The sequence below is a fragment of the Gorilla gorilla genome, chromosome 14 (assembly GCF_029281585.2).
Source record: "Gorilla gorilla gorilla isolate KB3781 chromosome 14, NHGRI_mGorGor1-v2.1_pri, whole genome shotgun sequence".
In the NCBI taxonomy this organism is placed as follows: Eukaryota; Metazoa; Chordata; class Mammalia; order Primates; family Hominidae; genus Gorilla; species Gorilla gorilla.
The window spans coordinates 107,818,935-107,891,023 of record NC_073238.2 but is presented as its reverse complement, the minus strand read 5'-3'; the positions used below and the strand labels follow the sequence as shown (position 1 = coordinate 107,891,023).

Here is a 72,089-nt window from a genome sequence, read left to right as displayed (position 1 = left end):
TTACAGGCATGAGCCACCACGCCTGGCCTATTGCAGTACATTTTTCATGACTAACAAGTCAACATTGGTGCATTTTTATTATCTAAATTCCATACGTCATTTAGTTTTCATTATTATTTGTTTTCCTCTAATGCTCTTTTTTTTGGTTCCAGGTTTCCATTTAAAACCACACACTACATTCAGTCATCATGTCTCCTTAGGCACCTCTGGGTTGTGACCGTTTTTCAGACTTTTATTGCTTTTTATGACCTTGGCAGTTTTGAGAAGTATTTGCCAGGTATTTTGTAGAATAATGGTTCTGATTGGATTTGTCCGATTTTTTTTTTCATGGTTTGACTGGAATTATGAGATTTTGGGAGGAAGACCATAGCACATTATATCAAGGGGACAAGCTAGCAACATGACTTTTCACGGCTGATGTTAACTTTAAACATGTGAACAAGTAATTATGTGATGGCCAAATACAATATGATAAACTCTTTAGTAAAAGAAACAAATGGGCTGGGCGTGGTGGCTCATGCCTGTAATCTCAGCACTTTGGGAGGCTGAGGCAGGTGGATCACCTGAGGTCAGGAGTTCGAGACCAGCCTGGCCAACATGGTGAAACCCCGTCTCTACTAAAAATACAACATTAGCCGGTTGTGATGGTGGGCACCTGTAATCCCAGCTACTCAGGCAGCTGAAGCAGGAGAATCACTTGAACCGGAGAGGTGGAGGTTACAGTGAGCCGAGATCATGCCACTGCACTCCAGCCTGGGTGACAGAGCGAGACTCCATCTAAAAAAAAAATTAATAAAATACAAAAATACAAAAGAAACAAATGGAGAACTTCTTATTTTATTTTAGTATTTTTGAGACAGGGTCTCACTTTGTTGCCCAAGCTGAAGTGCAGTGGACCATGGCTCACTGCAGCCTTGACCTCCCAGGCTTGGGTTATCCTCCCACCTCAGCCTCCAGAGTAGCTAGAACTACAGACATGTACCACTGTGCCTGGCTATTTTTGTTCTATTTTTTTGTAGAGATGGGGTTTTGCCATGTTGCCCAGGCTGGTACAAATGAAGAACTTCTGAATGATTTCTAAAATGCTGGGAGGTGAGAGAACAGAGGAAAGGAATTTTAAACTGAGTCTTGAAAGTCCAGTAGGATTTTTTTTCAATTGAAAAAAAGGGAAGTAAACTAAGACGAAAAAATCATGGGCAAAGATATAGAGTTTTGAAAAGGGATGGATCCAGGGACCCTTTCTGGAAAAAATAATACAAGTTCATAAATTCAAAATTAATATATAAATGAGTATATTTTAAAAATGAGAATACATATTACAAAAAAAATTGGAGTCTCTGAAATTTTAAATTCCTTTCTTCTGAAATCCCTTTAGGCAATTTAACAGAAATGCTTCCAAAGAAATATTTTTTAATTGCAACCTGACTTCCTGTTTATTCCTGGAACCTTCCAAAGCACCCAGAAACTTTCAGTTTTCATAGTGAGCAGCTGGATGCTTCTGTTTCACTAATTTCAGGAGCAACTGGCCTTGAGGTGTGAAATGTTTCCTGGGTTCCAGGAATTCTGAGTAACTTGATTTTCTTGGAACCCAGGCTATTCTGGATTATAGCTGGAGCTGAGCATAGACATATAGGCAAAAGGAAATCGTTAAGGATTTATATGCTAGCCAGGGAGTTGGGCTATCTTCTAGAACAGAGACTTTGAAGGATTTTATCCAATAAAGTTACATGATTAAATTTATGTTTTAGGAAGACATCTCTGGAACATGTAGAGCCACAGTAGAAGGCCACACGAATGACTTTAGTAAGTACTTATTGGGAATTATTTAAAATAGCCTGAAAATAAAAAAGATGCCTGAACATTGGGAGAAGAGGATCAATTAAGGAAATAACCACTTAGTAGAGAACAGGAACCTAGATCAAGGGGAAAGTATTCAATAACTGAACAAATAAAAACAGCCTTACAAATATGAATACATAATAATTTTTAACTTGTATACTTATATTTTAAATATTTGTTTTATATTGATACAAATTAATATTTATTTTATATTTTACCAATACAAGAGATTTGATTTGTATTTATATTTGTATAGAGAAAGATAAATACCATGAAAGTAAGGTACAGAAGATAAGGGAACACTGGTGTAGAAAGGCTAGATTGTATCTTTCTGGCAGGAAGAAAGCAGCCCTTTAATTTGATAATGTGTTCTTTAATAAGCAGAAAATTATCTTTGAAAACAAGTAGTGAAAGATACTACATAAATATAATTATTATTCAATTTGATACATAGTATAATATCTATGTCATATCTTAATAGCATGACAACATTTATTACAGCTTACCTAGAGAAAATAAAAATTGGTTTTAGCAATTAACCTTATCCACATGTAAATGAGATTAATTAGTAGTTTTCCTTTCTAATCTTTTGGGGAAAGCAGATAATTATAATTATACTGTTAATGCAAATTGTATCCAAATATGCTAAAGGACACAATCGTTTGCAAATTAAAGTTCAAATAAGAAAATTTTCTAAAATTTACTTTTAGAATACTAAGATAACCAATTAGAAAATGTAAATGACATATTATAAATAAGTACGAACATTTCCTCAAGAGAACTGTTTATTTAATTTTACTAAGGCATTTGCTCCCCAATTTGAGTTACTCAATGAGGTTTAACATGTATTTCAAATCTTTACTTGAGGTATAATAAAATAAGTTTGAAATTTTTCAAAATAAAAAAAATTAATATATTTTCTCCACAAAAACAGGTTTAATCTGAAAGACCCTCAATCTGAAGGCTAAAGGACAAGTTTGATTTCCACTTTCTGGAGAAGGGAGTGGAAACGAATTTGACATTTTTGTAAAACTCAAATAAGAATTTTGATGTTCTGATTTCTGATTCATTATTCATTCCAACACATTCGCAGAAGGGGGAAAAACCACCTCTCCCTGGTCAGGCTTTTCAGGTTCTATGCTGACTTTCTCTTACTGATCTTTTTCCTGCCCAGTCTCATTTTATTGTGGGAGAAACAAAATGCACACTTCATTTGCGAAAAACGAAAAGAGAGAGCAGTTCCTCTTGACAGTTTCAGAAACCATTAGGATAAAATCCTGCCTATTCTTTAAGTGAAGTGATTAGGATATGTATTTATTAATTTATTTAATGAGAAGACTTTTGTTTAATATGTGCTAGGTCACAAGATCTATTAATAACATAGACCATTAAGGAAAGGGCTAGCACACAACATAATTCTGGCCTAGAAGGAGAAGGCATGTATACAAAGAATTTACATGATATGAAAAGATTTCTTTTAGCAAAGATATACACAATGGACTGCACAAAGGCAGAAATATTTAACTTTTGGGAACAGACATGCCAAAGAACGCTTAATGGAAGGAAGAAGTATTAGAAAGCATACCGGGTAGGTTGTGTGATGTATCAACATAGAATTTCTGTAAGTGCTAGAAACCTAGTTCTGCTGTCATATATAGTTCCCTAGGAGGAGTCAGGGCTTCTGCTGTGAAGACCTGAGGTTCTTTTCTGTGGTTAAGCATAGGTTAAGGAGAAAGTAGAACTGTGTGCAAGATCTCTGTAGAGTGCCAAGTGCATCAGGGTAAGATAATGGTGGAGGACCAAGGCTTGCTGAGACTTAGTATAGCAAAAGGAACTATGACGTCAATGATTGTGCTCATCTGTGATCACAGCCTGTGTAGTGTAAGAAACAACAATAATGTTTAACAATGATTATGGGTATTATCTAAGGATTTAGAAATATCATTTGATGTAAAGGAGTGGATGGGGATACTGAATGACCTGTCAGCCACAGATGTGGCCAATTAGAGGCAGGTTCTAGTTGATTAAAGATGCATGCCCAGGGCAAATATATTTTGAGTCTTCACTCAAGATAACCAGGAAATCAATAATTCTTGTGCAGCCCATACTTCCATGGTTATATGATTATAACCCTATTGAGGCACTGGTGTGCAAGGGTAGGAGCAGTATCTTAAACGTCTGTCTGTATTTGAAGATTATCCATTGACTATGATACAGTTGCATTGGAAGGGATTCTACAAAATACATAAAACCCCAATGCAGAAAGAATGCTTGGCAGAAGTTCAGGATTGAGGAGAGATTCAATGAAGCCTTATTAGCTGAAGTGCTCAATTCTTTAGCATACCTATGAGGATACTGAGATAGGAGGACTTCTAAAGATGATTTTTATGGCCCCTATGTCAGACACCAAATTCCCAAACTACTGACTTTGTTCCTGGAGAGGGCAATACACAGGGTCTGCAAATGGAATATGAAAGAACTTCTGTTGCTCCAAGCATATAGTCAAGCCACCTGAGACACAGGCTGATGTTCTGGATCAAGTGGCATGAAATATATGGAAGGCTATTCTTCTTGTAATGGAAAAGACAAATTACCGGAAACTGAGTACGCTGGGATGGAGGTATTTGATCTTTGGCTACAACATTTTACTAAATTGTGCTTCAATTTCATGTGTTAGAAGCTGAGGAATGCTAATGGTTTATGGACACTCTTATAGGCTCTGACTGTGAGGCAATTTCTTTACTCAAAGGGGATGAGGTTTCACTGACAGAGGTGTTGCAATGCAGCAGAACTAGTCTTCAAATTTTGTTTCAAGAGACTAATCTCTATTGTTTCAATTCACAACAAAATGATCCTGAGTTTTATTCTAAATCTTAAGGCAAGATTTTTATATAGCATATCACTCAAAGATATCAAATGCTATCAAAATCAACTGATATGGTTTTACTGTGTCCCCATCCAAATCTTATCTTGAATTGTAGCTCCCATAATTCCTATATGTTGTGGGAGGGACCCAGTGGGAGATAATTGAATCATGGGGGTGGGCTTCCCCCAGTACTGTTCTCCTGGGAGTGAATAAGTCTCATGATATCTGATGGTTTTATAAGGGTTTTCCTTTTTCATCTGGCTCTCATTCTCTCTCTTTTCCTGCTGCCATGTAAGACATGCCTTTTGCCTTCCACTATGATTGTGAGGGCTCCCCAGCCATGTGGAACTGTGAGCCCATTAAACTTCCTTTTCTCTATAAATTACTCAGTCTTGGGTATGTCTTTATCAGTGCGTGAAAACGAACTAATACATCAGCCATCATATTCATGGTTCTGGTGTTTTTCCTTCTTTTTAAATTTATGTCAGAAGCTACACATCCCCCCAGATCTGCACCCAACCCCAGCAGCCTACAGATAACCTGAGGGCAGCTTTCATCACTGAGAAGCATGGGCAGCTTCTTTGCTGTTTTACAATGTCTATAAAAGTCTTATAATTTTGGCCTGATGACCAGATCCAAATTCGGCACATTTCTCTGTTTTTGGTGTCTGTAACTCAATCCCTGTTCCCAATTTCCATTTACTATTTTTTAGGACAAAAATATCAGAAACTTACTCTAATAAGCTTCTCATAAAAGTGATTGACTGGTGGCTCACCAAAATTGAACAAAGAGATGAACAAACGAGTCTCAAGGTATACAGGACAATTGCAGTTTTGAGGATCTCAGAACAAGTATTTATAACTTTTTCTTTTTTAGGACTTGCTTTCAGATGACATGAGATAATATTAAAATTAAATTTCCTGGGAGAAAATAACAGATTAGTCTTGCTTGGGTCACTCTATCTTTAAGGCCTGAAGCTTGGGTTTTTATCTGAAGAACAGGGGGAGGAGTAGGTGTGCTGGGCTAAAAAAATCAGTAGTCACTTTAACCTATCATGCTTCCCTGCATGCCTCAAGATAATTCTAGTAATCTGTCTTGGACATGTACTTAAAATTATTTGTTATTGTCTGAATGTTCGTCTCCCAGCAAAATTCATCTATTGAAACCTAATACCCAATGTGATATTATTAAGAGGAAGGGCCTTTAAAAAAGTAATTAAGTTATGAAGTCTCTGCCCTCATGAATGGGATTAGTGTCCTTACATGAGAGGTTGAAGGGAGTTGCCTCACCCCTTCCACCATGTGAGGACAATAGAAGGTGCCATTTCTGAGGAATAGGTCCTCACCAAACACTGAATCTGCTAGTGCCTTGATTTTGGACTTCCCAGCCTCGAGAACTGTTAAGAAATAAATTTCTATTCTTATAAAGGTACTTGTTATAGTAGCCCAGATGGACTAAGACAATTATTCTTCCAATAATAGCAATGAATATTTATGTGACATACAATTTTGTGGGCTATACTCTTTAATAATTGGAATATATATATATATATATATATGATAAATAAAGGCCCCATGCATACCATCGGTTATGGGAAAATGTATAGTTAACTGGCTCGTATTTAAGTAAAAAATGCATGATTTTGGACTCATTCTGGCTGCTGCTGCTGTGAATTATAATGATGGTAATAGTTTCAGCAGTTCCTAATTGTGTGGCTTTGCACAAGTTACTTAATCTTTCTGACCTAATATCTTCCTTTGTAAAGTGGAAATAACTATTGTAAATTGTAGACTATCGTATATGCAATAACCATTATATAAAACATATAAATTATGTTTCCAAAATCGTGCTCAATGATTGGTAGATGTCATTTCTTTAGACTAACAATGGATTCCCTGTTCTCTGCTTTCTTGGATTCATGGAATTCTCAACAAAAATTTTTCAGACACCATTTCTGAATCTGGCAAGTCTAAACCTGAACTCCGCATATCAGAATTGCCTACCTTCAGTGTTATATCCCACAGGAAGATTACATCATTTGAAGTGATACTGCAGAAGGTACCTCATTATTTATGCATATTATGAATTATTCTTGGATAATTGCTACACATGTATTTAAAGTGGAAGTATTTTCAGAATTATATTTCTACATCAAAACAAGACATAAACTCTATAATATTCATTAAGTAAAAATGGTGATAGGAATATTTATTACTGAGAATATTCTTATGGCATAATTTATGGTGCTTTATCTATTAAAGAACCTGAATTTCTAATTTATTTTCCCTAAAGCATGCGTGTAATGTAAATAATTGTATTACATGTTTATATGTTTGTTCATATGTTACTTGTAATATTTATAAGTTAACTGTTGGCATCAAGACTATTTTTATTGTAAGCTTTTAAAGGTCAAGTGGTCTTGTTTAATTTCATACATACTACTCTAGTTGAATATCATTGTATTAGTTATCTGGCTGTATTAGTTTACTAGGGCTGCATACCAAAATACAAGCCACTGGGTGGCTTAAACAGCAGAAATGTATTTTATGACAGTTCTGGAAGTCCAACCTGAGGGTGTTGGCAGGTTTGGCCTCTCCTGAGACTTCTCTTCTTGGCTTTCAGGTGTCACCTTTTTTTCTGTGTCCTCACGTGGCTTTGCCTCTGTGTATGAGCACTCCTGATGTGCCTCTCTCTTTTTAAAAGGGCATCACTCAGGTTGGTTTAGGACTCAGTTTACTGGCCTCATTATAACTTAATCACCTCTTTAAAGGTCCTATCTTCAAATACAGTCACATTCCGAGATAGCAGGGGATACATATAAATTAGGGGGAGATAGAATTCAGCCAAAGCAATGGCTAAAAACATCAATCATTATTATCTCTCAAGGTTGGTGTGAGTTGGGAATTTGACAAGGCACAGTGGGCACTGATATCTCACATTTCACATTGTCTAGGAACTCAGTTAGGGTCTGGAAGGCTGGAAGATGGAAACACCTGAAGGCTCATTTATTCCTGGTCCAGCTGTTGATGCTAGCTTTCCACTGAGACCTTAGCTGGAGCTGTTGCCTGGACACCTCCATGTGGCCTATGCTTCCTTATAACATGGTCTCTGGGTCCCAGCATCCCAAGAGAGAAAGAGATAGACAAAGCCAGGCAGAAGCTATATTGCATTTAATTACCTAGCCTCAGAAGACACATGGCAATACTTCCATGGTATATTATTGGTCGAGACAGTTACAAATATCTGCCCAGATTTAAGGGGAGGGAACATAGCCCTTAACTCTCAGTGGGAAAAAATGCCAATCTTATAATAAGAATGGCATGTGAAATGGGATTTTATATATATATAAATATATATATATACATATATAAATATATATACATATATAAATATATATACATATAAATATATATACATATATAAATATATATATACACATACACACACTTAAACACACATAAATATGTGTGTAACATATTAGTTCTATAATTTATATATAATGTATAGCAATATTACATATATTGTATATATGTATGTATATTTGTGTGGCTATCTGTGGAAAATACAATCTATCATAGTCACATGGAGCTATTCACTTTAAAATATATAGTATTTACACAACTCTTGCAGTAGATGTTGTCTTCTCAATATCATTTTCTGCCTTTTACTTCATCCACATCACGGAGGAAGGCTCCATCAAGACTTCTTCCACTTAAGTAAAATGAGACTCTGCTGGGTCACCTTTGATTGGGTGAAGGGTTAGTACTTGATGTAAAATCAGACTGTAGTTTGCTTTCTTTTCTCCCTTGGACTTACAGTTAATCTTCTGGAATATGGAGGCCTGAGGGCATCAATTTATAGAGTGGGTGAAGGTATAAGATATTGTAATGGGTTGAATTTTGTCCCCTCCAGATTCTTGTGCTGAAATCATAATGCCCAGTATGTTTGAATTTGACTTTCCTTTAAATAGTGCAGATGTAATTATTCATGTTGAGATGAGGTCATATTGGAGTAGGGTTGATTGTTAATTCCACGTTGCTTGTGTCCTTATGAAAAGGGGAAATTTGATGAAATTGATCTTTGCTTACACTATATGCAAAAGTCAACTCATAATGGATTAAAGATTTAAGTGTAAGACCTGAAAACATAAAACTCCTAGAAGAAAACAGAGGAGAAACTTCATGACATTGGACTTGGCAATTATATTTTGGAAATGAAGCCAAAGTACAGGTAATACATAAATAAATAAATCAAACTGAAAAGATTTTGCACAGCAAAGGAAACAGTCAAGAAATTACTTAAAGGCAACCTATGAAATGGAAAAAAAATTTACAAATCATGTATCTAAAAAGGAATTGATACCCAAAATATATAAGAAACTCATAAATAAATAAACTACATGAAACTAAAAAGATTTGGCACAACAAAGGAAACAATCAACAAATTAAAAGGTAATCTATGAAATGGGAAAGTATATTTACAAATCACACATCTAACCAGCAGTTAATATCAAAAATATATTAGGAACTCATAGAACTCAAAAACATAAACAAGATAACCCACTTAAAAATGGGCACAAATCTGAACAGACATTTCTCAAATGAATGCATACGAGTGGCCAATAGATACATGAAAATGTGCTCAATATTGCTAATCATAATGAAAATGCAAATTAAACTCACAATATGATACTACCCCACATCTGTTTGCATGGCTATTATCAAAAAGTCAAAAGACAACGAGTAACGGTGAGGATATGGAGAAAAGGGAAACCCTATATGTTTTTGGTGGGAGTGTAGATTGGTACAACTATTATGAAAATTCTATGATGTTTCCTCAAAAATTAAAAAATATAATAATCCAGCAATCCCACTAATGAATATTTACTCAAAGGAGATAAAACCAGTATCTTGAAGAGATATCTGCACTCTTATGCTCATTTCAGCATTATTCACAGTAGTAAAAATATAGAAACAACTAAGTATCCACTGAGTGATGAATACACACAAAATTTTCGCATATACAGTCATGCACTGCACACCAGTGTTTCTGTCAGTGATAGACTGCAGATACAAAGATAGTCCAGAAAGATTATAATCTATGGAGCCAAAATATTTCCATCACCCGGTGATATCTTGATGATACTCATCCTGTGTAGGCCTAAGCTGATGTGTGTGTTTGTGTCTTAGTTTTTAACAAGAAAGTTTAAAAAGTAAAAAATTTAAAAACTAAAAATTGTAAAATAAAAAAGGATATAGAGAAAGAAAATATTTTTGTACAGCTATTCAATGTGTTTGTATTTTAAGCTGTTGTTACAAAGTGCTGAAAAGTCAAATAATATCTAAAAAGTTTATAATGAAAAGAAGTTCATTATAAGAATAAAGTTATACTAAGGTTAATTATTGTTGAATAATAATAGCTAAGTTTAATTTATTATTGAAAGAAGAAATTAAAAAAAAATAAACTGTAATATCCTAGGCCTTTACATTCACTCGCCACTCAGTCACTGACTCACCCAGAGCAACTTCCAGTCTTGCAAGCTACATTCATGGCCCGTGCCCTACACAAGTGGGCCCTTTTTAATGTTTTATGCTGTATTTGTACTGTGCCTTTTCTATGTTTAATTATGTTATATACACAAATACCATTGTTTTACAATTGCCTACACTATTTCAGTACTGTAACATGCTGTATAGGTCTGTAGCCTAAGAACAAGAGGCTATACCGCATAGCCTAGGTGTGTAGTATGCTATACCATCTGGTTGTGGAGGTCTACTCTATCATGTTCACACAATGATGAAGACACGTAAACATGCATTTTTTGGAAAGCTCCCCGTCATTAAATGATGCACCACTGTAGATATGCAATGGAGCACTCACTATTCAGCCTTATAAAAGGAGGAAATCCTGCCATTTGTGATGACACAGATGAATCTAGAAGATGTTATGTTAACTAAGTGAAATAAGCCAAATACAAACAGACAAATATTGCATGATCCCATTTTTATGCGATATCTAAAAAAGTCAAACTCATGTAAACAAGGAGAAAAACGTTGGTTACCAGGGGTGAGGGGTGAGAAAAATAAGGAAATGTTGGTCAAACATTTTGCAGTTATAAGATAAATAAGTTCTGGAGACCTCATGTACACACGTTGACTATAGTTGTTAAGAATTTGCTGTATATTTGAAGTTTGCTAAGAGAATAGATCTTAAGTATTACCACCACACACACACAAAATGGTAACTATATGAGGTGGTAGATATGCCAATTAGATGGATTATGGTAATCACTTCACAGTGTGTATGTCTGTTCAAGACATTACATCGTATATCTTAAATATGTATACATAATTTTTGTCAATTATATTACAGTAAAACTAAGAGAAAAAAACAACGGAATTCAACAAAGCCTGAGGTTTCAGTGAAAAAAATTTTTTTAATATAAAGGGGAAATTTGGACACAGAAAATGCCTTACCATGTGAGGAATGGAGTTATTTATGTTGCAACAAGCCAAGGAACTATCAGAAGCTCAGAGAGACAGGCCAGAAATAGATCCTTCCCCAGTGCCTTCAGAGGGAGCATGGCCCTGCCAACACATTGATCTCAGACTTCTGGCCTCCAGAACGGCGAGACAATAAAATTCTTTCTTAAAAAGCTCTCTGGTTTGTGGTACATTGTTATAGTCGCCCTAGGAAACTATTACAGACGTGACACTTGAGACACACTGGTAACCCTGCTTTTCCTGGGTGGAAAAAGCAGACAAGTACCTGAAAAAGCTGGAGAAAAAGTCCTGGTGGCATTCAAGAATCCCATTCTGGTTGTTCTCGAGGGAATGTATATTTCCTTGCCCTTCAGGTTATTACATTACCTTTAAAACAAATAATTTTTCTTAAATATGAAAGGTAAAGTTAGAGTTCTGTCTTTTGCAAGTAAAACAGTCCTAATATAGATATTTTGCATTTTTCAATTATTTTGATACAATTTGATTTGTGTTATTTGAAAAATTGATATCATCCCCAAAATAGTTTTTAGCTGGATATGGTGGCTTATGATTGTAATCTCAGTACTTTGGGAGGCCAAGGCAGGAGGATCCCTAGAGGCCAGTTCAAGACCAGCCTGGATAACATAGCGAGACCCCACTTCTACAAAAAAAAAATTAAAATTAGCCGAGAGTGGTAGTGCCTGCCCTGTAGTCCCAACTACTTGGGAGGCTGAGGTGGGAGGATCACTTGAGCTCAGGAGTTGGAGGCTGGAGTAAGCTATGATCTTGCCACTGCACTCCAGCCTGGGCTACAGAGTAAGACCCTGTCTCTGAAAAAAAAAAATAGTTTTATGTCTTCCAATAGGAAAAACGACTTAGTTTTCATGCATAGATAAACTGTTCTACATATGTCACCAGGACCCCCTAGCAGCCCTGCTTGTGTGCAGAGTCTCACACAAAAAAAATTTTCTATCATCTTTGACTCTAATAATGGTTCAAAGTCATTTGAAAGCATCAGACTGGTAATAGCCACTGTACCATCAATTCATTCCCCTTCTCCACTTTTCCTCCCTTTCTCCTTCCTCTCTTTTAAAATATAATTTCCCGTATATATCAATAAATAGAGGTGTGTGTGTGTGTGTGTGTGTGTGTGTGCATATCTATGTGTCTGGGGAAACAGTGCCTTAATGCTAGCTTCTAGGCTAAGCACCAAATATCTGGTTATATATTTTATAATATAATCTTAACAATGAAAAACCTTAACTAGTTTGGAAACAAAAAATTTACACAAAGAAGCTGGTAAGTATTTAAAACATATACATATAATCATAAGTAAATATGATACATGGTGTAATCCTTAGGGCAGAAGTTACCAGTATAATTATTTTTACTTATTAAATGCCCATTTTAGTCAAAAATAAAATAATTGGCTGGAATTATAAAAAATTTGATTTTCATTAGAACTACACCAAATATATAATTAAAATAGTGATATTTTACAACTTTGAGATATATATATATACGCACATATATAGATATTGAATTTTTATATATGTTTTATCAATGATATATAAAACACATAGAAGAAATAATAACATAACATATATAAGAAACAATAGAATTCTTATTATTCTGAATTCTCTTATTTTATTATTTCTTGTATATGTTATGGAGACTGAATTCTGAATTTGCTTATTATTTCTTGAATATAAATTCTCTTATTCTGAATTTCTTATTTTTTCTTGTGTATGTTATGGAGACTTGAATTTTCCAGTTAGATTAACAATCTAATCATAACATACATTTGTTCATTCATTTAACAAAGTTTTATTTAGCATTTATGTGGTATGAGGTATGGTCGTAGGTCTGAGCACGAAACACTTAGGGTCACAGACAAATAAATATCCCTTTCCTTATGGAGTTTAGGTCTAGTGGGAAGAAATGCAATATAAAGAAACAAAGTAGAAATGAGAGAAATAGACATAAGAAAAAAGGCAGAGAGATGAATTTCCTACAAATAAAGATATTTTCCTGTTTTCTTTACTTCTGCTCTCAATTTTTCTCTCATCAAGTTTCATTGGCTAATTATGTCCCAAATCACATCAGATAGTACTTTTAATGATGGGAATTCTTGATTTTTTATTAATGTTAATGAAGTATGAGATTAGCTGTTTGTTTGAGATACATGTTTTTTATCATTTTAGAATAAAATATTTCTATATTTCTGCCTCTTTTAATGAGTATTTATTTATTTTATAGTACTGTGTGAGTGTTCTGGTACCATTATGCTTTGCCTGAGTGCAGAGAAAGGCATGAGTTTATGGCTTGCTCCCTAGAAGCATGAAAAACCAATACTCTTTGTTTATGCTATAACTGTCAGTTAGCAACTTACTGAGACAACTTTAGGAATTCCAGCAATAACAAATTACTGAATGCTTATGAGTTGTACTTTTCTGCTTACTTCCATAAAAAACCCACTAAAAATTTTAAAATGTGTGTGTAGAGAAGTAATGTAAACATTATACATGCACACTGCATTGAGGAAGAATGAAGTTGATCCAAAACTCAAAGGATATTAATTACTTTGACAAATATCTATTGGATGCCTACTACATGCCAACAGGTCTCTGTTCTAGGCATCTGCTGTACACCAGGCAAAAAAAAAAAAAAAAAAAACAGACAGAAATCCTTGTCCTAATACTGCTCCATTCAGGTAAGAGAGACAAATAGTAACACTTAAATTTCATAGAAGTGGGAATACTCAACTTTAATATGGCACAATAATCTTCTGTCTTGAAAATGTAACAATATATTAATTTCCTTATTTTTAAAACCCAAAGAACGGTTTACTACATGCTGCATTGACTTGATCTCCCAGATTAAACCTGGGCAGACTTTCTGATCATATTCTAATTATTCTATAGAAAATAAGAGTTCTACTTAAAACAAAAACAAAAACAAAAAAGAACACCTCTAGGTTAGATGTTAGAAATGTAATTTGATTTGAGAAGACTGAATTTTCTAGTAATCGTTTAAATTCTAAAATTCACTTCACTGTTGAGGAAACACTAAAAACGCTCCTAACATTGTTGACATTTTCTGCCTCACAGCCCAAGACTGAAGCTCATGTTCATATCTGGGATAAGATGCTCAATTTTTTCCCCAATTAATTTTTTATTTGAACATTTCCTTAGCTTTATTTACAGAATATTTATTTATCAGTCACATAACTGAAGTTGTACTTTTCTACAACCTTTTAAAAAGTGTTTTTTCTTTGAAAAAAAAAAAAGACCCTAATTCTAGTTGTTCTGGAGGAAATGTTTTGTAGATAAGTAACACCACATTATTATAAGGATGTACCTTTAACCTTGAATAACTGTGATGTTGACACTAGAATATATATTTTTCTTATGGAACTTTGTGCATGTTATTTGGTTTACATTATCTTCATCTCCCTCTACTATGTCCTTGCAGGTATTATGGTGTCAAATAGCTTCTTTATTAAATTTTATATTTGTAGACCTGAGAGTTGAAATTTTCTAATAACAAATGCTGTGTTTGGCATAAGATGCTTTGGGCTTTTTTGTTAGGGATTAGAAATTCAGTTTCTTCTTCTCTGGAATGGAAGATTATAACTGGTATTACATATTTTGAATACTATCTTCTTATTCCAGGAAAACGGAATCCTAATTCTTGTTTAAAGTGTTGTATACATTACTTTTGCATACATTATAGTACCTTTGATAGGCCATTTACATATTATTAACTTCTGGGTAGGATTTCTTTGAAAGTAGTGATTTACTATTACATTAGAATTTTGCATTGGTGAAGAGTCAAGGAATACTATGTCCTTGCAATGTCTCTCAGGCATATATAGCTCTTCTTAGGAAAGGGACTTGGAGCTGGAGCGGGAAGCTGAGTGGGTTGGGAGAATGGGAAAAGGCTTTAAAGATAAAGATAAAGGCTTTAAAGAATATAATATAGGGAATATTATTTTTTATTCAGATTGTTCTTTCTCTTCTTCATTTTCACTGAGTCTACATTTCTCCAATATGTAATAGTATATGCTTCCAGAGTTTGACTGAATCTGAGCTTAGATTCCGTAATATGTGTACTGTAGTTTAGATAAGTAATTTTTTTTCCAAGTTTTAATTTGATGTTCTTACCAGAGTTGCTTTACAACATTTTATCTTTTCAAACTTTAAAGAGTAAGTAGATGCCTATTTCATATGGCTCACCTTTTGTGTTGCCATCTTGGAAACAGCTCTTCCTCTATCCCCATTGATTCAAAGAAGCTGCCACGTTGGGGTCCTGGTGGCTATAGCTCTGAGATCAAAGATTTCAGCCTAGTGTGACTACTCTTTTAAACAGAGAACATATTGTATTAGTCCATTTTCACATTGCTGATAAAGACATACCCGAGACTGGGTAATTTACAAAGAAATTGAGGTTTAATGGACTTAGTTCCACATGGCTGGGAGGCCTCACAATCATGTGGAAGGCAAAAGGCACATCTTATACAGTGGCAGACAAGAGAGAACCAGAGCCAAGTGAAAGGGGGAACCCCTTGTAAAACCATCAGGTCCTGTATGACTTATTCACTACCAAGAGTGGTAGTGAATGGGGGAAGATGGGGGAAACTGCTGCCATCATTCAATTATCTCCCACCAGGTCCATCCCACAACATGTGGGAATTATGGGAGCTACAATTCGAGATGAGATTTATGCGGGGACACAGCCAAACTATATCACATATACACTTGGGGGCAGTTTGTAGTGGCAATTTTCCATCACGACCTTTGGGAAATGGAGCACATCATTCTGCTGTGGAGAGGTTAACGGAGAATATGCACAGAGAGCGACAGAGCAAGGGGGGTGAATCCAGGTGTTTGAGTCTAGCATCAGTTTGTTTTGAGTCCCAGCTGCATCCTTTTTTTCTGTTTTCATGAGCTCATTATTGTCTTTTCAGTATAGTTTATATTTTTGCCAAAGCTGGTTTTCTCAGTGTTTCTGCCAATCCCAAGTATCCAATTTTTCTTCGTATTTTGTTGAGAAACCTCTAGGTATCTATTTTTAGCCTTCAGTTAGAACACCTTTAAGTATCATTCATAATGGTATGTTCTTTATTATCTTTATAATACAGTTCCCGAAGTAGGAATATTGTTCTTTACACAGGTTATAGATACAATTTAATGATTTTTAAATTCATAATTATTTAGCTAATGTAAAATATGACCACGTTTACCCATTCCACCAAGTACTTCTTTTGGCATTGAAAACAAATTTGGAGACTGCAAAGGGAACAGGAACAAGATATTACAATATGAAAACCCAGTTCAGAACAAGCATGATAAGACTATTTTGATACTGAAAATCTTGAGTCATCTACATTGAATAAAAATAAGAAAAGGATATGGAAATGCTTGCACTTTAATACTATAAACTTGTTTTTCAATGCTATCAAGATAATAGTTTTATAAGAAATCTGATTAATGTAAGAAATGATTTTAATTCCATCAAACTTATTTCAAATAGTTGAACTATTCTTGATCTGTTCTCATCACAACTAGTCTTTCTTAGCAAATTTCTATATACAATGGAAAACTATGAAATTGTGCAGTTTTTGTTTCACTGATGTTCTGAAGTTACAGATAACACAGTGATGAGTAACTGGAGGTACTTAACTAGATAATGTACCCATCTCTGCTTCCCAAGCTGATGAGCTATATGCAGTTTCAGGTTCTGAGTCTAATTGCTTTACAGTTCTTATAATGGGCTGAATTGCAATATGAATTCAGCAAATTCTCACAGTTCCCTTGAGAGGTTTTAGAGAAAGCCGCAGTATATAGAAATTGACTCATTTTCCACTGTGAGGCTGATTGTGATGTGTTATGAAAGCTGATGTGTAGTCAGCAAGTCAGGAAGGTCTGAATCATGATTTCTCTTTTTTTTTTTTTTAAGATGATTTTGCAATCTCCTCACTTACTTCCCCTAGACCTTTCTACTAACTGACAATGTGGTATAAAGAACCCTTGACTGGCATTAGACAACCTGTGTTTGACTGGCTCTGCCCCTCTGCCTATATAACCTTGGATGAGCCATTGAGCTTATTTCCTCATCTATAAATTGAAGATGAGAATCCCCCATCACACAGAATTGTTGTAAGGATTAAGTGAAATGTAGCTGGTATGAAATTCGCTGCAGAATGGGGGATAATTTCTGACGCTGCTGTTATTTTCCCGACAGAGGATAATAAATAAATCAATTGCTAATGGTTGAAAGTGTGAAATCTGGACAAACTGCCTGGGATTGAATACTGTCTCTATCACCTCCCAGGAGCCTAACTTTTGGTATAGTATTCTGCCTGTCTGTGCCTCACTTTACTCATCTAAGAATTGGATATAGAAATAGCACTGCCTCATACAATTTTGAGAATTAAATGAGTTCATATTCATAAAGCACTTGAAAGTATCTATATGTAGTAATGCTATATTGTATTTGTTAAGTAAATAAACAAGCTACCAGCTAAATAAGTAAAGGGGCTATTTGCCCTCCCTCAACTGATTCAGGGAAATCCAAAATTCTGAAGTTGACATTGAAGCATGGAGCACTAATCTGCAGTAGTAGTCATTCCTTCTCATGACTTCAAGCAGCCTCCTAGGAGGAGGTGCCATCCAGAGCCCTGTCAGACAGCTTGAGTCTTTTGGGGAAGTGTAATCCCACTCCCCATGAGTTGTCTTCCGCCAAGGATGTTCTTAAGCTTAGCCCTTCAGTTCCACAAGCATTAATCTTCGAGAACCCCAGCTTCCCAAAGGACTGCTGGGCCCAAACTAGGAGCAATGTTCCTTCACTTACTGACCAGGAAGCCCTGCCCCTTTGCCTTCTCTAGAGTTCAAATTTCCACGCCAGAGAAGCTTTTCCTTTTGAACCATCTCAGCACAAAAGGACTGATTGCTCCTCTCCCCACCCCTCCCTCTCCTGGATGAGGGGCTGCTCTTTCTAACCCTGCCGTGCTTGGTCACCCTTCTTTGAGCACAAAGGGGTTCATTATATCCTCTTTCATGGCAAGACATAGCCTATATGTTCACTTACAGTACTTCCAGGGACTGGAACCTGTGAATTCAGGTGGCAGTGGTTTGGGGAGTGTACTTGGCTGGTTAGTCCTAAGTTTGAAGTGGGGGTAATAAATAGAGAGATTGGTAGGTGGTGACCAAGTCCTGACTATTCTGGGCTTATTGCTATAGAGGTTGCAATTTGTCTTCCTGGACTGGTTGCTGCAGAGGTTGTGGGTCAGAGTTGTATTGCCATGAGTGGTCTGGCCACGGTCTGTTTGTACAGGCAGTCTTTCAGTAGTTTTCATGTTACACCTTATTTTGGCCATGCATACACATAATACAAGTCCATCAAATACAACATGTTCAAATTAAGCTACTCATTTTCATTCAATTAATTTTCTATGCATCTGCTACAACTATGAATCTGAGGGTCAATCTGTGTCTCCTAACTGTTTTACTACCCATATCTAATCAATCACCAGTTCCTATCAATTTCACTTCTTTAATCTTTCTCCAGTCTACACCCTTTTCTCTGCTCCAATAGTTACTGTCTATGATCCAAATATTCATAATTTCTCCTCAATTTTTTTACACATTACAGCACTCTTAGCAACTTTCATTCTCTTCTAATACATTCTTTATATTTCTGGTAGAGTCACCTTTTTGACATGCGAGCCCCTGCATGACTATAAATTAAAGTCCAAAATCCTTACCATGGCTTAACAGGTGATTCATAACCTGATCCCTGACCAGTTCTCCAGCTTCATCTCTCCCTATTCTCCAATCCTGCAAATACACTCCATCATAATGAGAACATTCAGTTCTCCACTTATGTCACTATTTTTCTTCTATGCCTTTACATGGTGCACGCACTATTTTCAACTATTGCCCTCACTTCTTCTTACCTTTCTCATGCTCAGATTTTGTTTGGATAAATTGTACTCCTTCTTGAAGGCTCAGCAGAGGTATCATCTCCTCTGTTGAGCCTTCCACAATTTTCCCCAGCCTAATGAGATTACCCTCATATGTGCTACCATAGCAACGTGTACAGACATCTATCACAGTACTTATTGTATCATACTTTCTGTTTATTTGACCATGTTCTACAGAATATTAATATCTGTAGAACAGAGATGATTTTTAATAAAATTGTTTAACCACAATGTCTGGCATATAGGAGGTGCTGAATATATTTTGTTAAAATCGTAAAGTAACAAAGTTACAATTAATTGCTGATAAATCTTTGCACAAATAAGTGCAGCCTTGATTTCCATCCCCTTTTTGTGTGTACCTTTCTTCAGAGGACAGCTTTTTCTTTTTTTTTTAAATTATACTTTAAGTTCTAGGGTACATGTGCACAAAGTGCAGGTTTGTCACATAGGTATACATGTGCCATGTTGGCTTGCTGCACCCATCAACTCATCATTTACATTACGTATTTCTCCTAATGCTATCCCTCCCCCAGCCCCCCACCTCCTGACAGGCCCCGGTGTGTGATGTTCCCCTTCGTGTGTCCAAGTGTTTTCATTGTTTAATTCCCACCTATGAGTGAGAACATGCGGTGTTTGGTTTTCTGTCCTTGTGATAGTTTGCTGAGAATGATGGTTTCCAGTTTCATCCATGTGTGTGCAAAGGACATGAACTCATCTTTTTTATGGCTGCATAGTATTCCATGGTGTATATGTGCCACATTTTCTTTATCCAGTCTATCACTGATGGACATTTGGGTTGGTTCCAAGTCTTTGATATTGTCAATAGTGCTGCAATAAACATACATGTGCATGTGTCTTTATAATAGCATGTTTTATAATCCTTTGGGTATATACCCAGTAATAGGATCACTGGGTCAAATGGTATTTCTAGTTCTAGATCCTTGAGGAATCGCCACACTGTCTTCCACAATGGTTGAACTAATTTACACCCCCACCAACAGTGTAAAAGCGTTCCTATTTCTCCACATCCTCCACATTCTAACTGGCATGAGATGGTATCTCATTGTGGTTTTGATTTGCATTTCTCTGGTGACCAGTGATGATGAGCATTTTTTCAGGTGTCTGGTGGCTGCATAAATGAGAAGACAGCTTTTTCTAAATGGGGTGAATAAGCAGGAGGTTCAGTCTTTCTCTCTGGCACTTCGCCTTAGTGCTTAGAACTTGTGGTTCCTCTTCACTCTTTCCAGCATCACTGCGTGCTGACCACTTGCTAGTCGGCAACTCTCACACCAAGCAATAGATCTCCTGAAATACATCTTTCTTCTCTGCAGGAGAGCGGAAAACGGAAGAAAGTGGAGCCTGCTTCATTTCTTCTCTTATCAGTTTGCCTCTTTATCGATAGATTAACAATTTGAGAATGAAGAGTTAAAGTTCTTGACAACTTGAACTTTCCCCAAGCTCCCAAGGGGAAATCATCCAAGGACAAGGAGGCATTATGGAGATGTCTAACCCACCCCTCCTCAGCTTCTCAGTCTTCCCCCAAGCCTCACCCTCCAAAGTTCTGTTTGTGAATCTCTATGCATGGGAAACTCATCCCAGTCTCCGGACAGGATCTTGGTCCTCAGACCTAATACTTCACACTAGCATTTCATTATTTCTAAATATGGTGTTGGGGAGGCAGACAGCCCTTGGTAATTTTATGTAGGCTTTTTTGCACAACCGTGTTTGGAGGCTTCCACTGAGATGCCTCTCAGGAATACTCCAGCTACAAATCAGAGAGGGGTGCTTTCCCATGACATGCATTCTGGAAACTGTCCATCTTTTTAAATATTCTAACAGGCATGATAATAGGTACAACTCCTTGCTTATCTATTGAGTCTATTATGTTAGTTAGGGGAGTCCAAGTGCAGCACTTTTCCCAAGGCCAGTCATCACTTTTCTTTTAAGAAAAGAAGGGAGGTAATATTTAACCCTGTGTTAAGATAGAAACATTCCCATAAACAGCAAAGTATTGCCATTGTGTACAACAGCCTCTAATTCCTTTTTCACTCTGCAAAGGAGCTGTATTGCCCTATAATGAAAGTTTCTGTTGTCCTAAAAAAGGCTTTTAACATTTGGGTAAGAAATATATTTCTTATTAGAGTAGGATGAAATTATTTAGTTCTCCTATGTGGGGATGTGGTTGGGTGAGGAGTGAGTCATGCTGGTGGTGGTAATTCATCTTGTTCCACCTGTGTGATGCTTACGGTCAGACTCTAGATAACACAATATTGCTATGTTTTAATAACCTCTAGTTGTACTCTGGGGAAAACATGCTATAGCTGAATAATATTTTTAACTGTTAAATTTTGTTTAAGAATACTTAATATATTTTTTTCTCCCTCGATTTTTATACCACCATGTAAGCAACTTGACTGGTATTTCATTGTCCCAAAGAGGAATGCACAGGGTGAAATGGATTAGTTGGCTAGAAGTCCTGGATTTTTACCCCATAAAGTATTCTTATTAAAAGAACTGAATTTATGGGACAAAAGAAAGGCTTCTTCTGAGGGTGGAAACAAAGCCCTGGATAGAAGAGACAGACGTCATGCTGAGTCTAGAAGGAGTACTCCTCTGTTCCTTCTTCCTGGTGCACTTTTCAGAAGAGTTTATGATACCTTGTGCAGAAAACATGTGATAACAGAAGGGACCCACCTTGGCTATCTCTCTGGGGGAAGCCAAGAAAGACTTGGGTGCAATTTCCTTTAGCTCAGTGTGATGGGGACTCAGATACAAAATTAATTGGATTTAAAGAAGCTGTGATAGAGCTGTGATATTCCTAGCACATCAAAGTTAGTGGACTAATTGTAAATTAGTTTACAACTAATTCAGTGACCATGGGGGAGTTACTTAACCTCTCCAAACCTCATGTTCTCATCTGTAAAATAGGGATAATAAACTTACCTTAAAGGGTTGTTTTAAGCTAGTGTTTGTCAAGGACCAGCAGGGTATCATTAAATGACATCCAGCATGATTACATTATGACTTTCATTTATAATAAAGTGACAATTATGTTTATATAATAGTTTCATAAAGGCTTGTTTGAGCCTATGTGAATCTCTTATTACTACGCTGTCACCCTGCCTGAATACACATTTACATTCTCGTCAATTTTTTAAAGATATAAATATATCTTTATTGTGTGAGGAGCTCATTATTGGACATAATGTCTCGAATCTGTAAAACTGGCTCAGTGTTTAAGTCAAGAACACAAGTAAGACTTGTGACTTCTTTAAATTTCAGAGCTTGACTCATAGTAAATTCCTATTTATTACATGTACATTTCAAATAAATTGAGGAAGAAATTCATTAAAAACATGAAAATGTCAACATAGAATTTTAATTATTGTGCTTACCACATACTTGAAATGTCACAAAAATCTCAGGATTATATGAACCACACAAATTGAATGCATCTTTAGGGAATAAACATTTGTAGTATAAAGTCATATGTCCTTATTCCCTTAACGTTCCATTGTTCGATAAATGCTAATGGGTGATGATACAATAACATTTTGTAAATTTAATTTTCTCAATTTTTCTACTCTGGGAGGGTGCATGAACAATATGCTTTAGATGATTCTGTCTTTGTTTCAATTCATCCAATTTCCTGTTAAAATGACTTTTGTTTTTGGAGTGATTTTCTCACCACTTAGTCCTCAGTGCCTTAAACCAGGGCTTTCTAACCAGTGCTAAATGCTGCACCAAAAACTGGTGTATTGCTCTGTTCTCACACTGCTAATAAAGACACAACTAAGCCTGGGTAATTGATAAACAAAAGAGGTTTAATGGACTCACAGTTTCACATGGCTGGGGAGGCCTCTCAGTCACGGCAGAAGATGAAGAAAGAGCAAAGGGACGTCTTACCTGGTGGCAGGCAAGAGAGCATGTGCAGGGGAAAGCCCCTTTATGAAACCATCAGATCTCATGAAACTTACTCATTATCATGAGAACAGCACAGGAAAAACTTGCCCTCATGAGTCAATCACCTCCCACCGGGTGTCTCCCATGACATGTGAGGATTATTACAATTCAAGATGAGATTTGGATGGGAACATGGAGCCAAACCATATCAATGGGTTACCAGTGTGCCTAGGGAGGATTCCTTAGTCTAAGTTGATGGGTGGGGTCTTGGGGTGGCAAGAGCTCTATGAGCCCTCCAGCTAAAGCAGCTTTTTCCATCTACAATAGTCTTCTGTGCATATATTATTATTGTCCACCTGTACCATGAAATGGAAAGTATAGATAGCTTGTCAAACAAATAAAAATTATAATTAACTTCTACCTGATTTTTTAAAATCTCATTTAGCCCTTTTGGGAGTATTTTCACATCTTAAGAAAACATTTATAGACATTTTACCTCCGTGATTCTTCTTCTTAAATTCAGATACTTGCAATGATAGTTTTCTAGAAAAAAATAAAAAGACAATAATATAGCATGGAAAAGTATCCTCTCTGAGAGTGAACAAATTAGTAAGAACAAAATAAAATAAGACCAGTGTAATTTCAAAAGATTATACTAAATTTAAAAGCTCTTATGTTAAATATTGATATGTAATAATTCTTTTTTATCTTTATTGTTAATATAAGAATGCTTTCTCTTAAAATATTTTCTTAGAAGTAATTATTTTGGAAATGTCACATGGAACACCATAAAACATTCTCATAATGGCATTTTATACACTGATTTGCATCATATCTTACTTTTATGTTTCTATAAGAAAGTTTTATTTCAGGACGAGTGAATTATAAAAGAGTTTATTAAAATGGTCATCGGTACAACTCTGTGAGAAAGACCAAAATAACAGTGGTTTAAATAAGATGGGGATTTTTTTTCTCTTACAGAAAAATCCAAGCAAAGCATGGTGACTCTGAAGAGGCCAGGGATCCAGGCTCACTTACCAGGTACTACTCCAATATCCCACTTATCAAGAATATTCCCACTTCACGATCCGAAACGTCTGCTCCAACTCTGGCAAAATGTCCACATTCTAGCTGTGGGAAACAGTAAAGTAAAAGGCACAGCATTTTGTTTTTATTGGTTAACCTTGAAGTTACACACCTCTTTTCTTCTTAAATTCCTTTGGCCAGAATTTAGGTACATGGTCAAACCTAAGTTCAAGGAAGAATGGGAAATGTAATCCAGTTAAAAAACGTTTATCACTGTGCAAGAGTTCAAGAGACCTTATAAAACAATTAGCAGTGTGTGGACACAGCAATAAAAGATCTCCTACGATACAAAGAAGAACACAAAGATCATTGCTGTGAGCCCTAGGATCTTTTGGTTTTACTGAACAGTCAAAGAGAACACATAAATGTCACATACATAGTGTTTTCCTTCAATCTGGAGTCTTGCTCTGTCACCAGGCTGGAGTGCAGTGACGTGATCTTGGCTCACTGCAACCTCTGCCTCCTGGGTTCAAGTGATCCCCCTGCCTCAGCCTCCCGAGTAGCTGGGACTACAGGTGCACGCCACCACGCCCAGCTAATTATTTTTGTATTTTAGTAGAGACAGGGTTTCACCACGGATGACACGGTTTTAGTAGATGACGGGGTTGGCCAGGATGGTCTTGATCTCCTGACCTCATGATCTGCCCACCTTGGCCTCCCAAAGTGCTGGGATTACAGGTGTGAGCCAACACGCCTGGACAAAAGTAAATTTATAGTGAAAATGTTTTCAATGTGTAAATAGAAAAAATAAAAATAGACAGCATAAAAAGAAGAATCAGAAGAATTTTTGAAAAGCAGATGTGAGAAATAGAAAGAAAAAATAAGTAATAAATATAAATGCATATTAAATGATGAATAATTCTAAGAGCTGATTCTTCTTAAATGAATGGAATGTCAAATAATATATTCTAATGAATCTAATGAAGTTAGAGAGAAAATGCAGAAAGTATATTTGAAAAGAGAATAGTCATAACAATAAATCAGAAAAGAATTAAAACAAAATTTTCAGTTCAGTCTTAATATTGTATTCAAAAGTATGTATTATTTTACAAGTAGTAAAAATATGTTTTAAAATATAAATTCTAAATGTATGGAAGACTCTAATTTCATTAGGGAAAACTATAAATTACCAAATTTAATTTGAGAAAAAAACTATTAAAAATAGTAAAAGATTTAAAAATTATAATTTCTAAACAATTTCCAGCTTCTCTCTCTAAAAAAAAAAAAGTTTTTTAAAAACACCAATGGCCTTAAGAAAGGACAAAAAACCAACGGGATTATATAAAATAAAACAATCAAAATATCATAACTATTAGAAGATTAAATTGCCTATTCTTGTGCTAGAAGATTTGAGACAGTGGATGAAATAGACAATACTTTTTTTGCTTACAAAACAAAAAGAAAGAAGGCTAATTTCTAATATTAATATGATAATTTTCTTGACAAAGATCTAAGGTACAAAATAACCTCAATCACATTATGATGTATTTTGACTGCTGCTTCTTTATTATTATTATTGCTTTCTTTGGGTTTTGCTTTTTTAAAATTCATTTACACAATATGTCCATGTAGTGACTTCTGCTCCTGACCGTGAAAGCACTAACAGAGACCATAATAGAGACTTTCCTGCTAGGAAGGGCATGGCAAGCTGTTCACACCCATCTTGCTTAGACTAGGAGACAGAGATTGGATTTTAGGAAGGCTGAGGTGACCAAAATCTTAAGGGCATAGTTCCACAGAGAAGGCAGCTTTTGATATTTAAGGAAAAAACAATAACAAACATACACAAATTCTTCCAGAGACTTCTAGTCTTCCAGAGACTTGAAAAGGATGAAGCACCCACTAACTCATTTTATGAGGTCAACATGACTTTGATAACATATCCTGACAAGAAAATTACTGATTCGTGTACATTACAGTAATTTAGCTCATGAACATTAATAGAATTTTAACCAAAATAGCCAGAAACTGAATTCAGCAACATATGATGAAGATTCCATGCTTGTGAAAGGATGGCTATATTTTCCATGAACATAAAGTTTGTTCAATATTAAACATTCTCTAAACGAGTCCCTAAAAAACTTCCCTATCATAAAATTTGGGAGAAAAATGTTATAGCTGCTAAAAAAAAACTGCAGAAAAGCTTTCAATAGAATTAAAGAATTGTTCATGAAGAAAGCTCTTATAAAATTAAGAATAGAAGGGAATTTTATTAATATAAAAGAGTATCCAAACAAATACATAAACAACCAACCAAACCAAAATCCCTAATGCCAATATCATACTTAATGGAAAAATGATGATAGTTTTTCTTTTGGAAGTGAAACAAGGATGTTCACTATTACCATGTAGCTTCAATATTGTACTGCAGGATTAGAAAAATACTGTTAAAGATGAGAAAAAGCTCTATCCACAAAGGAAAAAACTGATAATTTTGGCTACATAAAAAGCAAAGCCTATTCCTTAAATTAGTCCTTTAAGAGAGTGAATATCAAGCCAAATAATAGAAGATATTTACAACCCATATAACTAAAAATGGTTCATAATTAATAAATAATTCATCTTATAATCAATAATGAAAAAAGTCCTCTAGAACAACGATAGGCAACAAGTTTGAACAGGCACTTTGTAAAAGGGAATATCCATGTATACCTTAAATAGACAACAAAGTATGTATTACTACTTTTTAAAATAGTAGTTGGGAAATGTAAAATAAAACCACAATGAGATTCCAGTAGACTTCACGAGAAGGGCTGAGATTTTATGAACTCTGACAATGTCAAGTATTAGCAAGGATACAGAACAATAGAAACTTTCATACAGATTTGGTAGAAGTATAAGAATTCTCACCATGCACACACAAAAAATTAACTATATGAGGTGATGGATATGTTGATCAGCTTGATTGTGGTAATCATTTTAACAATGTAAATGTATATCAAAATATAACATTGCACATCTTAAATATATAGAATTTTGCATTGTCAATTTTACCTCACTAAAGCTGGGGGAAAAATGTTAACTTCGGGGAAAAAAAAAGCATGCAAGTTAAAAACAAAAAAGAAAGCATACAAGTTAAAAAAGACTAACCCAAAAACCACAAAAACAAGTTTCTCAGTGAGAATCAAGAATTGATATGATTAATAAATGCCACCGGAAGTGGTATTTATTAATGCCTGGGAAGTAACCTTAAACTGAGCTTTTGTGGCCCAGTGGATATAATAATGAATTTATTATATTGATAATATTAATATTGAATTTATTATTATAATCAATAATTTAAAAAGTGAATATAATAATGAATTTATTACTATATTCACTAGGCTACAATATATGGCTAAAGTTTAGAGGTAGGAAAGGTTGATCTAGTCTGTCCTCAACTTTAACCAGTGAAAATCATGGAATGGTCTTTTATGAATTCTGCTATCATGTTATTTGACCTGGCTGTCAGAACTTTAGAATCTTTTAGGACTTCCTATCATTTTATGTTCTCAAAGAAATACTTCTTTTAAGTGATGTAGTATTAACATTTTGAGAAAAAGAAAACAGTGTAACATTTTCATATTTCATGAAATTTATGCCTTTTTAATAGAAAGCCACTTAAAATTAATGATTTTTGCTCATATATTAAAGAAATAGTATTATTATGAAGATATAGATCTTAGAAGCATTCCAAATAAGTTTTTTTCCCTACATTTTAAACTTTATAAAATGGCATCTTCCATCACTTTATAAGAATACAAAGGGCCACTTTATAAGAATACCATGTCTCGTGCCTGTAATCCCAGCAATTTTGGAGGCTAAGGCGGGCAACTTTCTTGAGCTCAGAAGTTTGAGACCAGCCTAGGCAACACAGAGAGACCCCGCCTTTACAAAAAACACAAAAATTAGCTGGGCTTGGTGGTACGGTGCTTGTAGTCCCAGCTACTGGGGATGCTGAGGCAGGAGGATCGCTTGAGCTTGGGAGGCAGAGGTTCCAGTAAGCTAAGACCACGCCGCTGCACTCCAGCCTGGGTGACAGAGACCCTGTCTCAAAAAAAAGAAAAAAAAAGAAAAGAAAAAGGCCAGGTGCAGTGGCTCATGTCTGTTATCGCAGCATTTTGGAAGGCCGAGGAGGGAGGATCACTTGAGTCCAGGAATTTGACATGAGCCTGGGCAAATGAGGGAGATACCCATTTCCACAAAAAATAAAAATAAATTAGCTAGACATGGTGGTACATGCCTGTGGTCCCAACTACTCAGGAGGCTGAGGTAGGAGGATCACTTGAGACTGAGAGTTCAAGGCACAATGAGCTATGATCATGTCACTGCACTCTAGCCTAGGTGATAGAGTGAGACTTTGTCTTTAAAAAAAAAAATTGCATTTCGCTAATCACCAGTGATGATGAGCGTTTCTTCATATGTTTGTCGGCCACATAAATGTCTTCTTTTGATAAGTGGCTGTTCATATCTGTCCGCCACTTTTTGATAGGGTTGTTGTTGTTTTTTTTTCTTGCAAATTTGTTTAACTTCCTTGTAGATTCTGGATATTAGACCTTTGTCAGATGGATAGATTGCAAAAATTTTCTCCCATTCTGTAGGTTGCCTGTTCATTCTGATGACAGTTTCTTGAACCAACCCAAATACCCATCAATGACAGACTGGATAAAGAAAACGTGGCACATATGCACCATGGAATACCATGCAGCCATAAAAAAGAATGAGTTCATGTCCTTTGCAGGGACATAGATGAAGCTGGAAACCATCATTCTCAACAAACTAACACAGAAAACCAAACACTGCATGTTCTCACTCATTAGTGGGAGTTGAACAATAAGAACACATGGACATAGGGAGGGGAATATCACACACTGGGGCCTGTTGAGGGGTGGGGGGCAAGGGGAGGGAGATCATTAGGACAAACACTTAATGTATGCAGGGCTTAAAACCTAGATAATGGGTTGATGGGTGCAGATAGCCACCATGGCACATGTATACCTGTGTAACAAACCTGGACATTCTGCACATGTATCCCAGAACTTAAAGTATAATAAAAAAAATGAGGCACATCTATTTAAAACAAAATTCTCATTAAAACTTTTATTATTACAAAAGAACATAAGATATTCATAACATTTTATTTTCTACTCATTTCTGTTTTGACATCTGTAATTTATGATTTTGTTCTACACTGATAATTAAAAAATAAGGGAAGTCCAACAAACTATTTTCACGCAACTGACATGAAATTATTGGCCAGCAGCCAGTATGGAATCATGTTCATGGGGTTCATCAATATGATGACATCCATGAGCGGGTTCTGCTTCATCAATAACCAGAGAATGCCCCATCCTAGAATATCTAGAAATGTTGGATAAAACACAATAAACCTACTTTTAAGTGCACTTTGAGGCTAACAAAGAAGTAAGATAAGACATCAGATAACAAAAATGAAGAGAAGACTGAGAAGCAAAATGCTCAATGTAAGAATTGATGTAGTGACTATTCCATGGAGTTTTGCTATTTTTTCTTAAAAGAGACTTAACATCCTATTGAGCAGATTATGAGTCTGGGTTTTTACATGATGGAGGATGGGATGCAGATTGAGACCTAGATGTTTGAAAAGCTATGTCCTCAGATATAAAATGCAAGACCTCTAATAGCATGGAGAAATGGAAGGGAATTTGTCTATGTTGCCTAGACTCTGGGCAGAAAAGCCAAATAAAAAGGAAATCAAGGTAGCTATAGTAATTAAATAAAAAAATAAAATTTAACACAAAAGCATTAATATGACAAACTATTTCATAGTATAATGATAAAATAATTTTGTGAATAATCTGTGAACTATAATAATTTTAAACCTGTACTTATTAAAATACCATCAAAATAGGTAAAGTAAAAGTTGAAAGAATTATAGCAGAAATTGACAAGTTAGTAATCATAGTGGGAGGATTTTCTGTTTTTACGTATTTCTTTCAGTTACTGATACAAGTAAAGCAGAAAAAAGTAAATAGAGATATAAAAGCTTTCAAAAATAAATTTGTTCTAATAAATATGTAGAAACCTGAACCCAACAGTCAGAAAATATGCATTCTTCTCAAGCATACATAAAATATTTACAAATATTAACTGTGTACTAGGCCACAGACTAAGTATCAAAATATACTTAAGAACTGATGTCATGAGATCACTTTCTCTGATCACAATGCTGTTCAATTTGAAATAAATAGCAAAAAGATAATTAAGACATTTCATAAATTTGGGTACTTAAAATCATATTCTAAATGATTCATTGATCCAAAAATATACTGGAAATTAGAAAATATTAGAATGATATAAACATAAAGGTATCATATTTAATAATATGTGTGATAAGAAAGCAATTTATAGCAGAAATCATTGTTTACCAAAAAATGAAAGACAGAACACTATTGACATAAGAAACCTATTTTATCTAATTATTTATATTTAAAAATAAATATAGAACAAGGGAATAAATAGAAAATGTCATTTTTTGGCCAATAGATCTGTAGATTCAATGCATTCCATTAAAATGCCAATAAGTAATTTTTTGTGAAGCATGTAAAATTGATTCTAAATTTATATGGAAGTAAAAAAGTGAAAAACAGGATAGTCTCATAACAAAGCAGTAGTATAAAGTAGTTATAAAGCTGTAGCAAGTTTGATAATGTGAAGTTTTAGGGGTAAACAATTAAACCATAAAAAAGAATAGAAGCCCAGGAAAAAACTCTAAATATATGAACACTTGATATAATGGCAGAGATGTTATTGTAGATCAGTGAGGAAAGGACTAGATTTACATTAAATAAATAAACTGAAAGAAGGAAGTAGAAAAAGGAGGAAAGAAACCTGACATATAGCAAAATGAATTTTGGTGTCTAAATACCTAAATATAAAATACAGAATCTTACAATCTGTGGATGAAAAGGTAAAAAGTTATTTTAGGATTGGAAGTGATTATGCCATGAGACACATAAAAACAAAAACTATAATGGAAAGCATTGATAAATTTGGCCAACATTTAAATTAAGACATCCCATAGAGAGTGAAAAGACAAAACAACTGGGAAAAGTTCTTTGCCATATATTTTAATGAAAAATAACTAATATCTAGAATATGAAGGAAATCTCACAAATTGCTAAGAAAAACACAATTTTCAAATAGTTAAAAGATTTTAATAAAAACTATAGAAAAGAAAATACAAATATACTCAATTTCATTAATTTTAATGGAAATGCAAATTAAATCCACATTGAGATATCATTACCTAACAACCAGACTGGTAAAAAATATATATAGAACAGCTATAGAAAACCAAGTATAGTTGAAAATGCAGAGCAGTAAAAACTCTCATATTTTTATGGCAAAACACATCCATATCTTATGAACTAGAATATCCACTCACAGGTGTATAACCTAGATGCACTCTTGCATTTTTGTCCTAGAAGACATATCTAAAAATGCTCATACAGAAAAAGAACTATGAAAAACCTAACTACCCTTCAGCAGAATTAGTAATTTTTAATTATTCATATAATATAGTACTATGTAATAACAAAAATTAATAAGCCACAGCTACATGGAAGCAACATGAATGAATCTCACGAGTAAAACTTAGAGGAGAAAATTCCCCAAATATATTACATATCATCCCACATATATAGATTTCAAAAATGGCAAAACAAAATGTTACTGCTTAGGAATATGCATATATAACCAGTAAAACTGGAAAGAAGCAGATGGAAATGTTTACAATAAAATTAAAGATAATGATTATCTTATGTATTTGGTGAAGGGCATAAAGAAAAGGTTCTAAAGTAATGTTATAAGTTTCAACTTGGGTGATGATTCTATGAACATTTCAACTGCACACGTGCTTTACACTCTGGTTCTCCTTTTAGCCTGTGGTTCCTTGAAAATAGTCTGATGTAAGGATTAAGTACTGAGGCTTTATTTGTGATGTACAATTCTACGAAATGAGAATCAGGGCAAACAAGTGAGGCGGGGAAAGATATGTACAGTGCAAGATGATGTGGTATCATGCTAATTATGTTTCTTGATGTAATGCAACTGACACAGTTGGCAACTTGGTAGGTCCACCTGCTATGCCTTAAAGGATATCTCCAGGCAGGGTCTATGGAGAAACTGTGACTGGGAATAGAACATCGAAGGGAAGGAGGCAGAACTTATATAATTGACTTGTTTGTCTTCTCTCCCCATTTGTCAAAGTCCACCACCTGAGGTGTCAATTACCCTGCAATTCTGGGTTACATTGTTTGGCCCCTTTAGCAGCTGCTTGAAAAGCTAGATTTTATTCTTTCTCTTGTGTTTCACTCAGGTTCAAGATGTTTTTGGAGAGCTGGATACTCCTAGACTGTGGTCAATTGGCTTTAGATGGAGGAATTGTGTGAGTGTGATTGGAGTTGGATTACCATGAGACCAAATGCTGTGAAGCAAATAGAGAGGAAGGTCCAGGAGGCAAGAGAAGTCAAGAGGATATTAAGGAGGTGTGTAACATGTATCTGAGAATAATACATTTTAAAATAAAATAAATTAACATATATTTTGTATATACCTTATATTATCCATAAACACTTACTTGAAATAAAACTATTCTTCCTAGCAGCCATTACTTTAAGATGTATTGTGGCATTCTGATAAAAGAATGTTAACTTCTTGATTTCTTTGTAAAGAAAATTAATTTTTATTTCTGAGATATAAAACAAATCAATTTGTAGCTTCATATTGGCTCAGACAGAAATGAGCCCATAAAAGCATCTTTTTTTAATAGTGTCTTAAAATTTCTACTTTATTTCAAAGGGATTATATTACTTATTACTATTACTATATAAGCTATTTCTGACATATTAAATGGAAATTTCCATTCACACTGCAAGTTACTTATTTTCAATCACTATGCTTTACTATCATGATTCAAAGTAGTTTTGAGAATAATTTTCTTATCTCCCATAATGTGAGTTTTAGTTTTCACTAATAAAGAAGATGTATCGTGTCAAAAATTCTTCTTTGGATTTAATGATAATTGTAAATGAAATTGTAATTTAAAAATATCATAACACAAACCACAGACTTTTGAAAAGGATCAGGGTTTAACAAACTCTAACTTTATTGCTCTTTGTCATACTCACTTTATGAAACCAAAGCATCGATTAAATATGACTCTGCATATTTTGTGCCCAGACTGTGACTAAGAATGAACAAAACAAAACAAAAACACAAACAACAAAATGAAATAAAACGTATTTACCAATCTTAATTTTCATTTATGATCAGTAAACTAAGGGTTTTTCATGCTGCTCATCGATCATAATTTATTTTCCTAGTTGATTTTCTCTTTCTCATACTTCTCATTCTTTCCCCTCTCCTCACACGTGGTGCATGGCTTCCCTATCCTCATTATCAGCCGATGACTTATTTTCTTTCTTCATTAAAAAAATGGAAGCAATAGGAAAAAAAATTTCCAACAGCTCCAACCACCACATCCACAAAGGTATCTATAGAGGTTCGTATACATAATATTTTGCCTCCTGTTATATTGAATAAACTCCATGCTCTTCACTAAGGCCAACTTCTGCATTGGGCTTGCTATTCTTTTCTCACTTACTCACTCAAGCATAATACTCCAGCAATTCACTCACTTGTCTCCTGCATCATCATTTTTTTTTCCTTTTTCTTAGATCATGCCTATCAGCAAGCAAGTATGATTTGTTAATGCTACCATAATCAAATGCTCTTCTCTTTTCATATCTCCCTCTAGCTATCACATAATCTTTTATCTTCCCTTTAAAAAATTTAAGGACTCTTTAAAATAGTTGTCCATGCTTGTGCTCTCCTCTCCTTCTCTTTGAATTCATTGCAATCATGTTCCCATCACACCATTCCACTAAAACTGCACTTTATCAAGATTAGCAGTGAAATTCCATTGCTGGTAATCATTTCTCAATCCTCATCTTGACTCACAAGGAACATTTGTCATAGTTGATCATAGTGTCCATCTTGAAACATGTTCTCCACTTGACCTTCCACAACACGGTTGCCTAGTTTTCCTCTTACCTTTACAGTCACTTGTTCTCATTGTCTTTTGCTCACTCCCCTTCATCTCCTCTACATCTAAATATTGGATTGTCAAGGAGATAGTAGTTGGACATCCTCTCTTTTTTATTTACACTAACTACTACATAGGTAACCTACACCAGTCAAATGACTCTACATATTTGATGATTCCCAAATTTATATCTCCAATCTTGACCTCTCCCTTGAATTCCAGAAGTGCCTAAGTCTTCTCTAATTAAGTTGATTACAACTAAGTTCTTTTAGATTTTGAGTTAAAAACTTTGTTGTCATCCTTGGCTCTTCTATTTCTATGACACCCATCTAGTGTGACAGAAGTTTTCACCAGTTCTGCCTTTAAAATATATCCATGATTTGATATTTCATCACTGTTTTAGTCCATTCTTGCATGGCTATAAAAGAATACCTGAGACAAAGTAATTTATACAGAGAAGAGGTTTAATTGGCTTATGATTCTGTAGGCTGTACAGGAAGCATAGTGCTGACGTCTGCTCAGCTTCTGGTGAGGCCTCAGGAATCTTACCATCAGGGTGGAATGGAAAGAAAGCTGATATCCAACAAGACAAGAGTGGGAGCAAGAGTGGAGGAAGGTGCCACACTCTTTTAAACAACCAGATCTTGCATGAACTAACTGAGGGGGAACTCACTTATCACTAAGGGGATGGCATTAAACCATTCATGAGTCATCCATGCCCATGATCCAATAACCTCCCATCAGGCCCCACCTGTAACACTGGAGGTCACATTTCAACATAAGATTTGGAGGGGACAAACATCCAAACTATATAAATCACTCTCCTCACTGCCACTCCTGGTCAAAGCCTTGAACATTTATTATCTAGATTTTTATATAAGTACTTCTAATTGGTATCTGAGCTTCTGCACTTACCAGTCCTGTCTACTCTTAACAGAATGATCCTGCTCAAATGCGGATTTGCCTAAAATCCATCTAGTATTCCTTATCTTAGAGTAAATATCAAGGCTTTAACTGATCTTCAAGGCCTTATAAGAACCCGCTCTGTGTTACTCTTCTGATTACATTTTCTATTCTGTTGTTGACTCTCCTCCAGCCACACTGAATTTCTTGCTGTTCCTTGAATACACCAGCTACTTTCTAACCCAGGGTCTTTCACTTTCCTAGAAAGCTCCTGCTCCAGATAACAGCAAATTTCAGAGATTTTATCTTCAAAGGGTATATGAACACTCCATATATTTTAAAATTTTAATACCAACTTCTACATACATAACTCATGTGATGAAGAAGAAACAAAAATGGAAGTTAGAATACATTCAGCAATAAAAATGTTGTAGGAACTTCTTATCAAAATTTATGGGATATAGTTAAAACTTTATACGGGGGAAAATTACAGCCTTAATTGCTTTATGAAAAAATATATATTCTTGGTGCCTTTGTCAAAAATCAGTTGGTGGTAAACACATGGATTAGTTTCTGATTTCTCTGTTCTATTCTGTTGGTCAATGTGTCTGTTTTTATGCCAGGACTATGCTGTTTTGGTTACTACAGCTTTGTTGTCTATTGTGAAGTCTTGTAGTGTGATGCCTCCAGCTTTGTTCTTTCTCCTTAGGATTGCTTTGGCTATTCAGGTTTGTTTGTTTTTCCACAAAAATTTGGATTTTTTTTTTCTGTTTCTGTGAAGAATGTTGGGGTTTGGTCATGACGACTGAGTAGAAGCAGCTAGTGTGCACCACTCTCGCAGAGAGGAATAGAAGGGGCAAGTAAATACAGCACCTTCAACTGAAACATCTAGGTACATGCAGTGGGACTAATCAAGGAAACAACTCGACCTACCAAGAGCAGAGAAAAGCAAGGAAGGATGGCTGCCCACCTAGGAATGACATGGAGCCAAGGCAACCTCCCATGCCCAGGGAAGTGATGAGTGACCCAGGGAACCCATCCTTCCAACACAGATCTTTGCAACCCTTGGGTCAGAATATCCACTTGTGAACTCACTCCTTCAGGGCCTTCAGTCTGACATGCAGAGGTACGTGAAGTCTTGGCAGAGCAGCTGCTCAGGCACATGCAGAGCCCAGGGAGCCTTAGATACCCCCAAAATTAACAAATATATTCAGGACCTGAAATCAACATTGGACCAAATGGATCTGAGAGGCCTCTACAGAAGTCTCCACCCCAAAACAAGAGAATGTATATTCTTCTCATCACCACATGGCACATACTCTAAAATTGACCACATAATCATACATAAAACAATCCTCAACAAATGCAAAAGAATGAAAATCATACCAAACATACTTTCAGACCACAACACAATGAAAATAGAAATCAATACTAAAAATATCACTCAAAACCATGCAATTACATGGAAATTAAACAACATACTCCTAAATGACATTTGGATAAATAACAAAATTAAGGCAGAAATAAAGAAGTTCTTTGAAACAAAGATACTACGTACCAGAATCTCTGGGACACAGCTGAGGCAGTGTTACAAGGGAAATTCATAGCACTAAATCCTCAAATCAAAAAGTTAGAAAGGCCTCAAACCACCAACCTAACATCACAAATGGAAGAATTAGAGAATCACGAGCAAACCAACCCCAAAGCTGGTAGAAGACAAGAAATAATATAAATCAGAGCTGAACTGAAGGAAATCAAGACACAAAAACTGATTAAAAAGAGCAACAATTTTAATTAATAAGATAGACTGTTAGCTATCTAGCAGTCAGTAAGACAAATAAAGATGAAAGCAGAGAAAATCCAAATAAACACAATTAGAAATGACAAAGAGGATGTTATCACTGACCGTACAGACATAAAAATAACAACCAGAAACCACTATGAATACCTATATGCACACAAACTGGAAATTTGTCCATTTCTGGACAGACATACAACCTCCCAAGACTGAACCAGTAAGAAATTGATTTCCTAAACAGACCAATAATGAGCTCTGAAACTGAATCAGTTATAAATAGCCTACCAACCACAAAAAGTCCAGAACCAGGTGGATTCATGGCCGCATTCTACTGGATGTACAAAGAAGAGCTGGTGCCATTCCTACTGAAATTATTCCAAAAAATAGAGGAAGAGGGACTCTTCCTCAACTTATTCTATGAGGCCAGCATCATCCTGATACCAAAGCCTGGTATAGACACAACAAAAAAGAAAACTTCCGGCCAATATCCTTGATGAACATAGACGCAAAAATACTCAATAAAATATTTGCAAACCAAATCCAGCAGCACATCAGAAAGCTAATCCATCACACTCATCCTCGAGATGCAAGTTGGGTTCAACATACAAAAATCAATAAATGTAACTCATCATATAAGTAGAACTAAAGACAAAAACCATATGATTATTTTAACAGACACAGAAAAGGCTTTCGATAAAATTCAACATCTCATCATGTTAAAAACTCTTAATAAACTAGGTATTGAAGGAACATATCTGAAAATAATAACAGCCATCTATGACAAACCCACAGCCAAGATTGTACTGAATGGAGAAAAGCTGGAAGCATTCCCCCTGAAAACCAGCATAAGATAAGGATGCCCTCCTTCACTACTCATATTGAACATAGTATTGGAAGTCCTGGCTAGAGCAATGGGGCATCCAAAAAGGAAAAAAGGAAGTCAAACTATCCCTCTTTGAAGACAACATGATTCTATATCTAGAAAACTCCACAGTCTCAGCCTCAAAGCTCCTTCAGCTGATAAACAACTTCAGCAAAGTTTCAGCATACAAAATCAATGCACAAAAAAACTGGCATTCCTATACATCAACAACAGCCATGAAGAGAGTCAAATCAGGAATGCAAGTTCATTCACAATAGCCACAAAAAGAATAAAATACCTAGGAATACAGCTAACCAGGGAGATGAACGATCTCTACATTGAGAATTACAAAATGCTGCTCAAAGAAGTCAGAGACAGCATAAACAAATGGAAAAACATCCCATGCTCATGAATAGGAAAAACCAATATCATTAAAATGGCTGTACTGCCCAAAGCAATTTATAGGTTCAATGCTATTCCTATCAAACTACCAATGACATTCTTAACAGAACTAGAAAAAGCTGTCTTAATATTCATGTGGACCCAAAAGAGAGCCAGAATAGCCCAGGCAATCCTAAGCAAAAGAAAAAAGCTGCAGGCATCATGTTACTTGATTTCAAACTATACTACAAGGATACAGTAACCAAAACAGCATGGTACGGGTACAAAAACGGACACATAGACCAATGGAATATAATAGAGAATCCAGATATAAGGCTGCACATCTATGACCACCTGATCTTCAACAAAGCTGACAAAAACAATAAATGGGGAAATGACTCCCTATTCAATAAATGGTTCTGTGATAGCTGAGTTGCTGTATGCAGAAGACTGAAATTAGACCCCTTCTTTACACCGTATACAAAAATCCACTCAAGATGGATTAAAGACTTGCATGTAACACTCAAAACTATAAAAACCTTTGAAGACAATCTAGGCAATACCATTCTGGACATAGAAGAACAGTCAAAGATTTCATGATAAAGATCCCAAAAGCAATAATAACAAAAGCATACATGGAAAAATGGGATCTAATTAAACTAAAGAGTTTCTGCACAGCAAAAAACAAACAACCCCATTAAAAAGTGGGCAAAGGACATGAATGGACACTTTTCAAAAGAAGACATACACATGGCCAATAAGCATATGAAAGAAACCTCAAAATCACTGATTAATAGAGAAATGCAAATCAAAACCATATTGAGATGCCATCTCATACCCGTCAGAATGATTATTAATGAAAAGTCAAAAAAGAACAGATGCTGGCAAGGTTGCAGAGAAAGGGAACACTTATAGATTCTTGATGGGAGAGTAAATTAGTTCAACCATTGTGGAAAGCAGTGTGGCGATTCCTCAAAGAACTAAAAGCAGCTACCATTTGACCCAGTGATCCCATTATTTGGTATAGACCCAATGCAATAGAAATCATTTTACCATAAAGACACATGCATGCAAATGTTCACTGCAGAACTTTTAACAAGAACAAAGACATGGAAGCAATCTAAATGCCCATCAATGACAGACTGGATAAAGAAAATGTGGTACATATACACCATGCAATATTATGCAGCCATAAAAAAGAATGAGATCATGTATTTTGCAGGTACATGGATGGAGCTGGAGGCTGTTCTCCTTAGCAAACTAACACAGAAACAGAAAACCAAATATCACCTGTTCTGACATATAAGTGGGAGCTAAATGATGAGAGCACATCGACACATAGAGGGGAACAATGCACACTGGGGCCTATCAGAGGGTGAAAGGTGTGAGGAGGGAGAGAATCAGGAAAAATAACCAATGGGTACTAGGCTTAATACCTGGGTAATGAAATAATCTATACAACAAACCCCCATAACTCAAGTTTACTTATGTAACAAACCTGCACATATACCCCTGAACTTAAAATAAAAGTATTTCAAAAAAGCCCTTCCTTCCTGGAAAAAAAAACAACAACATATCATATCATGAGTACCTCACTAACAATATCACGATATGGTAATATTTGACACATAAGATGGGAAAATGTTAGAATGTTTAATAATGTCAAAAATTGACAAGGCTAACTATCTCTGGTACAGGGAGAAGTGGAAGACGTCATCTGGAGAGGTTCATACGGGAGGTATAACTGTAGTTTTCTTAAACTGAATGATAGGAGAGCAGGTATTTTCTTTAAATAAGTATTCACTGTGCCTTACACCTATATCATAAATGTTATTTTGTACATACTCAATATTTCATAAAAATTGTCAACAAAGCTCAGGGGGTTTCATGGGAATAATAAAATCCTTTAACATTCTATATTCAAATGAATGAGGCAAATAGGAAGATTTTCCAGGAAACCATAGGGAAATGAATACACTCCCCAAGAAGTTATTTGATTTTGTCACAAGTCGGTGTTCATTGCTTATCAAGAGGGAACAAAATCAAACAAAGATTTCCTCACAAGGTAGCTAATATTTCTTCTGTCCTCTGCCCTAACCCAATTTTAAATTTTAAAAAGAAGCTAAAATTATTAAATTTAACCAAAGAGATTTTAGAAACTGAGTGCTAAAGAATGAGAATGAGAGGCAGAAGGCTGAGATATGTAAGCTTAAACTACTTCCACTTGATAGAGTACGCTATTTTCTGGAAATTCATGGTTGTATTTAATGATGTCATTTTTAACATTATTATTATTAATATCATTTTTAAACAAAACATAAAATATTTGTAGCTTGGGAAGTGATATCACTTACTAGTAAATATCATAGTCTTTGCAGTCAGATAAAGAGTGGATTTGGATCCTACTTCCAGCATTAATGAAATGTGAATAAGAAAACATTTCTTAACTGCTTTAATTTAAATTTTAAATTAATGAAAAATAATTGTATATATTTATGGGGTACAATGTGAAATTTTGACATATGTATATATTTTGAAAGAATGACATCAAGCTAATTAACATATCCAATACTTCACATACTTTTTTTTTTGGTAGTGAGAATATTTAAAATCTACTCATAGCAATTTTGAAATGTACAATATATTATTATGAACTATGATCACTATGTTATGCAATGGATCTTGAAAACTTATTCCTCCCGACTAACCGAAACTTTGTACTCTTCAATCAACATCTTCCCAATCCCTCTCCTGCACCCTTCTCCCCAGTCTCTAATAACCACCATTCTACTCTCTGGTTCTATGTCGACTTCTAAGAAAAAATTCACATATAAGTGAGATCAAGCAGTATTGATTTTTCTGTGCCTAGCTTATTTCACTTAATGTTTTCCATGTTCACCCATGTTGTTGCAAATGACAGAATTTTATTCTGTTTCTAAAATAAAATTATTGCGTGTATTTGAAGTTTATAGCATGATGTTATTTGATGCAATATAGATACACAGACATATGTAGACAGTGTAATGGTTACTATAGTGAAACTGTTTAACATTTTCTTCTTCTTTAGGGCTGAATAGTATTCCATTGTGTATATACACTACATTTTCTTTATCCATTCATATGTTGATGAGCACTTGGGTTGATTTCAAATTTTGGCTATTGTAAATAATGCTTCAATGGATATGGGGGTGCAGACATCTCTTTGATATACTGAATTTATTTCTTTTGGATATATACTCAGAAGTGGCATTGCTGGATCATATGGTAGCTCTATTTTTAGTTTTTGAGAAACCTACATACTGTTTTCCATAATGACTGTACTAATTTACATTCCCACCAACAGAGTACAAGGCTTCCCTTTTCTCCACATCCTTGCCAGCACTTGTCTTTTATTTTTTTAAAATTAACCACTCTAGCAGTTGTGAACTGGTATCTCATTGTGGTTTAATTTTCATTTCTTCCATGATTAGTGGTGTTGAAAATGTTTTAATAATGTCTATTCAGATCCTTTGCCCATTAAAAAAATCAGGTTATTTGTTTTCCTGCTATTGTGTTGTTTGCATTTTAACTTCTGTGATAGTCTTATTGTAATAGTCTCAGTTTCCTCATCGGCTACATGAGCAAAATATTACCTACCTCATATGATTTCTATGAGGTTTAAATGACTCAGTACTTACTTAGCCTGTTGTACAAACTCTGACATTTTGTAAGTACTCAATAAGTGATAACCATGATAACTCTATTTAATTTTACATTCTAAATTAAAAGCATTAAAAAAGCAGCAATTTTCAATTCCTAGTTAAATATCAACTCTGCTAAGGATGATCAATTTGTGTAAAGACTATTAGTTTTGATAGAAAACCAGTTTTGATAGAAAATTAGTTTTGATTTGAAAGAAGCCAAAGTAAAACAACAGAGATGACTTTCCTGTCCCAAGGGGTATAAGTAGCCATATTTCAGGGAATCAGACTGTCATGAGCTAAATTCAGTGGCATCACTAATGGTGAGTTATCTAGATGTCCCCTGATGTGATAATGTGTACTGCATCTATGACATATTCTTAATCAAATAACCATTTAGAATTAAATTTGGGAAAAAAGAACAAGCGCAATTATTTTGGGGCATATCCTTAGAAGGTAGAATGTTCTTCAATATAACGGCCAAGGTCTCTTCAACAAGTCAATGTCATAAAAGGAAATATAAAAAGAAGGTGAAGGTGTTAATAGATTTAAAAAGAAGAGGAGGCCAATCATGATGGCTCATGCCTGTAATCACAGCACTTTGGGAGGCCGAGGCAGGGGGATCACCTGAGGCCAGAGTTTGAGATCAGCCTGGCCAACATGGTGAAACTCTGTCTCCACTAAAAGTACAAATATTAGCCTGGCATTGTGGTGGGCATCTATAATCCAAGCTACTTGGGAGGCTGAGGCAGGAGGATAGCTGGAACCTGGGAGGCAGAGGTTGCAGTGAATCAAGATTGTGCCACTGCACTCCAGCTTGGGTGACAGAGCGAGACTCTGCCTCAAAAATAAATAAATAAATAATTAATTAAATAAAATTTTAAAAAGGGGCTCCAGGACTATAAAAAATAGATGCAATATGTGTCCTGGCTTGGATAAGCCAAACCTAATGGGCATTTCTAGGACAATTAGAAAAGCTAGAATATAAACTATATGTTAGGGCCTGGCATGTTGGCTCTCTCCTGTAATCCCAGCACTTTGAGAAGTCAAGGTGGGCAGATCACTTGAGGTCAGGAGTTTGAGACCAGCCTGGCCAACATGGCAAAACCCTGTCTCTACTTAAAAGTAAAATAATTAGCTGGTCGTGGTGGCACACACCTGTAATCTCAGCTACTTGAGAAGCTGAGATGGGAGAATCGCTTGAACCCGGGAAAGGAGAGGTTGCAGTGACCCAAGATTGTGTCGCTGCACTCCAGCCTGGGCAACAGAGCAAGACTGTCTCAGAAAACAAAACAAAACAAAACAAAACAAAACCCTGCATGTTAGTTAAGATGAAAAGTCATTGATAAGAAAATGTGAATATTATGTGACTATTAGGCAACTGACATAGATACCTTTCTGTGTGTGTGAGTGTGTGTGTGTACATATATAAACATAGCAAAATATCTGGAAGGTTTTACCCTGAAGTGTAATCTATAGTACATGTGTGATAATCTATGAATGGTAGAAATATTGCATTTTTATTTTATTAAGTTTGTTTATCTGAATTTTCTTTTTTTTTTCTTTTTGAGACAGAGTCTTGCTCTGTCGCCCAGGCCAGAGTGCAGTGGCGTGATCTCCGCTCACTGCAAGCTCCGCCTCCCAGGTTCATGCCATTCTCCTGCCTCAGCCTCCCACGTAGCCAGGACTACAGGCGTCCGCCACCACGAACGGCTAATTTTTCGTATTTTTAGTAGAGACGGAGTTTCACCGTGTTAGCCAGAATGGTCTCGATCTCCTTACTTTTTACAATGCACACTGAATGTATTGAGTTTTTTTTTTTATTAAGGCACTGCCTTTGTAATTAAACAAACTTTGAAATGTGTTTGAGATAAATATCATAACAGATGTGCTAATTGACCACATAGGTAGTGTGTCTATATTCCACAGGCAAAGAATTATTTAAATCAAACATCTAACCTTAGGTGAATGTGAAGTCCTCTACATATTTCCTCATTCCTAACTGAATGTATGTTGAAGCCTGAGCCTCTCAGGCATTGTCAGATATTGTCAGATTCCATCATGGCAGTCACTGGGAATTACTGAGGACTTCAGTTAAGTGTAGAGTAGAGACAGTAATAAACATTACTAATACGTTTAATTACTAACAAAAATACAATTTTACAAAGATTTCTCTAAAGAATATATTTAGCCTAGTATTTAAATAATTAAATAAATTCAAATGACACTGTTAATTTATTTTTATGTAAATCATCTAACAACAAGTGATATTTTTTCATAAAGTGATTACCAGGAAATTATAACATGTCTAACTTGTCATGATTCTTCAGAATATATGTGCTAAATGTTTGCTCCTAGCAAATCACAAAGCAACCTCATATTTGTAATGTGAATTACACTTATCATTTACTCTTCTTCTTGAAACTATTTATTTTCAATATTGTTAAAATGCAGCATCCGTAAATTTTGCATGCATTTCTTAAAATTTCACATTCCTTTCTATAAACAGTAAACATTCCTATTATTTGTCATAAAATTATCGTTGAAAAGCAGGTACAGGCCAGGTATGGTGGCTCACGCCTGTAATCCCTGCACTTTGGGAGGCCAAGGTGGGCAGATCACAAGGTCAGGAGTTTGAGACCAGTCTGGCCAACATGGTGAAACCCTGTCTCTACTAAAAATACAAAAATTAGCCTTGCGTGGTGGCAGGCTCCTGTAATCCCAGCTACTTGGGAGGCTGAGGCAGGAGAATCGCTTGAACCTGGGAGGCGGGGGTTACAGCGAGCAGAGAATGCACCACTGCACTCCAGCCTGAACGACAGAGCAAGACTCCATCTCAAAAAAAAAAAAAAAAGAAAGAAAAAAAGAAAAGCAGGTACAGCTAGAGTTCTAGTATGGGATACTATTGTTTAAGCCTTCTCTGTAGCAGGATAAATCTATCAGTCAAGTTTGCATATGTCCACAAAGTAGATACACAATTACTTACTTACTAATATTTATGTTCTCTGATTCATTTTGCTAAGCTCATCTGATAAAAATCATAAAATAATCTCCTGGAAGTTTTTATTTGCTGATCATTTGAGAAGTCCTATGTCTGAAATGATTAGTTTAGTAAGTGACCATAAACTTTAGTTTTTTCTTATGGTATATTATATGAAAATAATACATAGAATTATGAAGCTTTTGAGCTGCCAGAGACTTTAGAATTAACCTATTCCACTTTATCATTTTTCAAATATAGAAACTGAGGTGGGAATTAAAGTAGCTGAGATAAATAGGATTTGAGAAACTTTTAAGGCAATTTATAAATATTTTCTATATTATTATAAATTAAAATAAATTATAATTCAAATTCTAAATTAATAATATATAATAGTTACATGTATTAGTATAATATATTAATTCTACGAATAATATGATAAGTTGTTATACATAAAATAATTTATATTATAAATCAGATTTATAAAATAAATTATAATTTAATTATATTTAAGATAATTTAATATAATTAAATGTAAATATTTTTCTGTTCTAAGTCCTATCATCACCTTCTTAATGTAAGTGCCATGTCCTCCAGACATCCTATTTCTTCCCTTTCATGAAATTTATGTAAAAATGTGGCCAAGCATGATGGCTTACACCTATAATCCCAGCACTTTGAGAGGCTGAGGCAGGAGGATCACTTGTGCCTAGGATTTTGAGATCAACCTGGGCAACACAGCAAGACCCCATCTCTACAAAAAATTTAAAAAATTTAAAAAAATTAACCAGGCATGGTGGTGCACACCAGCTACTTGGGAGGATCATTTCAGCTTGTAGGGTGAGGCTGCAGTGAGCTGTGATAGTACCACTGCACTCCAGCCTGAGTGACAGAGCAAGACCTTATCTCAAAAAACAAAGAAGAAAATCAATTGATGGAAAAATGTAATTATCATACTTATTTAAAAATTAGAATTGGTTTTCTGCATGTGAACTTGAGGTCTGCGAGAGTGGAGGCCTAGCCTGCCTGCTCACCTCATCTTCAATGTAGAGAGAAGCCTGGGCCTTATGAGGCAGATTCGTCACATGAATGGTAAAAACAAGCTTCAAATTTGGCTTCTATTAAAATAACACATTGTTGTTCTAGGTGGCTTTTGTTAGGTTACAGAGAGCTCGAAATTTTCCTTGTTATTTTGAGTAGCCAAAATTAGCCTTAGCTCCACAAAAGTTGTCACCATAGCATCTATTTTAAAAACCCACATATATTAATTATTTTCATGATAGCTGAACGTATCTCTGTGTTCTTCATATAATTAACAAGAGCTTACAGTTCAGAAGAGACAGAGAGAGGGTGGGAGAGAGGGAGAGGGAAGTGTGTGAATCATTTACATTTATTAAATGTACTGATGGTATATACAGCATTTTTTTTTCATTCTCACACCAGCTCAATTAAATAGAAATTTAAATATTTAATTGATAATGAAGGAATCTGAGTGCCAGAGAAGTAACTTTCTTAAAGTCACATGGCTGGTATAAGTTGGTATTAGATTTCAAACTTTGTTTTAACTGCAATGCCCATTGTCATGTGCCATGAAATACAGTTCGTACAGTTCAGAACTTCTCTTCCTCTACCCAAAGTGGGTCTTACCACCTCATCCCAACCCATTGCTCCCCTCAGCCAAATACTCCATGACTCACTGGTTCTGAAACCAACTTTTTATCTGTGGCATTCCATCAATAACATTTAGTTTCCTTAGGTCTTTCCTCTTGCTGACCTTATACATTGTGCCCTGTGGAATAGCATTTTAAACTGAGGCAAAACTCCCCTTTGCTTAAAAATAACTTCACACCATTCCATTTTATCATGTGAAAAACACCGCTCTCCTCAGAAAATGCTGTTTTTGACATAATCCTTAACTCCAAGAGTTTCATCCTCGATTACAATCCTAACTCCATGGAATAAAGTCCCCATCTGCCTTAAATTAAATTGTAGAATATATTTGAAAGAGTCTTATAAAATGCAAAAGTGTTAAATAAAAATGTATTGCTTGGTTATTATTATTATCCATGCCGATTATATCAGAATGCTGATCAAGCCTTGTTGTCTTTATTTCTTAACAGGTGAGGCCCTTCTCTAATTTTTCCATTCTCCTTGCTCTGTTCTCTAAGAAAGTTGTTCTTAAACTTAAGTGTGCACCCAGTCACCTGAAGGACTTGTTAAACATGAGAAGGTGATGGGAATGTTAATTTGTTTGACTGTGGTAATCATTGTGATAGTATGCATGTATCAAAGCATCATGCTGTACACCTTAAATAAATACGGTAAAAATAATGTTTTTTAAGAACATTTTTAAAACAAATAAATGTTTTTTTAAAAACATGGATTGATAAGCCTTCGCCTCAGAGTTTCTGATGAAGAAATCAGCCCTCTCAAGTTGCAGATCTATCACACTTATAGATGCTGCTGATCTAAAACCCATGCTTTTGGAACCTCTGCTGTAAGGGAAAAAAAAAAGAAATCATGTCCCCAAATCCCAGACTCCAGCTTTTGGCCTGTCTGTCCATTGTTTCATTCCCTCATCCAAAATGACACTTTTAAACATCCAAGTTCTCCACTTATCAGATCCCTTGATCTCATGCTTAATATTGCCAAGTCACCTCAGCCACACATGGAACTAAGCCCCTAACATAAAATATTGCTCCCAATCACACTGAAATTCAGCTCTTTTGCACCATTTCTTTTCTCTGCCTCCCCCTTAACTCTGAAAACATGTTTTCTCTGTTGACTGCGGAATGCAACATTACTCATGCCAGCCCTCTTTGCTAATATCAGTCTTTTCTCGTTGGACCAAACTTGAGTCCTTTTCACCTTGTAGTAAGTGGTCAGCTGCCTCTGTGCTCCTCTTGCCAGTATTTTGGACTCTCTTGAGGACCCTCCCATCTCTAGCCTTGGATTGCTCCATCGTGAGCCTTCTGCTCACAGACTGCAGAATGCTGCTGGAGAAAGTTGTGTGGCTTAGTGCAGCTGGTGCCCTGCGAGAGCCTGCTGTACAATTTCAGCTTGGCCAGGGTCTCCTGCTCACCACTCCTTCTATTTATCCTCATTGACTTCTTGGATCATTTTCCATGGAAACTTTTCAGGCTGTGTTTTATTTCTGTAAGCCCCCAATCCCATTAGTTCTCTCATCTTTAATTCAATTTATCTGTTCCTATATCTATATTTATTCTTCTCTCACATCTCAGAGCAAGATATACCCTCTCTTGAAAGTTAAAGTCTGATGTTGCAAAAGAATGTCTGATGTTCCTTTGCTGTCATCTCTTCACATGTATAAAGGAACTTACTTGACTTCTGTCTTCACTGCCATCCCTTTTAAGTTAATCTTCCTATTTTCCCAATTGGGATTTCTCTTGGCTTTGAAAAATGCCTCAGTTTTCTCGATTAAAGTGACATTTTTGCTTCATCCTGCTTTTGTTCCCCAATATTATTTCATTTCTCTTATTCATTAGGGTCTTTGAATGAACCGTTGATATGGTTTGCATGCCTGTTCCCACCCAAATCTCACATTGATATGTAATCCCTAGTGTTGGAGGGGGAACCTGCTGGGGGGAGGTGATTGGATCATAGGGGCGGATCACTCATGAATGGTTTACCACCACCCTCTTGATGCAGTCCTCACGATAGTGAGTGAGTTCTCTCTCACGAGATCTGGTTGTTTAAAAGTGTGTGGCATCTACCCCCTTACCACTACTTCTTTCTCCCGCTTTTGCTATGTGACAGATTACTCCCCCTGATTCACCTTCCCCCATGAGTAAAGGCTCCGAGTCTTCCCCAGAAGCCGAGTGATGTTGGTGCCATGATTGTATAGCCTGTAGAACTGTGAGACCTTTAAACGTCTTTTAAAAATAAATTACCCAGTCTCAGGTATTTATAGTAATACAAGAACAGCCTAATACAAAGGTCTTATTCAATTCAGTTCATAAATTTCCTCAATAACATCTTTCCCCCTCAATTTTCGGAAAATTGGATGGGACCCAATCATTCCATGAAAACACTTCCTCTGAAGTTAATTACAGCAGACTCCATCTCCTGCATCTCTTCCTGCCCCAACTGAATTGAAGGCCTGTGTTGATTCTCATTGATTTCTCTACTGCAATTGTATCTATTTGCCTTTCCATTAAAAAATATGATTTTCTTGACCTCTGAGACACTACATTCTCCTTTTTTTCTTTTTTTTAGTTTTCTGTTTAACTTTCTTCTCCAATTCTTTTTTATTTTTATTTTTGAGATGGAATCTTGCTCTGCCGCCCAGGCTGGAGTGCAGTGTCGCAATGTCAGTTCAGTGCAAACTCTGCCTCCTGGGTTGAAGCGATTCTCCTGCCTCAGCCTTGCAAGTAGTAACTGGGATTACAGATGCACGCCACCATGCTCAGCTATTTTTTGTATTTTTAGTAGCGACGGGGTTTCACCATGTTGGCCAGGCTAGTCTTGAACTCCTGACCTCATGATCCGCCTGCCTTGGCCTCCCAAAGTGCTGGGATTACAGGCATGAGCCACCACACCCGGCCTCTTCTCCAATTCTTAACCATTCCTCTCCCTACCTCATTTTTGGCCCAAGCTTAATCTTTGGCTTCCATGTTATATTATTCCTTTGGGGTCATTACTGTCTTGTCTAGTCCTTTGGCTGTCATTCTCACCTTTGGCTCCAATTTTTAACACTTCTAGTTCCTACAGGACTTTTCCTTTGCATATGCCCAAGCTTTGTTACTTTCTACAAAAAAAAAAAAAAAAAAGAAAGAAAGAAAAAGAAAAAAAAATTCCCTTCCCATATTCTCTCCCCTTTTCTTTCAAAAGCAGCAACATTCACAGAATCAATATCTTGGATGGCTTGTTGAGTTATTGTTGACCTGCACCTTCCACAGGCTGCAAATCACCAAACTCATTTAGTGCTTTGGAGACTCTGAATCTTCCTTTCTTTCCAACGTCTAAGCTTTCACGAGATTGTGCTTGGCTTCCTCTAATGGTCACCTTATGAGGAACACAATGCATCTTTGTTTTGACTCATAAACTTTTTTTCTTCCATGCTGCTTGTATCATGTCATTGTTCTTTAAAAATCCACAAGACTTCTTGTTCCTCTTGGCAATCAGACTTCGGTCAAGGCACAAATCAACTGGTGCCCTCACTTGTTTGTCAAGCAACCTGCTCCTCCCAAAACAGCTGCACCTGTGGTCGGAATATTTCCCTGGCCATCCCCACAAGCTGTGCCTCACTTCCAGGTTTTACCCACATCCCCTTCCCTAAATTCAGCTGCTTCCTTTCTCCCTTTCCTCAATAACCAAAGCCCTATGGTTATTTTAAGAATAGTACTCTTGTCTCCTAAAGCTTTTACTAATTATTGTGACCCACTGCCATTTTTCCTCCACTCTATTTCTGTACCTCTCTTAGAGCCTAGCATTTAATGATATACTCAACTGAAGGTCTTATATATATGTGTGTGTGTGTGTGTGTGTGTATATACGCATATATGTGTGTGTATGTGTGTGTGTGTGTACATTTATGTATATAAATTTCCTAGTGAAATTGTAAGTATCATATTGCTAAATTCCATTCATGGCAAGTATGCACTGAGTATCTTATGGCTTGTCCTGTAGGTTTGTAGCTTTGTACTATATAACAAAAGAGATTGAATATGGGCTACTTTGCTATTAGTTAGAAAGAAAGATTTACTTCCCAACTCCCCGTAGGTTTTTTGTATGTGCAAATTTGCATAATTGACTTTTTAAACTACAAATTACTAGGTAACCATTATTTGTAGTTAGTTCGTAGCTTATCACTATAATATAGGTCAGCGTTGTTATTATCTGAAACTCAGCCAAAAGGACTAAACTTTCCTCAAGGCACAAACATTTGCAACATACATTTAGTGAACTTTTTTTTTTTTTTTAACCAAGCAATAGTCTGGTTCTTCATTCTCCAAATTTAGCCCCTGAAGCATAGTCAGACCTTAATAATTATGTCTCAGCACAAACTTTCTTCACTACATTCTAATGAGATACGTGATAGTTAAAGTTATTGCCTGACAGGACAATTTTGATTGTTTAGGAAAACACATACCATTACTAGTATATTTGATCATTTTATTTTAGTAAAATATTCTAACTTAGAGATGTGTGAAAATAAAATACTATTCAATGGTATAAAATCCTGTCTGTTTAGAACTTCTCTTTAAATAGCTTTTGTAGATTAAATATTTTTAAGTGATGGGAGACACTAAATCATTGACAAAAGTGAAGTAAAATAAAACTAAGTGTAATAATCTTTATTTTTTATCTAAAAGGTAGTTCAATTTATGAATCAAAAAAGACCAGGGGATATTTTATTACAATTATGTTAACCAATGGCTTAAGAATACACTATTTTTCCTCTGTTCTAGGTGAGGACTACATAATAAAGACATTTCTGGAAAGATCTGAAATCCTGACATTGACCCGTCATGGCCACTGGATGTCACTAAGACCAATAATATGGATGTGAGCCAAAATGTTCATGAAAGGTTACATACTAGTATTTCATTTTATTTCAGATTTATTCTCCACACCAGAAAATTCAAAATCTTACAAGATACAATTGATTTATAAGGAGCAGAGACAGGAAAAATAGACATATATCACAATGATGGTAAAAAATAAAATGGTGATAGAAAAAGGAAGACATGGATTATAACAAATTTCAGCATGACTCCAATAGGTAAGTTTACTGTAGTAGGCACCCATTTGTCTTAATTAATGGAGCTAGAACTAATTGGAATCCAAGTTGTTATGCTTAATGCAGAATCCAAACTTAAAATGCGCCTTATATCAATTATTAGTTCTTATTTTCTTAAACAGGGTTAAGCATTTTTCAGTTTCTGTCTGTAATGGGTTGAATTCATATGGTGATGCCCTAACTCCCTGTGCTTGAGAATGTGATTTTATGTGTAGACAGGGTCTTTACAGAGGTCAGGTTAAAATAAGGTCATGAGTGTAGACTTTAATCCAATATGACTGGTGTTTTCATAAAAAGAGAAACTTGGACACAGAGATATACATTGAAGGGAGACCTGATGAGGAGAAGGAGGAGAAAATGACTATGTGTAAACCAACAAGCCAAGCCTGGAATGGATGCTGCCCTCACAGCCTTCAGAAGAAACCGTGTAATTCCCCTCACTACCTTGTTCAGTAGTTATGATTTCCTCCTTTATTCAGGTAAGGTTTACAGATAAGTGAATTATGAAAGGAAGACATTATCTAAATTCAAAACCTATGCTCTTTTCATAACCACAATGTATAACTCTTTTTCTCTACTATTAGACTTAAAATAAACATCTACATTTTTATAAATATGTAACAGTAACTTTAATTATACTGCTGTTACAAAAACTTTTTTCTTGCATTTCTAATTTTAATAGCAATGTAAATTTTAAGCAATAATTCTAAACACATTTAAGTCATAATCCAAACATATATATTATTGTTCCAAATAAAATTTCAAATATATTATGTAGAAGATATTTTCTACGTGTTTGTAACAGCAATAATTTGGACTAATAGAATTTCAATAAGCTTGATGTGGTGGCTCATGCTATAATCTCAGCGAGCTGGGAGGCTAAAAGGTGAGGATTGCTTGAGGCCAGGAATTCAGACCAGATGGGGTAATGTGACAAGACCCTGTTCATACAAAAATACAAAAATTAACTGGATGTGGTGACACACACCTGTAGTCCTAGCTACTCAGGGGGCTGAGGTGGGAGGATGGCTTGGGCCCAGGAGTTTGAGGTTACAGTGAACCATGATCGTGCCACCATACTCCAGCCTGGAAGAAAGAGTGAGACCCTGTGTCAATCAATCAATCAATCCATCCATCCATCCATAAAATTGGGAAAATGATGCAATGTTTTTTAAAATCAAGCACACAGCAATGAGAAGGTTAGTTGATGATAGAAGTTGCTAGTATGCCGAGACCAGCTCAGTCGTGGAGACCCTAACCCCGTGGCACTAGAGGAATTAAAGACACACACACAGAAATATAGAGGTATGGAGAAGGAAATCAGGGGTTTAAGCCTTCAGAACTGAGAGCCTCAAACAGAGATTTACCCGCATGTTTTTTGACAGCAAGCCAGTGATAAGCATTGTTTCTATAGATTATCAATTAACTAAAAGTATTCCTTACAGGAAACAAAGGGATGGGCCGAAATAAAGGGATGGGCTCTGGCTAGTTATCTGCCTCAGGAGCATGTCCTTAAGGCACAGATCGCTTATGCTATTGTTTGTGGTTTAGGAACGCCTTAAGCGGTTTTCCGCCCTGGGTGGGCCAGGTATTCCTTGCCCTCATTCTGGTATCCCACAACCTTCCAGCGTGGGCATCGTGGCCATCACGAGCATGTCACAGTGCCGCAGAGTTTTTGTTTATGGCCAGTTGGGGGCCAGTTTATGGCCAGATTTGGGGGCCTGTTCCCAACTCTAGTATAATATAGTATTTTATCCTTTAAGGATGTCAGATTCACATCTTAGAGTGGGAAAAAATAAAATGATGCCTAGGAAGTGAATTGTATGCCACCATAGGATACACAAATGTGACCATTACTATTTCTGATATAACAGATTAAAAACCTTCTCTATAAGTTGTTAACAATAAGACATAAATATTCTTGTGTCTCTGGGCTTCCATTAAAAAATAAAACAAACAAAATAGTGATTCTAATGACCAGAATTATACTTGCTAGAAAAAGATTGATATGATATTGCAGGAAATGCAAACAGTTCTGCCTTTGCAATTTTACTGCTTACTCTGCCACCTGTTACCAACTCTGATGCCAGCCAACTAAGCTTATGCCAATGCTCAATACACATCTCAGACTTTTCTTACAATGACAACAAATTTGAAAGCCTCTGTGTGCTTCTTTTTTTTTTTTTTTTTAAAGTAACATTTTGGTCTTAAAGGAAGATTTAGCAAAGGCTTGAAATCATAAGTCAACATAGTCATTTATGTATGTCTTTGCATTTATATGCGGTTTTTGATAAAAGTTAAACACCCTAAATGGAACATAGATAATTTTGCTTAGAAATTCTTAAAATTGTTTTCACCGATAAGAACACCTGAGGTTTTCTGATCTGCAAGGTTATCTTCTGTCTTATGTTAATCTGATATTGTTGGTTTTTAACAAGTTTGTCTCCTATTTACTGTAATTGGTAGATGATAATTACTGACACCTTTTTACTTTTGCGATTTTTTAATAAAAGTAAATACAAATGAAATCCATAAAACTTTGCTCAGATCCACAATATATTTCAAAATGTTTTGTTTTCTCCAACTTGCCAAACTTAGAATCTGAAGAGCTATTTGATTTCTTTGGGAGGCAGTGAATGGTCTTCAAATATCCAAAAGAAAACAAAAAGCCTCATATGGGCTTTGAGTACCATTATTGATATTTTACTTTTAATTTATGAAAAGAAAAAGCCTGTTATTGTGATATTGTGAGTAGAGTACAAAATATCAAATGAAACATTTTGTGTTAATAAATATCAAATGTATATATGTATATTTGTTAGCACTCTGGGCAGTCATCTACAGATCTAGGTAAAGCAGATTTGGATATGTTAAGTCAAGCACTAGATCGAATACTTCACTACTTTTCAAACGTTGTGGCTGTTCTTTCAGAACATTAGAAATGCAACACGGCCATGGAAGTATTAAATGCATGAAGAGAAGTAAGCAAAAGAAAAACATGAATAGACAAACTATGTGTATCAGTAGGATAGTCAAAGGGTCCTCTGATCCTACATGCTTTACACAAAAAGTGATTTTAGGATTATGGAGAAATCTCACTCTTCTCTTTATGGGGCTGGGCCCACCCTCCAGGAAAGAATCAGTGCATGGCAGTGAGCTCCTCGCACAGGGACAGGGCTTTAGCATGTCCACACTGAAAAAGGGATTTCCATTCCATGAAGACCCCAGTTCCTCAGCTGCCACCTTTAACAATAATTACTTTTCACTCTGGATAAAAAAATCCAATCTGTCCTAAAGGAGGAAGAGAAATAAAGACAAGGGTGTGGATCAACAGAAAGATATATTTATTGGGAAAAATCCTGCCCCCTGGAAAAGAGTTTCTGTGTTTTGTTTTTTCCAGTTTAATTGACTAATGAAGTGTTGCTATCATCCATGAACCTCAGCTTCCCTACCTGTAAAATAAGGGGGTTGGACAAGGTAATCTGTAAGATTTTGAGCTTCAAATTTCTATAAATTGTTGAAAGGCATGATTGTGGAAATAAATTCCCAGGATCTGAAATAGTGGAGATGGTATCAAATAAATTGATTTGTAAATCAAAAAGAGACTACTCACAATATTCAGAAGTTTACTTCTCTCTCTATATCTGGTCAAGTAGAAAGCTGAGTGTGAATATCAGCAAAAATCAAGCAAACAAAGATTTTACTGCACAAATTATTTAATAGAAGCATTTGCATTTATTATTTCCTAATAAGATCCATGCATTCTATAGGTATCTCTGATGCATATGTATTTTTTTAAGACATGATTAATGTATTCAAAATTTTTTTTGTCTGATGAAAAGTGTTTACATTTCCTTTGAAAATGTTTGGAATAATGGGAAACTGTCTTGATGTCTGAAGCAAATGTCATAGTCATTTTGAAAATGAAACCCTATAAAATTTATTACAGCTAGGTAAAATTTCATTTTCAAAGATAAATTAATCAAGGGTCACTGGCGAATATACCTAAATTCTAGTTTCTACTATTTTTGTCAATTTTCTTGGAATCTTAACATATTATCTAGTGACATTTCACATCTGAATAAATATTATATATATTTTAATTCCAAAATACTGTATTATGCTTTTGTTGATTACACCATCACTAAAATCTATAGACCACTAACATAGAAATTACAATCAACCTTTTAACTTTGAATTAAGTACTGCAATTTTGAATAAAAAATATGGCCTTTAAAGTGGTAATTTATTTAAATTTTTCTTTATACTATAGATGTGGCTAAGAAAAGGACTTGTCCAACTACTTTTCCAGGATCTGAAACTAGGACAAATAGAAAGTGCATTTCACGTAAATACAAAATATATTTTATATGTTTTTACAATGTAATTTATTCATTTGTCTAAGAAAGTACTTTCCAATAGAAATATGATAGCCATATATGTAATTATAAATTTTCTAGTGCCCAAATTAAAAAAGTAAAACAAAATAGCAGAAATTAATTTTAGCAACATATTTTATATATCCAACATTTTGTCATTTCAACTTAAGATATATTGCTTTTCTTTCTTTTTTACCAGTCTTCAAAATCTGTGGCACACTTTGTACTTAACAGCACGTCTCACTTAAGTCACTACATTTTCATCAGAAATACATGATCTATATTAAGATTTCATAAAATTTGCAGTTGAAAAAGTAGATTTACATATTTATATCCAACTTGTCCCAGACATACTTAAACATTTTCTAACCACAAAACCAAGTATTAAGAAAGCACTTTCTGGCCGGGCGCAGTGGCTCACTCCTGTAATCCCACCACTTAGATGGCAGAGGCAGGTGGATTACCTGAGATCAAGAGATCAAGACCAGCTTGGCAGACATGGTGAAACCCCATCGCTACTAAAAATACAAAAATTAGCTGGGCATAGTGGTGGGTGCCTGTAATCCCAGCTACTTGGGAGGTTGAGGCAGGAGAATTGCTTGAACCTGGGAGGTGGAAGTTTCAGTGAGCCAAAATCATGACACTACACTCCAGCCTGGGCGGCAGAAAAAATAAAAAAAGAAAGAAAGCACTTTCCTTTACTAGTTGCATCTACCCTTACCAAGCTGATTCTTTCTTCCTTTTTTTTTTTTTTGAAAAATTGATTTAACTTTGAGACTTTGAAATAAAAGCATATTATTTTTAAAATGATATCTGTCTATGTTCAGTAAATTCACTAATTCTTTTTCCAGCTCAGGATTATTACATCAAACTCACTCAAAGGGATATTGCACAAATTAAAAGTCAACTCTAGATTTATTAATAGAGGTTGAGTATCCCTTACCCGAAATGCTTGAGGGCAAAAGTGTTTTGGATTTCAGGGTTTTTGGTATTTTGGAATATGTGCATATACATAATGAGATATCTTGAAGATGGAACCCGAGTCTGAACACAAAATTCATTTATCTTTCATATATACCTTAAACACATAGCCTGGAGGTAATTTTTTACAGTATTTTTAATAATTTTGTGCAAGAATCAAAGTTTTGACTGTCTTATTGTGACTTTTGACGAAGTTAGGAGTGGAATTTCCCACTGCTGTCGTAGTGTCTGTGCTCAAAATGTTTTGAATTCTGGAGGCTTTTGGATTTTTGGAAATATATAAGGATCCAAGCTGTATTATGGTTGCCTAAAGTTACAAGTTTAATTCTGTTCAAAAATTACTAGAAAAAAATTTTGACATTTTCATTAGGATTTTAGGTGATTAATTTTGACAATTTGAGAGCAAAGTTCTTACTACATTCACTAAGTAATTGCAGAAAACGTCTTTTTGCATTGGGCATTTTATTGTCTTGAAAGATATTTTCACACAACTGAGGACTTTTTCAATTTGCTCTGCCACAGAAATTTGCCATTTTCCTTCATCAAGAAATTTCAAAACACCTTCCAGACTTGTTTTTTTCACTGATTCAGTTGGAACATGAACTTCTGCATCTTGACTTGATTATGCATCAATAGTGTGCCTTTATTTTAAATTGAAAAAAAAAAAACCTCTGCATACACATTTTAGAAAATACATTATTGATTATAATTATAATAGTAATGAATATTCAAATCAGTTACCAATTATAATTTACATAGGTATCACTGTAATTCCTATTGACTGTAAGAAACATTTAAGCAAACATGTTACAATGTTTTACTGGTGCATAGAGGTCAGGAGTTCAAGACCAGCCCGGCCAACATGGTGAAACACCGTCTCTACTAAAAGTACAAAAAATAGCCAGGCATGGTGGCGCGTGCCTATAATCCCAGCTACTTAGGAGGCTGAGGCAGGAGAAAGGCTTGAACCTAGGGGGAGTGGGGTGGGGGTGGGGGACAGAGGTTGCAGTGAGCCAAGATCACGCCATTGCACTCCAGCCTGAGTGACAGAGCAAGACTATATCTCAAAAAAGAAAAGAAAAGAAAAAAATATTCCAACAGAACCAACCTGTATTAGGCTATTCTTGCATTTTAGCATTGCTATAAATAAATACCTGAGACTTGGTAATTTATAAAGAAAAGAGGTTTAATTGGCTCATGGTTCTGCAGGTTGTACAGGAAGCATGGCACTGACATCTGCTTGGCTTCTGGTGAGGCTTCAGGAAGATTACCATCATGGTGGAAGGGAAGGAGAGCTGACATGCTACATGATGATAACAGGAGCAAGAACTGGGGGGAGGTGCCACACTTTTTTAAATGACTAGATCTCACTCATCTCCAAAGAGATGACTCTAAGCCATTCATGAGAAATCTGGCCCTGTGTTCCAATCACCTACTACCCGGGCTCACCTCCAACAATGGTGGTTATAATTCAACATGAGATTTAGAGGGGACACATATCCAAACTCTATCACAATCTGTTGACATCAATTAGATTGTTGATGTGTTCATGGAGAACACTAGTAATGAAGCATGTGCCCCACTTACACACAATACAGGAATATCTAATGTGCTGCAATTTTTAAAGTACAATAAAGTTCTACAACAATATTGTGTTTATCAGGAAAATAATTTAAAATGCTTCAGTTGTAATTCAAATTAAATAAAATTAAAAATTCAGTTACTCACTTGTACTAGCCATATTTCATATGCTTCGTATTTACATGTTGCTAGTGGATACTGTATTAACCAATGCAGATCTAAGAGCACTGGCAATACATGTATATTATTATACATGTACTGAAAATTACTATACTGATTTTCAACATTGAATAATATTAAAAAGTATACTGATTTTTGATTGGGCTAAAATATTACATATTATTTCATAAAAATTCAAACACAATCATTTTTAGAGTCATGCATTTTACTTGAAGACATTGGGTAATACTAATTTTGAAAGCCTATATAAGTCTTTACTTTTTATTAAATAAATTTTAAAACTATACATTCTGAAATACATTTCAGAAAAATATAATAATATTTAATTAATTAGAAAGAATAGCTTGTTTAAATAACCCAAGAAGTAAATTGAAAGCATTGTATAACGTTTTCTTTGAGAAAGCATTTTATCATTAATTTTTCTTAATGGTGAGTGGTAAGCACTCCTGGCCATAGAGTAAAATATAATAATAAGTAGCACATATCGATTAGATGAGCTATCAAAAAATTTACGGGTGTCACTAGGGGTGTCTTGTTATTTTTAAAGAACTTTATAAACTCAACATCATTGTGTCTACATTTGTTAGATGATTCATTCAAATTATTTTCTATGGATGGGTGACAATGAAACAGTTGTCTTAATGACAGAACTCTGCTCAATCAGGGCTACTAAGTGTCACTATTGTTATTAGTAAACATGACATATTAAACTTTTTTTCTGTTAGCAAAAAAAGATTAAAAAACAGTCTAAATTTTTGCATCTATATTTTCACAAAAGTTAAACCTCATCTTCAGATCACATATGACAATTTTTGCTTAAGTAGTATTTTCGACAAGAGAATTGGTATTTGCTAATGATAGGTTTATTCAAAATATCAATACTAAAACTAAAAGCCTAATTTTATTGATGATATACTACCTTAGGGATATATAATCATCTCTGGAAGTCAACATTTTACTAGAATCATCTGAAATTTGAAAAAAAAAAACAAAACTCAAGCTATAATGAAATGACAGCTAGTGCTCATCTAGAATTTAGCAAGTATCTGGATGTTTGGCATCACATATGAAAGTACCAGATGGTTGACTAGATTTCTCACTTTTCATTTGGATGTTTTTCCCAAGAGTTTCATTCAGTTTTAATGTTCATTCACGAAGACAATTTGTGGCAGACACATAACTTTCAGGGACATTCTTATCTTCTATTAACAGAACATGACTCATATTCGGGCATGCCATCTTTCAGGAGATTAAAATATCATTAGTACACAATCAAATTATGTGCATATTTACGTTTTCTGGTCAGAGAAAAACACCAAACTGGTTTTGTTTTTTTTTTTTGTCTCTCTCTTTACTCTGACAATGAACAGAGAACACTCCTGTGACCAGATGTGTGGGGGTGATTCCCTGCACAACAAACAATTCTCTGGTGGACACCATCTGGGAGTCCCACAATTTAACTCAATGTTGACACTATCTACCAGGAGTCAGAGTCAGATCCCGCAAGTTAAAGGTCAGTTTCACAAGACCACCCCCCATTTCAGATGCCAATAGCAAGCCCAGAGTTGTGTGACCTGTGCTTCTGACCAAATGGCTACAAATTGGGGATTCCTATGACCCCATTCTCAAGTTAATTTGCTAGAATGACTCACATAATTCAGGAAAACACTTTACGAATGTGTACCCATTTATTATAAAGGATATTAGAAAGAATATAGATAAACAGCCATATGAAAGAGATGCATAGGACAACCATCATTCTCAGCAAACTATCGCAAGGACAAAAATACCAAACACCGCATGTTCTCACTCACAGGTGGGAATTGGGAAATTGAACAATGAGAACACATGGACACAGGAAGGGGAACATCACACACTGGGGACTGTTGTGGGGTGGGGGGAGGGGGGAGGGATAGCATTAGGAGATACACCTAATGCTAAATGACGAGTTAATGGGTGCGGCACACCAACATGGCACATGTATACATATGCAAAAAACCTGCACGTTGTGCACATGTAGCCTAAAACTTAAAGTATAATAATAATAAGAAAAAAAAAGAAAGAGATACATAGGACAAAGTGAGAAAGGGTGAGGAGTTTCCATGCCCTCTCTAGGCACATCATCTCCCAGGCATCACCACATATTCAGCAACCCGGAAGCTCTCTGAACTCCGCCTGCCTGTTCGGGATTTTATGGAGGCTTTGTTACCCAGGCATGATTGATTATGTCTTTGTCCATTGGTAATCATCTCAACCTTAGCTTCTTTCTCCTCCCCAGAAATTGAGGGGTGGGGCTGATAGTCCCAAGTCTCTAATCATGATCTTTTTCATGGCCTGCCCGCATCCTAATGTTATCTGAGGCCCCCAGCCACCAGTTTACTCATTAACATTCAAAAGACACTTCTATCACTCTGGAGATTCCAAGGGTTTTAAGGAGTTGTGATCCAGAAACTGGGGACAGAAAGCAAGTACATATTTCTTATTATATCCCAGTGTTACACTTGGTAACCACTTTAAACTTAACCTGTGCTTTACAAGATCTCAAAATACAAGTTAACTATATTTCAGGTGCATGTTACTGTACTGAATAGTGTAAGAAAGTACTAAGACAATGGCAAGTATGTATGTGATAGGAATTTGTCAGCTCCATTATAACCTATGGGACTACCAGTGTATATGTGATCTATCATTGACTGAAACATTATTATGCAGCACATGACTGTATAAACAACAATAATTAAAGATAGTTTCAAAAAAACTATAAGCTAAACCCAGAGCTCATAAAGGGGGAAAACTTATAAAAATATAGACAATGATATTTGAAGGAAATCTGAATATTTGAAACACCTCATAATTGAAGGTGTGTTATTTAGTCTGATTTGCATGATTTGTCTCTCTGTTCATACTAAATAATCATCAACTTTCTTTGTCTGCTTTGCGCTGTGAGGCAGTAGGCATGACATGAAATACAACAATCTGGGGATATTGCGTTTTACCTTCTGGAGTGCTGGCTGACAGCAACTGGATTGGGATAGCTTTTAACACATGAAATGAAATGTTAACAGTTTATAAATATTGTTTTTTCATGGGAATAGAAGTGATGGAAAGGCAGCTCCCTTTTATGTCAAAGTCGATTAAACTGTAGATGTGTTAATAAAGAAGCTAGCAAAATTTAGAGTGTGTTTGTATAGAAATGCTCATTTAGGTTACTGAATAAGCACTAGAATTGGGAAACCTGGTTCTGGGCAAGACATTAAATATTTCTAAGCATCAGTTTCCTTGTCATCTCTAACATGTACTTGGAATATGCACGCATCATTTATAAAATATACAACCTCTGCTAAATGCTTGTGAAAGTTCTTTAAACAAATCCACCATTCAAGGATAAGATATCTGTCATTAATATGGAAGATTGCATAACTTGCTGCACAAGAGATTCAACCTCATTTCCGTTTAGACTAATTCTGTGCTGACAAATAGAGGGACTTGACAATTCACTGATCCCTTCCACCTCTGCTTAAACAGCCCATACATGACAATAGGGAAGCATACACTTTCATGCAGGAGAGCTGCTGTTGGAGTGTAGGGGGTGGGGCAGCTCTCTGATAGTTCTCTCCAGCCAAAGGCAACCTTGCAGTGCTAGTTGTAGTAATTGGCTCTTACTGCATGCTTAGCTACCAGTCTTACAATGTTACATTTTGCTAATGAATCATTGACACCTCTGCTTAGCTCCCGAGATTTGGTGTCACCCTATTGACAGCCAGGAATCCCATACTTTAATTCTTTTGGCCATTAACTTATCAACTATGTTTTTGGAATTGTTAACGGAGGAAAGGAAAAAGTACAGATTGGGTTGCAGTGAAACCAACACTTTAGAAAAGAATTGTGTAAGGCCTTTTATTGTGGCCATCAAACTTACAGATTTTCTCATTTATGGGTGGAGTAGCAAATGTGAGCTACTATTTAAGGACATTTAATCAATATGTGCCCTAAAAATTCATAGTTTTTATTAGAAGTGGAAGCTGGATCTAGTTCATTTGAAAACAAAAAAGTAGAATACAGTAATCTAATCCTTGGAGACTCAAGAATGAATACAAAAATTAATATGCCTCTGATGTTCTTAACAGCTAGAAGCAAAATATGTAAAATAATATCAGTGATACATGTTATATAAAACCATTGAAAATGATTAGGTTTTGGTGGGGAAGTTAAGAAAACATGTTCAAATTAGCCCATTTTTATTAACAGTGGTTAATGAAAAAAGAAAATAATTACTCTGGTAAATTATAAAACCCTTCATTTCTGAAAAAAGGATTGAATTGTCATAGTAACATCCAGCAAATCACCTTACCCAGGAAAACAAAAATCAATGTAGACTTTTCCTGATTCTTGATCCCAAACCACATAGAATCTGACACTAGGTTTGTTTCTTTAATACCTCACTGTCTTAGTTTATTTGGGCTGCTATAAAAAAGTACCATGAACTGGGGAGCTTATAAACAACAGAAATTTATTTTTCACAGTTCTGGAGTTTAGGAAGTCCAAGATCAAGGCTCTGGCAGGTTCGGTGTCTGGTGAGGGCCTGCGTTCTGGCTTACAGATGGTACCTTCTTGCTGTGTTCCTCACATGGCTGAAGAGGCAAGGCAGCTCTCTGGGGTCTCTCTTATAAGGACATTAATTCCATTCATAAGGGATCTACTCTCATGATCTAATCATTTTGCACTGGCCCCACCTCCTAGTATTGTTACACTGCGGGTTAATGTTTCCACATAGGAATTTTGGAGGAGACACAGACCTTCAGATCATTGCACTTACATATTTGGTTCTCCTCTTAGCCATTGCCGCTATTGCTTAATGCATGCTCGTCTACTTGCAGGGCTCCAGCAATAATCTGCAGCTGCTATTCCTGGTCTCCTAGCTTGCACTTCATTTGCCATTCCTTCCTCTAAAACCATTTCCATTCAGTTTTCTCATTGCCTTAGTAATGGGGACCTTGCATACAAATCCTTTAGTGATTTTTCCCCTGACCATTTTTTTTTACATCTTATTTGCTGCTGCCTCTAACCCCTTCTATTCAACCTCATTCTTCCTTAGTGCTCTCTGTGACCTTCAGTGTATCAGCCAAGCGGAAACACTCGCAACTTCCTTCTGCATGACGTGCTGCTTTGTGGTATCTGCTCAGGCTGCTCTTCTGGAGTGAAATTATTCTTCCATCTGATTACCTGGTGAATATTTACTCAGAGGTCAGACCACTTCGACAACCTTCCTGATTCCCTGATTCCGCACAGGAAAGATCAGCCGTATGTATGTCTCCTGTGTTTTCCATTATACTTTGTAATTATGTCCTGCACTTATTCATTTCAGTTTATTTCTCATACTTTCATTTATCAATTACTTCCTATGTGCAATATACTACCTTATTCATTTTTGTGTTTCTGGCATTAAGCACAGTTCCTGGCATATGGCAGATACTGGAGGAAAATAGCGCTTGAACTGAGAAGGGAATGGTGACAGCAGTTCACTAGTCACAAAAGAGAGTAGGATGTGACATAATGAAGGCAACAGATATTGTAGGAGAGGCAAGTCAGGTCTTGGATGGCTTTGTTTATGTTGCTAATTGTACAGATTGGCTTCTGTAGGTTATGGGGATAATTTTCCAAAAATGTGAGTGATATTACATGGAGACTTTTGGAAACATCAGTATGGTAGATGTATCTGAAGTGGACCTGTTGGGGAGAGAGCATGGAGAAGCAAATTGATGCAGAGATGTAAAGTAAGACAAGAAGCAGATGGATCAGTGAGAAGCCCACTGCAGTATTCTAGGTAGGAGGTGATTATGCCTGAAGTAGAGTAGTGGCAGTTGAAATGGAGAAGAAAGAGGTATATAAAAACCATATTTAGGTGGTCGTAAAATCATGTGTAAGTATGTGCTTTGTTATGGTAATTGGGATATAGAGGGACCTAGAATGATTCCCAGGTTCTAGACCACTGGGAAGAAATGCCTTTATATAAGTTTGCAAACAAAGGAGGAATGGCAGGTGAGAAGGAGATGAGTAGAGTTTGGAAAATGTTGACTTGCAGGCTGACTTAACGATGCTTGTGGAATCACCAGTTGAAGTCCTAGTAGAGAATAAAGCAGTGTTGTTCAGAGATCATGAGAAAGAGCTAGGTTAAAGAAAGAGAACCAACGTGCATAGAAGAAATTGCCTGGGTATAATTTAAAATGTGAGAAGAGGAGGTGGAGAAAATAGCCTTAAAGAATATACTTAGAGGGGGGAAAAAAAAGGAATAGAGACGGAGAAGTCCCCTATCTCCCCAAAGTTTAAGAATCCAGAAAATATTGTTTTCAATAAACCAAGAGAAGAAATATTTTAAAATAAATGTGTGGTTTGTAGCCAAAAAAATAAACACAATTTTAAAAAATGAAAAAAAAAATCACTTAGATTTTGACTATTAGGCTCTCTGAGATTTTAGAGAGCAGTTTTAAGGGAGTGGTTGGAATATTGTCCTTATTTAATGGGTTGAAGTTCAAATGAATGTCAAGTGCTAGAGAGAGATAGCAAAATTGTATTTTCTAAAAATATTGCTGTTAATAGAAGGAGAAATAGGGTGATGGCTAGGGATTTAGGTGTGTTAAGGGAGTCATATGTAAGGTCAAGGGAGATTTTCTTCTCTGTTCACAGTACTGTGTGCTTGCCTTCATATGCTTTTTACTGCTCCTTCTCTTTTTTTTTTTTTTGCTGGTCTCATTTCCTAAAGATATGCCAGATTATTTTCATGTAAAATCTTATTTATTTCTCTAGTAGCTCTTCTTTCAGAGTTCCCCCCCCCCCCCCCCAACCTCCCCTCCTCCGGCCGCCATGGCTTTCTTCAATATAAACTTATATCTGCAAAACAAAACAAAACAAAACTCATCTCAAATTCTTATCCTTGATCCTAGCCTGCTTTCATTTTATATTTCATAGTGTGAACATTTACATTTGGATTTTTTTTTTTTTTTTTCCCAGGCTGGAGTGCAGTGACAAAATCTCAGCTCACTGCAACCTCTGCCTCCCAGGTTCAAGCAATTCTCATGCCTCTGCCTCCTGAGTAGCTGGGATTACAGGCACGAGCCCTGCTAACTTTTTGTACTTTTAGTGGAGATGGGGTTTCACCATGTTGGCCAGGCTGGTCTCGAACTCCTGGCCTCAAGTGATCCGCCTGCCTCTGCCTCTCAAAGTGCTGGGATTACAAGCATGAGCCACCATGCCTGGCCTACATTTGGATAACATTTTGGCAGTACTAATCTAGTAGTCATAAAATGGAACTTGCCCATAACCCCCAAGATATTTGATCTACCACCTTTGTCACTTTTCTGATTTGGGATAGTAACTATCCACTTCTGCCAAGTCACCAGTCCCTTACTTGTTCTTTGTAATGCCTTTTCCATCTGTCCTGTTTTTATTTTTTCTGTTGTCACTGCCTTATTTAGTTTCTAATCTTCCTTGCTAGCATACTATAATTACCTCCCTGACAACAATCTCAAAAATAAAAACAACCAGAAAGATTTTCTGGCCTCTAATGCATTATTTTGATTATACCTCTTTTTTATTCAAAAACCTTGAATGGCTGACTATGCATAGTACTATGTATGTTAAGATTAACCTCAAAAAAGTTAATTATATCCAATGATGAATAAAGGTTTGATAAGTAACTTAATCAACAAAGAATCATAACCTGTAGTTATAGAATTGGGCCCTGGAAGAAGAGCAAATGACTCAAGGTTTAAATAAACATCTATTTTAAAGAAAAAAATAGATTTCAGGTAACAGTCATTTACCTGTAATCACATTAAGTACAAAGAATTATAAAAATTTCCCTTCTGCTAGTAATTAGTATATTTCATTTGATTAATTCAGGAAAACCTGCCAGACAATCCTCATTGTCCAAAAAAAAAAAAAAAAAAAAGGCAGAATGAAGTGTTAAGATGTGTGTCTGTGACTATCTGGCTCTTCACTCTTTACTATTTTAAGTTAGTATTCATGATCTCTAAGACACAGTCATCCGAGTTTAGCTTTCAAAAACATCCAGCCAAACAAGCCCATGTCTAGTTGCAGTCACTTCCTCTCCATTCCTACTATTTCCTTCAGACTTAAACTGCAATATCAACTCCTTCCTGGCTGGGTTTCCAGTTTGACAGCTTTCAGACTTGACCTATAAGATTGGGTCTTTTCTGTGTCTGCAGCCTGATGACCTTCAGACTTGAACTGAAGCATTATCCTTCTCTGGGTTTCTACCCTGCCAGCCCACTCTGTAGATTTTGGATATGCCAGCATCCTTAATCACATGAGAAATTTCTTAAAATAAGTTTCTTTCTATATAAATACACATGTCCTATTGGTTCTGTTTTCCTAGAGAATCCCAGCTAAGACAGATTTTGGTACCAGGAGTGGTTGTAGAGAAACCAGTATCTTAGAGATATGTTTTCTGAATTGGTTCTAGGTTTCTGCATTTGGATCTCTAATCTTATTAGATTTAAACACTTTAATGACTCTATTGCAGTCATAAAGAGAGCACTGATAGTCTATAATGTGATGTGGCAACATAGATATGAATAATGTCACCAAGGAATACTCCTAATCAAACATTCTTAAGAGGCAAAGGTATGATTAACAATGTATATGATACCTTTAAACATTTTTGTCACACTAGTGAGTCAGGAGATTGACTGCTTATTTCTAATGTTGCTGGAGAAAGTGGAGAAAGAAAATAATAATTTCAAGGATTTGAATTCCTAACTTAAGTGCTGTATAAATGACCTGAAAGCATGTACCCTGAAGGACAGCTTTATCTTCTGTAGCTGCAGGGCTGGGATTGCTGAAAACTAAGCCTAAAATCTCATCTTTCCAGTGGCTAAAGTACAAAATAAATTACATTCCCATCTGTCTTGGTCCATTTTCCTGATGCTGTAACAGATTGGCACAGACTAGTTAAAGCATAAACAACGTAAATTTATTCAGCTTATAGTTCTAGAGGCTGAGAAGTCCGAGAGCGTGGCACTGGCATCTGGTGAGGGTCATCTCACGGCACAGGGCAAGAGGCAGAAGCAAGTGCTTGAGACACAGAGAAGCACCAGGAGCTAGACTTTCTTTTTAACAACTTTCTCTGGTGATAATTAACTCACTCCTGTGGTAACAACATCAATACCTTCATAAGTGTTTCACCGTCATGATAGAGTCACTTCTTATTAGGCCCCAATATTGTTGCACTGGGAATTAAGGCTTCAATACAGAAACTTTTGTGGAACACATGCAAAGCATAGCACCAACTTTGCAGGGTGTCCGTTGTTAAAGTTAGGGCATTGACTGGGAAAGAATGAGATCCTAAAAGTTGGAATGAAGACATTTGGGAAGACCCTGATGAAACTGCAAATACTGAGCCTCTAAATTCTAACAAGTCTTCTTTGCAAGTAGAAGAAGCCTCTCTATCCATATTTGAGAAGATCCATGCCTCATTGCCTCTGGAAATGGTAATGACTTCCCCTGAAGCAGTTGCCTTGCAAGAGAATGCTGATTCTTCTTAGGGCCACCCCCATAATCCATCCTTGCTTCTAGAACTATAATAGACTCAAGTCTCATCAGGTTCCTACAGTGAGTTACAATGTTTGAACCATGAAGAAGTGTGTTGCATTTCAAAAGATCTACTTTATTTTTCAAATGTATACAGATAGAAATCCTAAAAATATGTATGGGAATGGATATTAAATGTGTGGGATTATGTTGGAAGGAACATAAAGAAAGAACAGGTTGAATTTATTCATATGGGCCCACTAAGCAGAGCTTATGCATTTAACACTGCAGCTCAGGAAGTTAGAAAGAGTTATTGTGTTTCCAGTTTTGTGCAAGATAGTTGTGCCATGTTAGATGGAAATATGCCCTCCCTTTCACGGTAGTCACCCTGGAAGGCTAGTGCTTTAGCTGAAATGTGTTCCCCGAAAGTTCATGTGTTGAAAACTTAATCCCCAAGGCAAAGTCATACTGTCTTTATCTGGAGATTAAGTATGGTTTAAGGAGATGCATATGAGTGAAAGTTTACAAGAAGTGGTCTTGTAATGGTTAATTTTATGTGTCAACTTGGCGGGGACTTGGTGCCTAGATAAGTGGTCAAATATTATTCTGGAAGCTTCTGTGGGGCAATTTTTGATGAGATTAACATTTAAATTGGTGGATGTATTAGGGTTATCTAGAGGGACAGAACTAATAGGATGTATGTATCTATGAAGGGGAGATTATTAAGGACAACTGACTGACATGATTACAAGGTAAAGTCCTACGATAGGCCATCGGCAAGCTGAGGAGCAAGGAAGCCAGTAGTGGATCAGTCCTAGTCTCAAAGCCTCAAAGTAAGGAAACTGACAGTGCAGCCTTCAGTCTGTGGCTGAAGGTCTGAGAGGCCTTGGCAAGCCTCCAAAGTCCAAGAGTCCAAAGTTGAAGAACCTGGAGTCTGATGTTCCAGGGCAGGAAGCATCCGGCACAGAAGAAAGAAGATGGCCGGGATACTCAGCAAGTGTGCTCGTTCCACCTTCTTCTGCCTGCTTTTTTAAGCTGCGCTGGTAGCCAGGTGGGGGATGGCACCCACCCAGATTAAGGGTGGATCTACCTCTTCCAGCCCACTAACTCAAATGTTAATCTCTTTTAGCAATATTATGCATACACCCAGAAACAATACTTTGGATTCTTTAATCCAATCAAGTTGACAGTTAATATTAACCATCTCAGTGGACCTTAAGCAAAGCAGATTGCTCTCCATAATGTGGGGAAGGGGAGTATCATTCAATCAGTTGAAGGCCCAAATAGAACAAAAAGACTGACCTCCCCTGAGCAAGAGGGAATTCTGCAGCAGCTGGCCTTTGGACTTGTAATACAACACCAGCTCTTCTCTGGGTTTCTAGCCTGCAACCCACCCTGAAGATTTTGGACTTGCCAGCCTTCTTAATCCCATGAGCCAATTTCTTAAACTAAATAAATAAATAATAAAAAAGTGAAGTGTATGTGTGTCTGTGAGGGTGTGTAATCTTTATCCCATTGGTTCTGTTTCTCTGGAGAACAGTGTCTAATATAGTAAGCAAGAGATTTTGCCACCAGGTAATGCTATATACAATGAAGGTATGCACAGGTTCACCATACTTACAATCTAATTTGTTCTGGGACAATAGTCACAAGATCATGTTTGTAAGTCAAAAATTTTCTGTATTGGTATTTGCTGTATTATTCTCTGCCCTTGCCCTTTCCAATCCATCTTGCACAATGCAGCCAAAGGAGCTTTTTAAAAGCACAAATATGAAGATTTTGTTACCTCCTTTTGTAAAATCATTTAATAATTCCATATAACCGTTTGAAAAATCCAAACTCCTCAGTGTGTTCCACATGGCTGTGTGCCTCTCCTGTCCCTTCTGTCCTCATACCCCATGATCCCACTGAGGAGAGCTATCTGTTGTGTTCTATGTCCACCAATGATGTATTTCCACTTGTAGCGCTTTTTATCTTCCAGCTGTTGCTTTTGCCTGGCATATTCTCTCTCCACTGATTTTTCTACTTATCTTTAAAGTCACAGCTCAAGTAGTCCAAAGGACATCCTTTCCTTCTTGTTTTGGCTAACACTGAATATTTTTTTACTCTGTGTCCCCACAGAGCTGTTATAGGCAACTAGGGCTCATGGCATCTTGATTTCCCCCTCCTATCCTATCTTTCCATATCCAACCCTACATCCTGTACTAGAAGTGGTGACAAGTACTTATGTTTACCACTGCCTAGGGGCACAATGTGGATACCAGTCTCAACAATGGCTATTTCTAAAAAAGTCTTATTCTTGCTTGATCAAGCAGAGACAATCCATACACCACTGAAACAAACAATAAATTTAACAAAGGCATTCTGTAGGTGGCAAAGACTTATGAAAAACCATGGCAATACAGCAAATAAAAAATGTTTTCGACTTGAGCAAAGAGAATTAGATCATGTTAGAGAGAACTGCTGATAGGACAACAGAGTTCACAGTGAATTGCAAGTATCTTCAAAGCAGATTCTAGAACTGGGATCTCTGATGATCCTCATTCAGGAAACTTGCAAGTTCGGAGTCATCTGTACATTATTCATTCATATGCTTTGTAAGATTTCCTCCTACTGTTTTTGTAAATAAATCCGTTTTTCTCTAAGAGAATGACGGCTCTCTTATAGGAAAAAAACAGTGTCTGAAAGGAAGGATCGTTGAAGAAATATTTGGTGAATAAGTGAATGAAATAATGGAAGCAGACAATAAAGGCTTACCTAATAAGTCTGTGGTTGATTGCAATAGTAATTGAGAATCTGCAAAATGAGCCTCAGTAATCTCCAGGGTGGAGAGAATTAAAGGAACGAACATTTCCCTGTCTACTATTGATCGCCTGCTCTTGTCCTGCCTTGGTGAGAGGCACTTAAAGTTATTTCATTTGACCTTGATAACAAAAATAAGAGGTAAATATTATTATTTCCATTTTATAAATAATGGATATCAGTCTCCGAGGAGCCAAATAACGGCCATGGGAGGAGACGGGGTGCTATTATTCCCCATATGGCTGAGGCGGGGGGGCTGACACCCCTGCCATGTGGATCGTAATGGCCGGGGGTAGGGAGAGGGGGGTTCTATTACTCCCCATATGGCGGGGGGGTGCGTGATCCCCCCTCACCATGTGAATCGTAATAGCCAGGGGGAAAGAGAAGGGGGCTATTCCTCCCCATATGGCGGAGGGTGCCTGAACTCCTGACATGTGGATCATTATAGCGGGGGCGGGGGGCCATTACTCCCCATATGGCAGGAGAAGCCTGACCCCCCCCCCGGCCATGTGGATCGTAATAGCCAGGGGGGGAGGGGGGGCGCTATTCTACCCATATGGCGGGGGATGCCTGTCCCCCCCGAAATGTGGATCCTAATAGCCGGGGGGGAGAGGGGGGTAGCTATTCATCCCCATGTAGCGGGGGGTGCCGGAATCCCCCCCCATGTGAATCATAGTAGCCAAGGGGAAAGGGGGGGCCTATTTCTCCCTATAGGGCAGGGGGTGTCTGACCCCACCCCCTGCCATGTGGATCGTAATAGCCAGCGGGGGAGGGGGGCGGCAATTACTTCCCATAAGGCGGGAGGTACCTGACCCCCCAACCCCGCCATGTGTATCGTAGTAGCCGGGAGGGAGAGGGGGCTGCTATTACTCCCCATATGGCGGGGGGTGCCTCACCCCCTGCCACGTAGATCATAATAGCCAGGCAGGGACAGGGGGCTGCTATTACTCCCCATATGGCAGGAGGTGCCTCACCCTGCTGCCATGTGGATCGTAATAGCTAGGGGAGGAGAAGGGGGTGC

The 72,089-nt window shown here is 36.2% G+C and overlaps 2 long non-coding RNA genes across 2 annotated transcripts; both read left to right on the top strand.

The window, feature by feature from the left end:
• Positions 1 to 1,730: 1,730 nt before the first annotated feature.
• Positions 1,731 to 11,331, top strand: LOC109029401 (uncharacterized). The gene is made up of 3 exons (XR_002008458.3): positions 1,731 to 1,803; positions 6,651 to 6,763; positions 11,078 to 11,331. It is a non-coding gene; the product is annotated as an uncharacterized lncRNA (long non-coding RNA).
• Positions 11,332 to 24,067: 12,736 nt separating this feature from the next.
• LOC134757088 (uncharacterized) lies at positions 24,068 to 51,572 on the top strand. Its single transcript, XR_010130696.1, has 3 exons — positions 24,068 to 24,118; positions 32,502 to 32,670; positions 51,415 to 51,572. It is a non-coding gene; the product is annotated as an uncharacterized lncRNA (long non-coding RNA).
• The last annotated feature ends 20,517 nt before the right edge of the window (positions 51,573 to 72,089 follow it).